This window comes from Loxodonta africana, chromosome 18 (assembly GCF_030014295.1).
Source record: "Loxodonta africana isolate mLoxAfr1 chromosome 18, mLoxAfr1.hap2, whole genome shotgun sequence".
In the NCBI taxonomy this organism is placed as follows: domain Eukaryota; kingdom Metazoa; phylum Chordata; class Mammalia; order Proboscidea; family Elephantidae; genus Loxodonta; species Loxodonta africana.
The window spans coordinates 68,573,925-68,636,167 of record NC_087359.1 but is presented as its reverse complement, the minus strand read 5'-3'; the positions used below and the strand labels follow the sequence as shown (position 1 = coordinate 68,636,167).

The following is a 62,243-nucleotide window of genomic DNA, read 5'->3' as shown; positions in this document are numbered from 1 at the left end:
TTTTGAATTCTCTGCTCTTCTCTATGCTCCTCAACCTTACTGCAGGTTTTCTCACTTTCAAGTTTCCCTCCAGTGTGCAGTCTCTGATGCTTAAGGAAAGCTGTATGCCAAATGAAGGGTTTTCCACATTCCTTACATTCATAGGGTTTCTCACCACTGTGGATTCTCCAGTGTTGATTAAGAAGGGAACGCTGCCTGAAGGCTTTCCCACATTCATTGCACTGATAGGGTTTCTCTCCAGTATGAATTTTCTGATGTGTAACAAGGTGTGACCTCTGGCTGAAGGCTTTCCCACATTCACTACATTCATAGGGTTTCTCTCCAGTATGAGTTATCCAATGTCGAATTAGATCTGAACTTCCCCGGAATGTTTTTCCACACTCGGTGCATTCATAAGGTTTTTCTTCCCTGTGCATTCTCTGCTGTTCAGTAAAGTCCAAGTTGGGAGTGCAGACTTTTTGACATTCAAATCTCCTTCCAGTATGTAGTCTCTGATGTTTCAGAAAAACTGTGCGTCCACTGAAGGACTTCCCGCATTCGCGACATTCATAGGGTTTCTCTCCACTGTGGAGTCTCACGTGTTCGGTAAGGCGGGAACGCTGCCTGAAGGCCTTTTCACATTCGTTACACTTGAAAGGTTTCTCTCCAGTATGAATTCTATGATGTGTGACAAGGTGTGAACTTTGACTAAATGTTTGTCCACATTCATAACACTCATAGGGTTTCTCTCCAGTGTGAATCCTATGATGTATAATAAGATCTGAGCTCTGATTGAAGGCCTTCCCACATTCACTGCATACATATGGCTTCCCCCCACTATGGATTCTCTGGTGCAGGACAAGGTTGGAACTCCCCTTGAAAGCCTTCCCACACTCTTTACATTCATAGGGATTCTCCCCACTATGGATTCTCTTATGTCTGACCAGATTAGAGTTTTGATTGAAGTCTTTCCCACATTCATCACAAATATAAGGTTTTTTTCCTGTATGAATTCTCTGATGTATAATAAGATTTGAACTTTGATTAAAGTCTTTCCCACATTCATTACATACGTATGGTTTCTTTCCTGTATGAATTCTCTGATGTATAATCAGGTTGGAGCTTCGGTTGAAAGTTTTTCTACATTCTTTACATTCATAGGTTTTCTTTATATCATTGGTTTTCTGATGTTGAGTTAATCCTGACTTCTGTCTGAAGCTCTGGCCACAGGCCTCATATCTGTGGGATCTTTCTGCTGCAGAAAGTATTTTTCCCCCCTCATTACATTCCTGGCCTCTCCCTCCTGCAATGGCTTCCTTGAGGATAAGATTCACTTTCCTGAATCCTCTCTCTTGGGAGGGGTAATGTTTTACTGCATCCTCTGAGGAGCTTACCCAATGTCTCACTAACCTGTCCTCAGGGTTACTGGTTTCAACAAGCCCACTTTCCTGGGAGATCTGTCTTTGGAGTCTTTCTGGTACAACTCTCATTGAATCTTTTTCTTTAGAAATTTTATCTTTGACTTCCATATCTTCATCTTATTCTTGGTCTCAGAATCTGAAATGAAAAGTATATCATTCTATAATTCCTGAAGTACAAATATCACCTGTTCCCTATATTGGGAAGACTAAGACAGAATAAACAAGGGAGGAACAAAGAATTTAGAGGAGTACCTTTCCCCCTGAGATTGAGATACAAACCTTGTTAGACAGATTGTGGCTACTACAACATACACCCTGCTAGTAGAGAAGAACCTTGGCAGAGTACAGACTAGAGTTGGTCTGTGGAAGTGGCCTGCAGGGTGATGAAGAAATTCATTGAGGAGGTGGGCAGTCTGGAGCTAGTCTACAGGAAGTGGACCCAGGAGCAGATTATCTAATAAGGTAAGCATGAGCTTACTTGTGCTTACTTACTAATCTGTAGTGAACAACTTCACATGGGTTTCACTATACCATATCAAAGTGAAATTGTTTGCTACAGATCAGTTAAGTAAGCAAAAGTAAGCCCGTGCTTAACTTGCTTACTAAGTCATCTCCCTTGTCAGGGATTCTAAGTTTGAAAAGAGGTTTGATTCTGTAGGAAGGTGCTGAGGGGTTGGGAGAGAGACAGATGCCAGCCATACCTAGAAGCAGAATCTTTGATGTTATGAAAAACTGTGAAATTGTTCACTACAGATTAGTAAGTAAGAACAAGTAAGCCTACACTTATTTTGCTTATTGGATAATCTGCCCCTGAGTGGACTGTTGGATGGGGAAGAACTTGCTGGAGGGCGTGACCAAATCAGAACTGGTTCACAGGAAGGAGCCCACTAGGGTGAGTGCCATCAGGCTTCCCACAACTTAATCTGCTGACAGCCACACCAAACAGTAATAATAATTAAATCAATCAATAAATAAAAACAAATAAAAAACCCTGCACATTGGTACTAGGAAAAGAAGTCCCTACCTCTTTCTCTGGCCATGCATTGTCCCTTCAGCATCCGCTACTGACAAAGTTCAAATCCTGTGCCAGCTGGCAAAGGAGAAATGTTTATAGGGTCCAGCTCAGTAACACATTCAAAGCAAAGAAGGGTACATTTGGAGCTGAGAGGCAATAAATTATTAATTGGCATACTACCTGTCTTAGTTACCTAGTGCTGCTATAACAGAAATGCCACAAGTAGATGGCTTTAACAAAGAGAAATATATTTTCTCACAGTTTAGGAGGCTAGAAGTCCGAATTCAGGGTGTTGGCTCTAGGGGAAGGTTCTTGTTTCTTTTCAGCTTTTATTCTTTGGTGATCGTGGTGACCTTCATGTGGCATGACATCTATCTCCCCCCATCTCTGCTTGTGTCTCTGTCCTATCTTCTCTTTTTATATCTCAAAGGCGATTGAATTGAAATTCACCCTACACTGATACAGCCTCTTAACAAAGAGAACCCATTCCCAAATGGGATTACAACCACAGGTATAGGATTAAAAAAAATTTTTTTTTTAATTGTATTTTTGGTATAAGTTTACACAGCAAATTAGGTTCACGTTTGACAATTTCTACACAAATTGTTCAGTGCCATTAGTTACATTTTTAGGGGTTAGGATTTACAACACATATTTTCGAGGACACAATTCAATCCATAACACTACCCATTCCTCTCAATATACCGTGACAGTTAAATCAGAAACTATGCCTTAGAAGACCAATGTTTGGCTGTCATTTCTATAGGAATCAATTCTCCTTTTCTCAGACCTGTTATTTTCTACTATTCTGGTGGAATTGCCTCCGTACATGTGGCAATTTTATATCCTCCTATAACTGGAAGACAGATGAGCTTTCGGGTGTCTATATCATCAAATCCCTGACCTCGCCAAGTCACGAAGATACACTTCCGAGCTCCTGAGAGAGCCAAATCATCTTGGCTTTGATGATATGAGTTCTCTAGTCATAAACCGTCTTGCAGTGAGTGAAGGGCAACACAGCATAGTGATTAAGAGCATGGACTGTAGAGCAAACTGCCTGGGTTTGAATACTGGCTCCGTCGTTTACTGACATGTGACCTTGGGCAAGTCACTGCAGCACTCTGTGCCTCAGGCTCCTCATATATAAAATGGAGACAATAATAGTACTGATCTCACAGAGTTGTTACGAGAATTAAAAGAGTGAATACATGTTAAATATTTAGAACAATGCCTGGCATATAGAACCCCTGTTGTTGTCAAGTCGATTCGGACTCAGAGTGACCCTACAGGACAAAGTAGAACTGCTCCATAGGGTTTCCAAGGTGCAGCTGGTGGATTCGAACTGCCAACCTTTTGGTTAACAGGTGAATGCTTAACCACTGCACCACCAGGGCTCTGGTATATAGAAAATATTATATACATGTCAGGTAGTAATACTATTACTATTATCATTAATCTTTCCCCTTTCAGCCCAAGAACTGTTATTAGGTAGTGTGTACCTAGCATAAACCTCCATATCCAGGCTGGACTTCATTTAAATAACGCTTAAATAAATTATTGGAAAGAATCGGCTTTGTCATCATTTTCCCCTAAAGTGCTTTCTTTGCTTGATGTATATTGTTCAAAATTCTGAAACAGATTATTATGTAAAAGATGGTAGGGTAAAGGGATTTCTCAAAACTCACTGAAAAGAGAAGAATGACAAATGAGGGAAATTCCATCTTTAATAAAAGAGCCATATATAGATATCCCTCCAAATATCAGATTCCTGAAAGGTATATTGAGTGATCTTGATTAGAGTGAAGCGATCTAGGGCCATGTGGAAGGAAGTCAGACAGGACGTGGGACTGTCCCTGTAGAGATCTACTCTGAAATATCAGAGTCAGGGGAGAGGATGCCAAAAGATAAACCACGCTGGTCTGTTCACCTAACAAACATTTTCTGATCACCTACTATATTCCAGCTATTGTACTAGATATTAGGAATACAGTAATGAATATTAGATATGGTCCCAGCTATCAAGGAACTTACAGTTTAATGGAGGGAAGCTATATGTATAAATGGATAATAACAATATAGTATGACTAGTGCCATAAATGAGGTAAGCACTGTTTATTATGAGAAACACAGAATCAAGAGAATATGGTGTCACAGATTGGATTGTGTCCCCCCAAAATATCTATCAACTTGGCTAGGTCATGATTCCCAGTATTGTATGATTGTCTACCATTCTGTCACCTGATGTGGTTTCCCTATGTGTTGTAAATACTACCAGTAGGATGTTAATGAGACGGATTAGCGGCAGTTATACTGATAAGATCTATAAGATTAGATAGTGTTTTAAGCCAATCTCTTTTGAGATACAAAAGAGTGAAGCAAGCAGAGACATGGGGACCTCATACCACCAAGAAAGCAGTGCCTGGAGCAGATCATGTCCTTTGGACCCAGGGTCCCTGCGTGGAGAAGCTCCTAGTCCAGGAGAAGATTAATGAGAAGGACCTTCCTCCAGAGCCGACAGAGAGAGAAAGCCTTCCCCTGGAGCTGACGCCCTCGCTTTGGACTTCTAGCCTGCTTTACTGTGAGGAAATAAATTTCTCTTTGTTAAAAACACCCACTTGTGGTCTTTGTGCTATAGCAGCACTAGATGACTAAGACACAAGGTAACTGCATATGGGGGAAACAGAAGAGTCAAGAATGAATTTCATTTTCTAGCTTCAGCAATAGATGATATATTGTGCTGTTAATAAAGACAGGGTCAGAGGAGGAGTAGGTTTTGAGATTGGGAAGAGTGGGTTTGAAGGTTTGAAGATGAGCTCAGCTTTTGGTTATCTACTGGTTTCTAACAGGAGTAGAGATTGGAGACAGTGCAAGCTCAGGGAGAGTCAAGGACCTGCCAACTTCAACTCCACAGAACAGGCCCGACATCCTGCAACAAAGGGCAGAAGCATCTTGTCTCCAAGACTTGAAGCTATTGGGAATTATCTTCTAATTCAACAGAGCTCTTTAAAATACTTTTTTTTTTTTAACCAAAACTCAGAGAACTGAGAATATATGAATTCTAAGTTAGAAACAGTGCCCTAACTCAGTGAGACCAGATCTGTATTTACAGCCTCCTTCTCTAGCATCTCTCCCTTGTAGAGATTCCACTGAGTGCAGTCCCACTGCCCAGCTTTCTTATAATGAGTCAGTCAGTTGCATCCTGCAGCATCTTGAATTCCTGAAATAGAAGTTCCTGTTCAGTAGCTACCCAATAGAAATTCAACAGCAGACAGGCCACACCTGTTCTTTTAAATCCCCACTACCTCCCATATTACCTTGTTCTCAGCAGGTAATCTTGGCTCACTTTAAAAGTATATGAACTCATGTGGTGAAAATCACCTCACATTACTATGTCTTTCCAGTGACTCTGCATCTTTACTGTATTTCTCCTTTCCCATTCTCTAGTATTCATCTGCTCTGTAGTTAAGCCTCTACCAAGGGCCAGGAACTATGCTAGGTGGTTAGAATACAATAATGAGGATGACAGAGTCTGTACTTAAGGAGCTTGCGGTGGCTATACGATGTCAATTAAATGAGTTAAACGCTCAATATGGGGGCAGTGGTGGTGCAGTGATAGAATTCTTCCATTCCTGTGAAAGACCCTGGTTTTATTCCCGACCAGTGCACCTCACGTGCAGCCACCACCCATCTGTCAGTAGAGGCTTGCGTGTTGCTATGATGCTGAACAGTGGAGCTTCCAGACTAAGATGGAGTAGAAGAAAGGCCTGGTGATCTCCTTCTGAAAAATCAGCTAATGAAAACCTTATGGATCACAACATTCCAATCTGCAGCCAATTGTGGGAATGGCACAGGACTGGACAGCATTTTGTTCTATTGTGCATTGCGTCATAAGAGTCAGGGGCTGATCTAATGGCAGCTAACAACAAGTGCTCAATTAGGGTAAGTATGGGGTGCTGTGGGACCTCACAGGAAGGGCACAACCTTGAGGGAGTGGGATGAGTGAGGAAACTTCCTGAAGGAGGCAGCTCCTAAGCTGAGGCCTGAAAGACAATTTGAGATAACTAGACTAAAAGAAAAAGGGCTTGTCAGATTGGGGCTATAGTGCATGTACAAAGGCCAGGAAGTGAGAAAACCTATAATGCATTCATGGATGTACCATATGACTGATGCCCAGAGTAAATCAGGTGCTATTCATTCCAACTCATGGTAACCCCATGTGTATCAGAGTAGAACTCTGCTCCATAGGGTTTTCAATGGCTGATTTTTGGAAGTAGATTGCCAAGCCTTTCTTCTCAGGTCCCTTGGGATGGACTTGAACCTCTAACCTTTCAGTTAGCAGCTGGGCGTGTTAACTGTGTGTACCAGCCAGGGACTCCAAAGCCCAGAGTACATGGTAGTAAAAGATGAAGCTGGTGAATTGACAGTTGAGTTATGGAGGGCCTTGTAGACTTAGGCTAGAGTTTGGATCTTCTCCTGGCATCAATGCTGAGGCACTGAAGGGGTAAAGCAGGCGAATGATAAAATCAGATTTCTGTCTTTAAGAGACTGTTCTGACCACTCTCTGGAGAATGGACTGGAGGGTTTAAGGCTACACGCTCAAATATCGGTAAGGAAAACTACAGCAGTAACCTATGTTGGAGACAATGAAGGCCGAAGTGAGTTATTTGCAATGAGGATAGAGAGAAGTGGATTGAGTAAAGAGACATTAAAAAAGTGAAACTAAGCAAAATCAGTGCTACCCTAGATTGGGGGTGGGGCGGTAAGGGGAAAGAGTAGGTGTTGAGGATGACATCCAGGTTCCTAATTTCAGCAACTGTCCCAGTGGGTAATGTGTAGTAAAGAATTCCATCTTGCCCACCTAGAAGCCTGGCCTTTGTCCTCAGATTCCAGGCAGCAATCTCTGAGCCCCTGGAACAGCATGCTTCATGGGAGTGTCTGTTTGCCTGAGGGCCCTGAGTCACTGGATAGTTTATTGAGATGATTTGGGATCAGGGGATAGCCACACTGGACAGTCTGAGGGTAGGAACTGGGCATGCTAGAAAGACCCGAAATGTGATTTAAAGTGGGAGCTTTGGATAACATGGCTACCAGCTGACCTCCAAAGGGGCTGGACATTGACAGCAGTCACGGGCAATCAATTATGCCTACATGATGGGGCCCTAATAAAAAATCCTGAACACCAAGGCTCAGGTGAGCTTCCCTGGTTAGCCATACTCCATGTGTACAGTCACACACTGATGCTGGGATAGTGACAATGCCCTGACTCCACAGAGAGAGGACAACCAGAAGCTCCATGTTTAGTACCCTCCTGGGCTCTGCCCTATGCGCTTCTTCCCTTGGTTGATGTTAACCTGTATTCTTTCCCTGTAATAAACTGTGAATATAACAGCTTTCAGTGAGTTCTGTGAGTCATTCCAGCCAATTATCAAGTCTAAGGGTGGTCTTGGGGACCCTGAACTTATAAGTGGTGTCAGAAGTGAGGGTGGTCTTGTGTAGACTGTGTTCTCTAACTGTACATCTGTCTAACTCTCTTGCAAGTAGTTGGAGCACAAGAGGCCCAGGGTGGAGGTGAGGGAGAGGAGGGAATGAATTCCATTTACACATGTTATGTTTGAAGTACCTGGGAGGCATCCAGGAGGAAATGTCCAGGAAGACAGTGGATGAATGGGTCAGGAGCCCAGAGGAAAAAACATAGGATGGAGACAAAGATTTTGGAATCATCAGCACGGAAATGGTATGTGAAGCAAAAAATGACACTGGTGATGAGAACTGAGAGGCAGCTTGGAGCCAGAAAGAGAACACAGGCTGCAGAAGTAAGCAGAACCAAGTTAGAATCCTGGCTTCTTAATCTGTCAATCATCATTTCCTCAACTATAAAACTGAAATAATACCACTTATTCCTAAGTCTTACTGTACATATTAAATACGGCAATAATCATAAAGCCTCACATCTCTACAGTATAAGCCTCTCGAGAATGTACAGTCCCTGAGAGTGGGGGTCTTTTTTTTTGTTCATTGTTGGAACAGTACCTGTAACACAGATAAAAACTGCATAATTGTTAAATAAATGAATAGTAGGTTGACACTCCTCCCTCTTCCCCTTGACTAAATAATCCCTGTAAGTTTTTTCTCCCTTGGCTTCTACAATGTATGATATTCCAACCGCTGCACTTTTTCTTTACTGTTTTTGCCCTTTCAGCTTTCTCCTATTAAAGGTTGGTATTACCAAGGCTCAGCCCCTGGTCCTCTCTTTTGACATTCATATCTCAATGATGATATCATGGATTGAATTGTGATCCCCCAAAATATCTGTCAACTTGGCTAGGTCATGATTCCCAGTATTGTATGATTGTCTACCATTCTGTCATCTGATGTGATTTCCCTGTGTGTTATAAATCCTATCACTCTGATGTAATGAGATGGACTGGTGGCAGTTATATTGATGAGATCTACAAGATCAGATAGTATCTTAAGCCAGTATCTTTTGAGATACAAAAGAGTGAAGCAAGCAGAGACATGGGATCTCATACCACCAAGAAAGCAGTGCCAGGAGCAGAGCACGTCCTTTGGACCCGGGGCTCCTGTGCAGAGAAGCTCCTAGTCCAGGGGAAGATTGATGAGAAGGACCTTCTTCCAGAGCCAACAGAGAGAGAAAGCCTTCCCCTGGAGCTAATGCCCTGACTTTGGACTTCTAGCCTGCTTTACTGAGAGGAAATAAATTTCTCTTTGTTAAAGCCATCCACTTGTATTTCTGTTATAGCAGCACTAGATGACTAAGACTGACCATATCACCTTTTTGCTTCAGTGGTCACCTTTGTGCAGAATAAATCCCAAATCTAAAATGACTATTCCTAATCATTTTGGAAACCCTGGTGGCATAATGGTTAAGAGCTACAGCTGCTAACCAGTTCGAATCTACCAGGCACTCCTTGGAACTCTTATGAGGCAGTTCTACCCTGTCCTGTAGGATTGCTATGAATCGGAATCGACTAGACGACAATGGGTTGTTGTTTGTTGTTAACCACATTTTAGTTATCTATTCACAGTGCATCTCCAGCCCAATGTCTTACTGATAGTCAATATAAATCAAATGGATAAAAATAAACTCATCAATTTTGCTTCTAAGTTTATTCCCTTTCTGACCATCCATTTCTGCCCAAATGATCAATTTTAATTTAGCAAATATTTATCATGAGCCTACAATATCCATGCACTATTCTATTCTGGGCCTTGGGATACACTGGTGAACAAGTAAAAGTTCCCGACCTCACAGAGCTTGTATTGTAGGGGTTTCTAAGCCTAAAACACAGTAGTTTAGTGCTACCTAAAATCTGATCCACACCCCAGCAATATCAGCATCACCCAGCAGTCTGTTAGAAATGCAAATTCTCAAGTACCACCCCAGATGTAATGAGTCAAGAGTGGGGCCCAGCAATCTGTGTTTAACAAGCTCTCCACGTGATTCTTATGTACAGTAAAATTTGAGGAGCTCTGTTCTAGTCATAGGAGCCCTGGTGGCACAGTGGTTAAGCATTGGGCTGCTAACTGAAAAAGCTGCCCCGAGGGAGAAAGACTTGGCCGTCTGCTTCTGTAAAGATTGGAAACCCTATAGGGCAGTTCTACTCTGGCCTGTAGGGTTGCTATGAGTTGGAATTGACTCAGTGGCAGTGGGTTTTGGTTTGGGATCTAGTCATCTTTGACTCTTCCCTCTCTATTACGTTTATCTGAACCTACTACCTAACTGTGAAAACTGCTCCTTTGGTTCTCTCCAACCCCTTCCTAATCTAGAACCTTCTCACCTCATGCTTGGATTACTGTAAAATCTTTAAACATGTTTTCTGGTTCCACTCATCTGGTGTCACTGCCAGATGAAATAATTTTCTAAAACACTGCTTTCATTCACACCAATGGCCGGAAACCTACAATGAACTTTTTATCACCTACTAAAGGAAATAAAGGGAGCAGCGGTGGTTCAGTGGTAGAACTCTTGCCTTCCATGTGGGAGACCCAGGTTCGGTTCTGGCTAATGCCCCTCGTGCGCAGCCACCACCCATGTGTCAGTGGAGGCTTGCGTGTTGCTATGATGCTGAACAGGTTTCAGAGGAGCTTCCAGACAATGGTGGACCAGAAGAAAGTCCTGGCAACCTACTTGCAAAAATCAGCCAGTGAAAGTCCCATGGATCACAAGGGTCTGATCTGTAACCAGTTATGGGGATGGTCCAGGACTGGGCAGCATTTTCTTCTGTTGTGCATGGGGTTGCCAAGAGTTGGGGCCAACCTGATGGCAGATAATAACAAAAGGAAATAGCTTCTTTTTGACATACATAGCCCTACTCTATGTCACAGTCACCTAACAGCAAACCTGTGCTCCAGTGTCCAGTGTCCTCCCTACCTTCCTATATACTATGCTTCTTCCTATTCTGTCCCTTGGCCCATGACTCTCCTTCGCCTGCATCTGGGATCAAGAACTCAAATGGCTTCAAGGGCCAGGCAGGTAATCAGAATGAGTGCAGTATACTAGATGATAAATGACAACTGGAATTTTGCTTCAGTGACAGGGAGACGATGGAGATTAAAGTAATAACCTGGGGGACTGGGGACCTGGAAAATTTGTGCCAAGTCTAAAGAAGGGAGCTACTGTTCAACTCCTGCTAATTGTTACCGCAAAACACGGATTCAAGCCGCCTGCTGCAGAAGCCAATAGTGAGACGGGGTGAGGTAAGCAGCAAGAGGGCTTTACTGCATACAGGTGTACAAGAAACAGGGGGGAATGGGCTTCTCCAAAATCTGTCTGCCTGCTGGAGGCCAACCGGAGAGTTTTATAGGGTTAGGGTTTGGGTTTGAAGAATCTGAAGCGTCAGTTTCCCTTAGAAGTGGGCACGATGACCACATTCCAGACAGGTTGACCTTCTGCAGGTATTCTTAGCACAAGATGGGCCCTTTGTTCAGTCCTCTTGCTCCCAGGATTGTTCTACCCCCGCCCAAGAGGAACAGAGGTTAATTTTAAACTTCATAGAATCGGGGAAAAGAAGGAAACCATGAAATCGCTGGAGTATGTAAAAGTCAACCCTGCAGGCCATGCAGAAACAAAACCACAATACCCAGGAAGCTAGGCCTATACAATCTCTTTCTTACGCTGCCAAGCATAACTGTGCCATGCAGGTATGTGGGCCCCATTTGATCAGAAATTCTGATTTTTTCAAGAGACGCTGGAAATCTAGACTTTATGTGTAAGCGTGTGGGAAAAATTTTCTGATTTTAAAATGTTGGCTCTTAATTCAAATAAAAACCAACAGCATGAGTCAAGAAAATGGGTCTACAGTCACATCTGGTTATCATTTTTCAACCTCTGACTTGCAGGAATACTTCCCAGTACTTCAGGCCCAGCTCTGTTAATGCCTGTTAACCACCTCAACCCTTTGTAATTCACATTCATATGCATGCATTAGGAGCCCTGGTGGCGCAGTGGTTAAGCGTTCAGCTGCTAACTGAAAGGTCGGTGTTGGAGATAGATGTGGCTGTCTGATTTCGTAAAGATTTACAGCCTTAGAAACCCTGTGGGGCAATTCTGCTCTGTCCTATAGGGTCGCTATGAGTGGGAATAGACTGGACAGCAACGGGTTAATGGGGTGCAGGCATTAGGGATGCCAAACAAGCACAGAATCCCTGCAGGGTGAGGCGGGGAGAGAGGGTCCACACGCAGAAAAGCAATGTAATAAGTGCTTATGAACGCTAACTAAGCACAGAAGAAAAGCTTAGTGTAGGTAGGGAGATGCCTACCCTGGAATGTTTTCCAAAGAAAATGTCTTTTTGAAGCTGCTCCTAAAAGGATATGAGGAATTTTGCAAAAAAGAGATCAGCCTAGCCAGACGCCTCCCGACCCAGATCCTTCTCCCCTGAACCGCAACAGCATGAATACTTTAAGGTCAACTACAAGAACACGTCTGAACCATAACAGTTCATTCCCGCAGCCCAGCCTGGTACTCAAGTTCTATCTACCAACACGCCTGGCAGGCACAGCGTTGAGCGAAGAACAGGGTGAATTTATGCTTGACAGTTGAGTCTAGGCCTGGGGAACCTGCAATTTGCAGTACCCATAGGGGATAACTGGAACCGACAAAAGTAGGGGGACCCCGCAGGGGGGAGGGTCGGTGGGCGGGGCAAGCCTTGACCGAGAAGAGGGTCAAGGGCATAGAACGCACAGTCGCGCACCACATGCCTAGGTCCTCCTGAGGATCCGGTCTTTGCCCACTCTGTGAAAACCAGGGGCCCCGCGCCTCCGAAAATCTGCTCCCGACCCCGCTTCCCGCAGGGACCCAGGTGCCAGGGCCTCCAGCTCTGCGAACGCAGCGAGGTCTCACCTCCAGGCTACCCCCGGCCTCCCGCTCGGTCGGCGCCCCCTTCACAGGTGCCATCGTGCAACCCTTGCTCCTCACACGGGCGCAGCACCATCGCCTCGGACCCCGCACCCGCGGCCCCGCGGCCACTCCAGCGCGCTCCCAGGGGCGCGGTCTCCCGCCCACCTCCCCGCCGGACCCCCGCCGTGTCAGCCTATCCGCGCGCGCGCCCCCAGCCACCGCCTACCGTCTCAGGGGTCTCCACTGCGCAGGCTCGGTCAGGCGCACCTGTCAGCTCCGGACGTGGTCTGCTGAGTTTCCGGGGAGACTGAGTCCTGGAGGGTCCTGCGCCGCGCAGGTTAGGGCACCGGCTGGCGCCAGCGCTACAGGATCGCGGTTACCACCAAGACTCGGTCCTCCGGAGATCCTAGACGCGCCTAGGGCGGGCTCCGGCTCAGTCGGCCTGGTGTTGGAGCGGGGTGGGCAAGCCCATTTCATCAGGCTACGTTTTTGCTCTGCGTTTTCACGTTTTCTTTTTCTACATGCTTTTGTGGTCTCATTCATCGATGCCTTTCATTTGCAATGCCCTGTCAAAAGCTTCACGATAATAAAGATAAACCAGGATAGCGTAATATTTAAAAGTGAGAAAGTGACACACTCAGAAAGTCAAATAGAGTCCCTGCTCCACCACTTATGCTGTGTGACTTTGGACAAGTGATTTCACATCTCTGTTCCTCAGTTGCTTCGTCTGTAAATGAGGTTAATAATAGTACCTTGCCCAGCGACATAATGTGTGTTAAAATCTCTATGTACCTAAGGCTAGATACATGTTAGTTATTATCACTACGGCAATGATGTACTTTGTGAAATCTTTTGTTTTGTTGGAAGATTTACAATTTCACTTCATAATAAATTTTCATTATACAATATTTGAATTATTAATATATGTTGATGTATTATGTTTATTATTATATTATGATGTTTGCATCATCCAAGGGATAAAGATCTTATCTAGACAGGTATGGATAGGCATGAGGGGCGATGTTTAAGGGGGACTAATTTTATAAGTAAGGAGCCCTGGTGACACAGTGGTTAAAATCCTTGGCTGCTGACTGAAAGGCTGGTGGTTCGAATTCACCAGCTGCCTCGCTGGAGAAAGATGTGGCAGTCTGCTTCTGTAAAGATTAGAAACAAACAAACAAACACAAAAAAACCAAACCCATTACCAGGTATGAGAGATCATTCAGCAATTTAAAGCAAATTGTCACCGGCGCTATTTTCTATAGATAGGCCCCTGTTAGTGGGAGTTCTCATTTTTCAAATACTCATTATTTAATATTCATTGTTCACTAACACTCCATGAAGCAAACTCCCCAAAACGTGGAAATATTCGTGTATCAACTTCCACTTATAAAATTACCCATTGCTGTCGATTTCAACTCATAGTGACCCTATTGAACAGTGTTGAACTGTCCTGTAGGGTTTTCAGGGAGCAGCTGGTGGATTCCAACTGGTGACCTTTAGGTTAGCAGCCAAGCTCTTAACCACTGCACCACCAGGGCTCCTCTGTAAAGATTTTAGCCTTGGAAACCCCCTATGGGGCAGTTCTACTCTGTCCAGTAGGGTCACTATGAGCTGAAATGGACAGCGATGGGTAATTTTATAAGTGGAAGCTGATGGGTGAGTACTTCCACGTTTTGGGGAGTTTTGCTTCCCTTCTCAAAGTAATGGAGTCTTAGATAGTGAATAATGAATATTAAATAACGAATATTTGAAAAATGAGAACCCCCAATAACAGGAAAATAGTGCCTGTGACAATTTGTTTTAAATTGCTGAATGATCTCTCATACCTGGTGATGGACACTGCCATGGCCAATAGAGATTTCTCATAAGTACCCCTCCTCGAGCTGAGCCCCGGGCACATCCCCTACCTGCCATACCTTAGTTACACCTTTGCCAGTCATCCTCAGGACAGGGCTGACCTCCAGAGTCACCGTCCCTGGCTCATAGAGCAGTCTCTGTAACAGGGGAATCAGTGTCTCTTCACTACTCTAATAAAGCAGGTTTCTGTGGAGATAAAGGGAGTATCCCTTTGCTAAGGAGACTTCAATCTCTTCATTGTCAGTGCAAAGATTTTAGGCTGTCTTTGCCTGAAGTATTCTTAACTCACCATGGCCTCTTTGTCATAGTTATTAAGGTTCTCGAATCATAGAGATGCAAGGTACCCTGAAGACTATAGCTTTCTACTTCTTTTGTGAGCATAATCAGCTTTCCTATTTCCCTTCCACTTCTCTCTCTCCCTCTCCTCCGTCCTTCCACAATAGTTATTGGGCTCCCATTATGTGCTAGCCATTAAGGACAGGAAAGTTAGCAAAAATAGGTACTAAAATATTTAAAGGCCATGAATGTATTTTTTTCTTGTCATCATCAGCAAACATTTATTGAGCAGTTACTGTGCACCACTGTTTTTTTCTACATGCAGTTTTTTTAAAATCTCACTAGAAAAGAAAAGAGACCATGCAAAATCAAGAAAATATACTTACTCCTCAGTTATTGACTATCTCGTTATCCAATGTTTTGCACTAATGACAATAGTAAAAAATCTACTATCCAACTATTTTGCACATTAGCATCATATGTCTGGCAGTAACGAACGCCAAGGAGTGACAGTAACGCTGGCTGTGTGTGATGGTCAAGGTTACGTGTCAACGTGGCTGGGCTATGATTCTCAGTGGTTTGGCAATTATATAATGTTGTAATATAGGAGTTATGTAAAAATGTAATCTGGCAGTTAAGTAATGATGTATCCATTTTGTGATCTGATGTGGTATCCTCCGTATTCACACAATGTCGATTTTCATGTAACGACCAGGTCTTTGGAACCTAACCATGTCAGTAAGTGAGGAGTGGGTGTATAAAAGAAAGAAAAAATATTTAAATAAATAAAACAATCTATTAACTTGTCTAGCCATTAGTTTTGCTGTTTGGTCTGAAAAATGTTAACAGATTTACCTACATTATTGCGAAAATCCTCCAAGGTAATGCACATTACAGGTGTAACAAAGAGGTCAACATTAGTTATCTCATTTCTAGAAAAGCCCTTAAGTAAATGGCTCATTTTTCTGTCTGAATTACAGCATATCCTCAAACAAAATATGGGCAAAATATTCAGTTATTGTTTGTCTTAACAGCCAAGACAATTTTGTTCATAGTGTGCAGACTTCTTAATACACCACTAGGTGGCAGAACAAAGACCACAGCCTTCAGTATGGATTACACCTCAGCATAAAGAAAACAAAAATCCTCACAACTGGACCAATAAGCGACATCATGATAAACGGGGAAAAGATTGAGGTTGTCAAGGATCTCATTTTACTTGAATCCACAATCGACAGCCATGGAAGCAGCAGTCAAGAAATCAAAAGACGCATCGCATTGGGAAAATCTGCTGCGAAAGACCTCTTTAAAGTGTTGAAAAGCAAGGATGTCACCTTGAGGACTAAGGTGCGCCTGACCCCAGCCATGGTGTTTTTGATCACCTCCTATGCATGAGAAAGCTGGACAATGAATAAGGAAGATTGAAGAAGAGTTGACGCCTTTGAGTTGTGGTGTTGGAGAAGAATATTGAATATACCGTGGACTGCCAAAAGAACGAACAAATCTGTCTTGGAAGAAGTACAACCAGAGTGCTCCTTAGAGGGAAGGATGGCAAGACTTGCTTGGACATGTTATCAGGAGGGATCAGTCCCTGGAGAAGGACATCACGTTTTGTAAAATGGAGGGTGAGCAAAAAAGAGGAAGACCCTCAATGAGATGAATTGACACAGTGGCTGCAATGATGGGCTCAAGCATAGCGACAATTGTGAGGATGGTGCAGGACCGGGCAGTGTTTCGTTCTGTTGTACAGAGGGTCGCTATGAGTCGGAATCGACTCGACGGTACCTAGCAACAACAACAGGTCGCAGTGGTTTGAAGCCCACGTTGTTGTTGTTAGGTGCCGTCGACTTGGTTCTGACTCACAGTGACGCCATGTACAACAGAAGGAAACACTGCCCGGTCCTGCACTACCCCCACAATCGTTGTTATGCTTGAGCCCACTGTGGCAGCCACTGTGTCAATCCATCTTGAGGGTCTTCCTCTTTTTCTCTGACCCTCTGCTTTACAAAGCATGATTGATGTCCTCCAGGGACTGATCTGGTTGTATTAAACAGTTGGTATTGATCAAGATATCTTAAATACACCTTTATTTCAAGACAATAGAAAAATAAGCTTACCAGTTACGCAAGAATCACATCTCCTTTGGCCATTGCTATCCAGTGAACTAAAAAATCTACAGATGTCCACGCAAAGAATTAAATTGAAAAAGCAAATTGCAGAACAGTGAGTATGTCTCCTTGCTTCTTTTCTTCCTTCCTTCCCTCTTCCCACAAATACTTATTTAGCATCTACCTTGTGCCAAAATGCGCTGGGTCACCGGAACTACAATGGCGAGCAAAGCAGCGATAGGGCAGCCCCAGTACAGCAGTCCTGTACTGATGGGCAGATATAGAGGCCAATTTTCCAATATGCAAGGTAAGCATGGGCTTACTTACTAATTTGTAGTGGACAAAATCCGTGTGAAATTGTTCACTACAGATTAAGTAACTAAGCACAAGTAACCCTGTGTTCACCTTGCTCACTGAGTCATCCGCCCCTGTCAGGGATTATAAATTTGACAAGAGGCTTTGATTGTGTAGGAAGGTGCTGCGGGGCTGGGAGAAAGACAGATGCCAGCCATACCCAGAAGCAGAATCTTTGATGTGGTGAAAAAATGTGAAATTGTTCACTACATATGAGTAAGCAAGCACAAGTAAGCCCATGCTTACCTTGCTTGTTAGATAATCTCCCCCTGGAGAGAGAACATTGGTTCCTCTTTCTCCTTATAATAAATAATATTGCAGAGAACATCTTTGTGCATGTGCTGGAGTGTCTAAAGCTGTAGTTCTCAAAGTGTGGCCTGGCTACGAAATCAAACCATTTTTATAATAATACTAAGATGTTATTTGTCCTTTTTCATATTCTCTCAGGAATATAAAATGGAGTTTTCTAGAGGCTGTATGACATGTGATATTGCAACAGATTGGTTACAGAAGCAAGTATGAGAACCTGGATGTTTTCAATTTAATCTAGACACTAAAGGGATTTATAAAAATATAATATGATGCCGCTCTTCTCATTAATTTTCTTTTGTTTGGGAAATATATTTTTAAATGTTATTTTTATAACATGTAATGGATTTATTATAATTTTAAATAAATTAATAAATATTTTAAAAACTTTCTCAGCTTTAATTTATAATAGGATAAATATCAACAGATATCTTTGGCATAAACAAAACCCCTTTGGTGTCCTTAATAATTTTGAAGAGTGTAATGGAGACCTGGTGCCAAAAAATTTGAGAACCACTACTCTAGGGTATGGGAACCCTGGTGGCATAGTGGTTAAGAGCTATGGCTGCTAATCAAAAGGTCAGCAGTTTGAATCCACCAGGCGCTCCTTGGAAACCCTATGGGGGCAGTGCTACTCTGTCCTTTAGAGTCGCTATCAGCCAGAATCGACTTGACGGCAATGGGTTTTTACTCTGGGCATACATCCAGAAGTGGAGTTGCTGGGCCATAGGGTGTCCACATTTTAAATTTTACTAGATGTTCCAAATTGTTCTCTGAAGAGGCTGAAGCTAACCTTTTCAAAAAAAAAAAAAAAAATCTATAAATAGTTGTGTTTTTTTTTCAAATCTCAAATTGTAAATAATCGTGCAATTATTACTATACTAGGCCAGTAATACAACAGTGATCTTCTCTATGAACTATTGATTGAATTTATTTTCTAAATAATAGTAAGAAATGCAGGGTTATATTCATTTTTAACGTACCCAGGGCAGTTTTTCTTGGTCACTGAAAATAACTTTGTAGAGCCACATACGGGGAAATTTATTTTTGTTTGGTAGGTCATGGGAGGTAGAAGTACGCAAGTTATGCAAATCAACTTTTTTTCTTTAACATCAGGGGAATTTCATCGTTCTTAAATGTTACCTCCTGCAAATTTTTTAAAAACCGAAGTCATGCTTCATTAACACCCAGTTTGTAGAAAATGCTGAGTCATCTAGTGTTCAGGGGGAAAACAAAAAAAATCAAAGTCTGTTAGTGTATAGCTCACTTTATAAGCAACACTTGAAGCAATTTAGGGTTGTTTTTGACTTGTCACTTTCTATGGTTGGTAGAATATTTAAATTGTTCAAGTGTATCTGATCTAAAACTTTAACTCCATTAAGTTTTGGCAATGAGATATGTGGATAAATGTGAAAGATTGAGTTTTACAATTAAAAAGCCAAGATGCAGCAGTATTAATGGGCTATTTCTTACAATCATTTTTTTCACACTGTGATTTGGCTTTTGTCAAAAGCCAAAGTGAGATTTTTTTCTGCTCCTGGCCAGGGTAGTGCACACCGGGCACTATCTCCTCAGTAAAGTCTGTACTTCATTGGTATTAGTAGCTAGACTCACAGTGTGGTAAAGCCATGGATTCAGGTGTAAATATGTTTCCATGTGGAATTCTATATGGAGGGTCTTTTCAAGAGAAAAGTAAACCAAAACTGCTGGTTTTAGCTACTGATTTAATTATTAGAACCAAAAAATTAATTTTTTACTTAAATTTTGAGAACCATATAAATTAAGTACAGCAACCATTACTACGTATGCACGGAGAGGTAATCCCAGCAATTATCTTACTTGAATCGTAGAATGTTTAACCAAGCACTGGAAATCATTTCATTGGACGATTGAAGATGGAAGAAAATCAGTCCTAGGGAGGATCACTCATTCGTACATTCATTTAACAAATTTTTTTTTTTAACACTCACTCTGGACAGACTGCTATAATCATGAATAAACAGGTTGAGCATACGGTTTGTCATCCAAAACGAGACACTTTTGAGAGTAGAAAGGAGTGCTGTTAATAATTGTACCATGACAACAAGTAAAAGCCAGACTGTCGTGAGCAAATCTGAATGTACTTTTGCTGAAAGTTATCCTGTGGGGTAACCCTAGGAGTAAGACATAATCCTAACCCTCAAGGGTCCCAATATCTAGTGGGGAAGAGAGGTGTGTAACTACAAAATGATGCTAATTGTGATAAGTGCAACAGAAATTCTGAGGAAGGGTGTACCTAATCCAGTCAGGAAAGACCTCATAGGGAAAGTAATGCTCTGGCTAGGTGTTAAGGGGTGAGTAGCACGGCACTGGGTTGGGTTTTTAGCAGCTTATCAATACGCAAACCACCACAGTGCTACAAACTGACAGATGGGTGGTGTGGAAAACGTGTTGCTATGATGTTGGAAGCTATGACACCAGTATTTCAAATTCAGCAGGGTCACTTGTGGTGGACGGTTTCCGTGGAGCTTCCAGACTAAGACAGACTAGGAAGAAAAGCCTGCTTCTGAAAATTAGCCAGTGAAAACTCTGTGGATCACAGGATATTGTCCGAGATTTCAATTCACTTACTTTGGACACCTAATCAGGAGGGACCAGTAGCTGGAGAAGGGTATCATGTTTGGTAAAGTGTAGGGTAAGAAAGGTGAGGAAAACCCTCAGTGAGATGGACTGACACAATGGTCACAACCATGGACTCAAACATACCAATGATCATGAAAGTGGTACAGGACCGGGCAACGTTTCATTCTGTTATACATGAGGTTGCCATGAGTCAGAGCTGACTTGATGGCAACTAACAACAAGAAGGAGAAGGAAGGAAAAAAAGGAGAAGGAGGGAAAGGGTTTTTCCTGCAGAAGAGAGGATATACAAAGCATCAGCAACGTGAACAATTTGATGCTCTGGGGGAGCTGCTGATGGTTTTCCATGGGCAGAGTGCATGGTCGGAGAAGACCCATTGCCTACAAGTCTGTTCTGACTCATAGTGGCCCTATAAGATGAAATAGAACTTCCCCATAGGGTTGCCAAGGCTGTAATTAAAAAAAAAGGGTTTTTTTTTTTTTGTGCTTTAGGTGAAAGTTTACAGTCCAATTTAGTTTGTCACTCAAAAAATTATACACACATTGTTTTGTGACATTGGTTACAATCCCCACATTGTGTCAGCACTCTCCCCCTTTCCTTTCTCACCCTGGGAGCCCCATGTCCATTCCTCCAGTTTTCCTGTCCCTTCCTGCCTTTTGGTCTTTGCTTTTGGGCAAGTGTTGCCCATTTGGTCTTTTATACTTGATTGAACCAAGAAGCATGTTCCTTATGTGTGTTATTTTTTGTTTTATAGGCCTGTCTAATCTTTGGCTAAAAGGTGGACTTTGAGCTTACGAGCAACCATCTAAGATGCATCAATTGTCCCAAACCACCTGGAGCAAGGAGAATGAAGAACACCAAAGACACAAGGAAAATATTAGCCCAAAGAACAAAAGGGCTGCATAAACCAGAGACTCCATCAGCCTGAGACCAGAAGAACTAGATGGTACGTGGCTGCCACCAATGACCGCCCTGACAGGGAATACAGCAGAGAGTCTCTGATGGAGCAGGATAAAAAGTATGAAGCAGAACTCAAATTCATCTAAAAAGACCAGACTTAATTGTCTGACTAAGACTGAAGGAACCCCCCATGCCATAGCTCCCGGATGCTCTGTTACCCCCAAGCTAAAACTATTCCCGAAGCCCACTTTTCAGACAAAGATTGGACTGGGCTATAAAACATAAAATAATACTTGTGAAGAGTGTGTTTCTTAGTTCAAGCAGATACACGAGACCAAATGGGCGGCTCCTATCTGGAGGCAGGATGAGAAGACAGGAAGGGACAGGAACTGGTTGAATGGACACGGGAAATCTGGGGTAGAAGGGATGAGTGTGCTCTCACATTATAGGGATTGCAACTAATGTCATATAACAATGTGTGTATAAATTTTTGTATGAGAATTTAACTTGAGCTGTAAACTTTCACCTAAAGCACAATTGAAAAAAAAAATGTGGACTTTGGGAGTGGCTCAGTTCTGAGTTAGCAAGGTGTCTGGGGGTCATAGTCTTACGGGTTCCCCCAGCCTCTGTCAGACCAGTAAGTCTAGTCTTTTTTTTGTGTGTGTGTGAATTTGAATTTTGTTCTACATTTTTCTCCCTCTAGTGTGATCCTTTTTCATGAGTTTTTATAGTAGTGGTCTCAAACAATATTTGTCCTTTTGTGATTGACTTATTTCACTCAGTATAAGATTCACCCATTTTGTGAGATGTTTCCCGGATTCATCATTGTTCTTTATTGTTGCGTAGTATTCCATTGTATGTATGTATCATAATTTGTTTACCCATTCATCTGTTGATGGGCACATAGGTTGTTTCATCTTTTTGCTATTGTGAATAATGTTGCAGTGAACATGGGTGTGCATATGTCTATTCATGTGACAGCTCTAATTTCTTTAAGATATATTCCTAGTAGTGGGATTGCTGGATCGTATGGTATTTCTATTTCTAACTTTTTAAGGAGGCGCCATACTGTTTTCCATAGTGGTTGTAGCATTTTACACTTCTGCCAGCAGTGCATAAGGGTTCCAATCTCCTTGCAACCTCTCCAACATTTGTTACTTTCTGTTTTTTTTTTTTTTTTTTTTAGTGCCAGTAATGTCAGGGTGTGATGGTATCTCACTGTAGTTTTGATTTGCATTTTTCTAATGGCTAACGATCACGAGGCTTTCCTCATGTGTCTGTTAGCTGCCTGAATGTCTTCTTTGGTGAAGTATCTGTTCATATCCTTTGCCCATTTTTTAATTGGATTATTTGTCTTTTTGTTGTTGAGGTGTTGAAGTATTTTACAGATTTTAGAGATTAGACCCTTGTCAGATATGTCATAGCCAAAATATTTTTCCCAGTCTGTAGGTTCTCTGTTTTACTCTTTTGGTGAAGTCTTTTGATGAGCATAAGTGTTAAATTTTTAGAAGCTCCCAGTTATCTTCTGGCATTTGTGAATTGTTAGTTATGGTTTGTATTCTATTTAGGCCATGTATTAGGGCCCGTAGCTTTGTTCGTATTTTTTCTTCCGTGATCTTTATAGCTCTAGGTTTTATATTTAGGCCTTTGACCAATTTTGGGTTAGTTTTTGTGTATGGTGTGAGGTATGGGTCCTGTTTCATTTTTTAACAGATATACATCCAGTTTTGCCAGCACCATTTTCTAAAAAGACTATCTTTTTCTCCATTTAATGGACTTTGGTCCTTTGTCAAAGATCAGCTGACCACAGGTGGGGGATTATATTTGGGTTCTCAATTCTGTTCCATTGGTTTTTGTGTCTGTCGTTGTACCAGTACCAGGCTCTTTTGACTACCTTGACTGTATAGTAGCTTCTGAGATCAGGTAGTGTGAGGCTACCTACTTTGTTCTTTTTTTTCAATAATGCTTTGCTTATCTGGGGCCTCATTCCTTTCTGTATAAAGTTGGTGATTAGTTTTGCCATCTTGTTAAAGAATGCTGCTGGTATTTGGATTGGGATTGCATTATATCTGTAGATCACTTTGGGTAGAATTGACATTTTCACAATATTGAGTCTTGCAATCCATGAGCATGGTGGGATTTCCATTTATGTACGTCTCTTCTTGTTTCTTGCAGTACCGTTTTGTAGTTTTCTTTTTATAGGTCTTTTACATCCCTGGTTAGATTGATTCCTATGTATTTTATCTTTTTAGGGGCCATTATAAATGGCATTTTTTTCCTGATTTATTTTTCAAAGCTCTCTTTGTTGGTGTATAGGAATCCAACTGATTTTTGTGTGCTGATCTTGTATCCTGATACTCTCCTGAATCTTTCTATTAGTTCCAGTAGTTTTCTTGTGGAATCTTTGGGGTTCTGTACATATAGTTTCTTAGTTATTTAGTGCTGCTATAACAGAAATATCACAAGTGGGTGGCTTTAACAAAGAGAAATTTATTTCCTCACAGTAAACTACGCTAAAAGTCCAAATTCAGGGCATCGGCCCCAAGGGAAGTCTTTCTCTGTCAGCTCTGGAGGAAGGTCCTTGTCCTCAATCTTCCCGTGGTCAAGGAGCTTCTCAGGCACAGGGACCCTGGGTCCAAAGGACGCACTCTGCCCCCGGTGCTGCTTTCTTGGTGGTATGAGGTCCCCGACTCTGCTTGCTTCCCTTTCTTTTTATCTCTTGATGCAGGCCACACCCCAGGGAAACTCCCTCCACATTGGATCAGGGAGGTGACCTGAGTAAGAGTGGTGTTATAATCCCACCCTAATCCTCTTAACATAAAACTACAATCACAAAATGGAGGACAACCACACAGTACTCAGAGTCATGGCCTAACCAAGTTGATATACACATTTTGTGGCAGATATAATTCAGTCCATGACATATAGTATCATATCATCTGCAAATAGGGGTAGTTTTACTTCTTCCTTTCCAGTTTGGATGCCCTTTATTTCTTTTTCTTTCCATATTGGTCTAACCAGGACTTCCAGCACGATGTTAAATGGGAGTGGTGAGAAAGTGCATGCTTGTCTTGTTCCCGTTCTCAGGGGGAACGCTTTTAGCCTCTATCCATTGAGAATGATGTTGGCTGTTGGTTTTGTATAGATGCCCTTTATTATGTTGAGAATTTCCCTTCTATACCTATTTTATTCTGAGTTTTTGTCAGGAATGGGGATTGGACTTTATCAAATGCCTTTTCTGTGTCAGTTGAGATGATCATGTGATTTTTTTTTCTTTTGCTCTATTTATGTGGTAGATTACCAAGGCTGTGATCTTTACAGAAGCAGACTACCACATCTTTCTCCCACAGAGTGGCTGGTGAGTTTATACCACCACACTCTTGGTTAGCAGCCAAGCGCTTAACCAGTGCACCACCAGTGGGGTTCTAAAACAAGGCCAGGCCTTATACGGTCTGATTCGGAGTTTGGATTTCATCCTGTAGGCACAGGGGAGCCATGAAAGGATTTTAGTTAAGCAGGGCCATGGCCTTATCAGATTTGTGTTTTGTAAAGTTCATCCTGGCAGCATGCGGATGATAGATTGGAGGGTGTCATGGACTGAATTGTGTCCCCTAAAAATGTATGTATTACTTTGGCTAAGCCATGATTCCCAGTATTGTGTGATTGTCAGCTGCCTCATGTCTCAAAGGGTATGGCCATGACCTCTGGGGTTTCTAAGGTGGGGCCACCACTCAGATGGACTAGGAGAACATTGTGCCTAAAGCCGAGGGAGAAGAGTTGCCATTTCAGTGGGCCTGGAAGGCAGGGCTGAAGCCCAGAGCTGAGGGAACGCCACCCAGAATCTGGAGAGTGTGGCCAATACCTAGAGTCTGGATGGCAGGGCCATTGCGTAAACGGTCTCAGAAAACAGGATTATTTTCAGAGCCTTGAGGGCTAATGGAATGTGTTCTGCTGATTGCTTATTGCCTGTTACCCCTTCTTTACCTCCAATTTCTTCCATTTGTAGTAGAAATGTCTAGCTTGTGCCTGTTCCATCATTGTACTTTGGAAGCAGATACCTTGTATTGTAGATTTCACACATGAAGAAGAATTTTTGGATTTTAGACTTGGAGCTGATTTAAGACTTTTGCTATGATATGATAGGATGAACGTGTTTTATATGTAGCAAGAACATGAATTTGAAGGGTTCAAATGGTAGGATGACATGGATTGAATTGTGTTTCCCAAAAATATGTGTATCAATTTGGCTAGGCCATGATTCCCATTCCCAGTATTGTGTGATTGTCCACCACTTTGTCATCTAATGTGATTTTCCTACCTTTTGTAAATTCTATATCTGTGATGTTGATGAGATGGGATTAGTGGCAGTTATGTTAATAAGGCAAGACTCAATCTACAAAATTAGATTGTGTCTTAAGCCAATCTCTTTTGATATATAAAAGAGAAAAGCTAGCAGAGAGACAGGGGGACGTCATAGCACCAAGAAAGTAGTGCCAGGAGCAGAGTGTGTCCTTTGGACCCAGGATTCCTGTGCAGAGATTCTCCTAGACCACAGGAAGATTAATGACGAGCACTTTCCCCCAGAGTCAACAGAGAAAGAAAACCTTCCCTTGGAGCTGATGCCCTGAATTTGGACTTCTAGCCTAGTAAAATGTGAGGGAATAAATTTCTCTTTGTTAAAGCCATCCACTTGTGGTATTTCTGTTATAGTAGCACTAGGTAACTAAGACAGAGGGGAAGAGACCAGTAAAGAATCTTTTACGTTAATCCAAATGAGAGATGACAAGACCAGGATTAGGTGGTGGTTGTGGGAATGGGACTTAGGGGGTAGAGTTGAAGCCATTTTAGGTGGGAGAAACAACCAGAGGTGGTGACCAATGGGGGATAACTTAGGTGGTGCTGTCACTGAGGCTAGGGTTGTAGACTTGGGGGAGATGACAAATGATTTGCCCAGGTTTTAATAGCAAGTTAGGTGCTGTATTGATTTAAAAAACAAAACAAACTAGCAAACAAAAAATTCAGAAAATCTTACTTGTACTGGCTTAAATTAAAGAGAATATTGGGTCATGTAACTAAAAAGTCCAGAGGTTATGTCTGTATCAGGCATGGCTGGATACAGCTCAAACAATGCCATTAGAGTCTGGATTCTCTCCTCATCTCAGCTCAGTGTCCTCTGTGACAGGCTCCAGCTTGAGAATTTATGCCTAGTGGGATATGTCCGCTTCACATCCGGTGGGAAGGAACATCTACCCTTGTATCCAAATCATCAACCAACCAATCGCTGTGGCCAAGGGGATAGAAAGCTCTGATTGGGCAGTCTGGATCACATGCTCAATGACCAAGTTGAGGGTGAGGCTCCACCCAAATTGCATGGACTGAGAGTAGAAAAAAGAAGTGGATCGAAAAGGAAAATCTGGGACTCTTGCTGGAAGAAGCTAAATATATCCTGGGGAAGGTGAAAAACACCATCCACCATGGATGTGGAGCTGGGCCCAACCCCAGGACCCCGCTCTTACCACTGCCCCTTGGCAGCTCTGGAGAGAAGTTCCCAAGAGCAAGGTCAGGAAAAGGTCACCCCTTCATCAGCAGAGAGAATTTTTCTCTTTCTCTCAATTGAGAGAAATCGCTCTTCCCCTCACGGAGTAGGACACCTCTCCCTTTCTCTCCAGGGAACTTGACTGAGTTGAGTTCTAAGACATTCACTATGAATATGGATGGAGTTATTTCTCATCTGTCAGTGGAGGCTTCCATGTTTCTATGATGCTGAATAGGCTTCAGCAGTGCTTCCAGATTAAGATGGACTAGGGGGAAAGGCCTGGCAATCTACTTCCAAAAATCAGCCAATGAAAACCATACGGATCACAATGGAACACTGATCTACAACCTATCGTAGGGATGGTGCAGGCGTGGGCAGTGTTTGATCTGTTGTGCATGGGGTCACCATTAGACAGGCAGTTAACAAAACCAATTCGTCTCAAAACGGAGAATAGGCTCCACCCCCCTCTGTTTTTTTTTTTTAATTGTACTTTAGATGACGGAAACCCTGGTGACGTAGTGGTTAAGTGCTACGGCTGCGAACCAAAGGGTCAGCACTTCGAATCCGCCAGGTGCTCCTTGGAAACTCTATGGGGCAGTTCTACTCTGTCCTATGTAAACCTTTAGATGAAGGTTTACAGAACAAACTAGTTTTTCATCAAACAGTACACACATTATTCTATGACATTCGTTAACAGCACCACAACATGTCAACACTCTCCCTTCCCATCCCTGGGTTCCCTATTACCAGCTTTCCTGTTCCCTCCTGCCTTCTGGTCCCTGCCCCAGGGCAGGTGTGCCCATTTAGTCTTGTTTTTTGTTCCATGTCCACCCCCTCTCTTTGACCCTTTTGCAGATACTCTTCCACTTTTTCTTCCCAGGAAGTGGGTAAGCAGATGGGTGGTGAGCCTTTATGGTTGAGTGGGTCCTGCAGACCCAGATTTGCCTGTGCTTAGGCGTGATAACAGAGAGGTTCCATTTTTATCTCAGGCCTCAAAGAGTAGGTTCTGGAGCCAGACTACCTGAACCTGAATCCTGGCTCTTCCATTCATTAACTGTGTGACCTTACTGCCCAAACACCCAAAGCCATTGCTGTTGAGTTGATTCCAACTCATAGTGGCAGAGTAGAACTGCCCCATAGGGTTTCCAAGGAGAGGCTGGAGGATTTAAACTGCCAACCTTTTGGTTAGCAGCCGAATGCTTAACCACTGCACCACCAGGGCTCCATGTGACCTTAAGAAGGTTCCTTAAATTCTCTGTGACTCAGCTTCATCATCTGTAAAATGGGAATAGTAGTGGCACCCGTCTCATAGCATTGTTATGAGGATTAAATGAGAAAATACATGTACAGCAAGATGTTAAAAAAGGACTCCTTCTATCTCAGGTTTGGCTGACACCCCAAAACAGTAATAGCCAACTACTTCCACATTCCAAAGTAAGTTGTGAGACCACTAGCTCCTCCACCTACTGACGGGCCAGTTGAGCTTGCTCGAACCGAGGTGGGCAGTCACTCGCAGTCATGGTGGTTTTTGTGGTTATTACAGCTATAGTCTGGTAGCTGGCAGTAAAGTGACTTAAGGAGGGGGCGCCTTTTTCTAATTTACATTAAGCTTCCTGATGAGCTCACAGTGGGGTGGGGGCCACCAAAGCAGGATTGCAGAGGAGGTGGTCAAGAACCAGTTTGGAACCCTTTGCTGACCACCTACAAAAGAGGTTGGAGAGGATGAGAAGGAGTTAGCAAATTGGAAAGGATTTCTCTGGAGAGAACGGCACCCTGAGGTATTCCTTCATCTCAAGGCTAGTCAAAGGCCTTCAAGGAGGCCACTCAGATGGCTTGGTGTGTCTGACTTGAAGCTGAGAAATCTCAAGGGCAAGAGACTCTGGGGGCCAGCTGCTCAGAAGGTGGAGCAATGTGAAGTGGCTTCTTAGGGGTGGCCTGCATGCCTAAAGGGGGCTGGGGCAAATTATGCCTGAGTGTTTCCACGGACAGATACGGCCCATGAGAGAGACAGGTTCCAGGTGGCTTTAGATCCTGCCAAAGAGGATGGAGAGGTGAAGTGACCCCTACAGTACAGGGGGGACTGCCAGACGCCCAGGGGCTAAGGAAGGTGACATAGATGTGCGTTTCCCTCGTGGCAAGAGAACTAAAGATGAGAATTCCCCAGACATGGGGGATTCCCAACAGCCCACAAAGGCATCCACAAGGAGAGTCAGCATTAGACACCTGTCAAGCCCAGGAAGGGCTGATGCCAACTCAAGGTAGTATTAGTGACGTTAGCATTGTTCTGCCCCTTCCGCCGCCTCTCCTTCCTCTAGGGAGTGGGGGAGGAGGGACGGAAGGTCTAGGTGAGAACTGAAGAAGAGGCCAAACGCTCCTCCAATTTCTCTTCAAGTTGCCCTGAGCTAGGGGGAGGGGACGAGCCGCTTTAATTTGAAGTTTTCGACTGGTTGTCTCAGTGATTAACACGGGACTCCTGCCAGTGGTGACTAGGGTAGGATGAGGGGAGAGTCTAGAAGTGATCAGAACACTTTTTACCCCCACATTTTATTACGAACATTTTCACTCATACACAAAAGTTGAAAGAATTTTACAGAGAACACATGTATACCCACCATCTAGAGTCTATCATTAACCTTTTTTTAATTGTGGTAAATACATATGTAACAGAAAAATTGCCCTTTCAACAATCTTCACGGGTACAATTCAGTGACACTAATTATGCTTATCATGGTGTCCACCATTAACATTTCACTTTGCTTGCTTGACCACCTATCTGTTCCTGCATCCATTTCTCCATCCATCAGTCCATTTTGTTTTTGGATGCACTCCAAGGAAAGTTGCAGACATCAGTAACCCTCCCCCCTGAATACTTCAGGGTGAATATCATTAACTAGAGTTCAGCATTTGTTTACAACTGTTTTTTTTCCTTTTGAGATAAAATTTACATAGGCTGACACACATAACTCTTAAGTGTCTATTCATTGAGTTTGGACAAACACATACATCTGTGTAACCCACACCCGAAGTGGTTATTTTATTACCTGATAAAACCAGAAAAGCCAGTGGTACCCTTGGGAAGGAACTCAGTCCAAAGATCGCTCGCAGGCCTTTTTATGGTTTATTATACTCTCCCTGCAAGCCTGTTGGTGAGCTGAATTTCCCAGGGATTGCTTAGAAATCAGCATCTCATGAGTCTGGTTAGAATGATTTAAATACTAAGGCTCTAGCAGACGAACTCCAAGGAACTGATGAGGTCCAGGATCCTGCAGGAGTCCCTGCGTGGTGCAAACTGCACGTTTGACTGTTAACCAAGAAGTTGGGGATTCAAGTCCACCGAGAGGCACCTTGGAAGAAAGGCCTGGCGATTTACTTGCAAAAAAATCAGCCATTGAAAACTCTAGGGAGCACAGTTTCTACTATGAGGCACATGGGTTCACCATGCATTGGAGTCGACTTAACAGCAATGGTATTCGTGCTGGTAGAATTCTGCAAAGCTGACTGGGGCCTTGGTGACCCATAGGGCACTTACTTATGGGGGCATCAGCCCACTTTTCCAGCATCTCATTAGCTTCAGCATATTACACCGGAGTTCTGCCTCCCAGGTGCTCAGGGACAGTGATCTGGGAGGAAGGGGCTTGAAGCTGTTTGCATAGAACTCTATATAAGGGAGAGAAACCCAGTAAAAAACCCAGCGCCGTCGAGTCAGAATGTAATGAAATACGGAGGGGAACTGTGAAGCCCCCTGAGCTCCGATCTTGACCATGCCTTTGTTAAATAGCTCCTTTCTTTCCTGTTGCTCATGATTTTTCCTGGGGAAACCTTCTTTTCCTGTAGCACCTGACTTACACATATTGCAAAATGACCCCTCTGTATGTAAGGCAGAATGTAACTTCTGTCCTTTGTTGATTGTTAGAGTGTAACTTGCACTACGAGCACAGAAAAAAGGCCAAGATGAGAAAAAAAAACCTTCAACCTCTGTGGACAGTTTGGCCCTCGTCATATAAAGGCTCTGGGGCTTGGGGTGTGTGTTGGTGGGGAGAGTTCAAAGCACAAAAGGCACTTCCCTCTCCTTGAAGAACTCACAAGGTTTATGAGGTGGAAACTGGACACAAGAGCCCTCAGCTCTAATTATCACGTATGGCCCCTGGATGCATGGGTTGGAGAGGATAGGAGAAGGGAAGATTGGTGAGCTCAGTGAGGGCTTTTTAAGATCATTTAGAACCCTACAAGGGGGCAGTGGTAGTTGAGCATCAGAATTCTTGCTTTCTGTGCAGGAGATTCAGGTTCGACTCCAGTCGATGCATCTCGTGTGTGGCTACCACCCATCTGTCAGTGGAGGCTTTCCCGTTGCTGTGATGCTAAGCAGGTTTCAGCAGGGCTTCCAGACTAAGAAGACTAGGAAGAAAGGCCTGGTGACCGACTTCCAAAAAATCAGCCTATGAAGACACTATAGATCACAACGGTCTTATCCTGTGGTGCACGGGGTTGCCATGAGTCAAGGGCTGACTGGACAGCAGCTAACAACAACAACAGAGCCGTATAAACTGAGGAAATAAGAGTGGAAAGGATGCTAAGAAACGAGTGTTTCCTGATGGGTGGGGATGCTCTGGGGCCAAGGAACCCAGCGGTCCTCCCCCATGGAAACATCCTCAAGGGACGCACCAGGACTGACTCCTTTCCGTCCTCAGGGCTTAACATCAGTGTCTTTCCTCTGACTTCCGTCGTCTGATTGTAAAGGCCTCTTCGTCTAAGTTCAGGAAGTGCTTATCTTTCAGAGCTTCATAAAGTTAGGGCTGGCTTTCAGGACCTGGGTACCTATTTGAAGTTCCATCATATTTGATTGTTTTAAAATCAACTGTATGTACTTTCCACAGCTTGTCAGAAAGAAGAAATCCTGGTTTTAAGATCATGCTTTCCAAGAGTTGCAGGTATTTCAATATCGTCATAGTCGTCTTCAGGCTGAACATAGTTTGGGACGGAGACTTTCTTGGCATATCTGCCTTTTTGTGGCAACGAGTATATGTTTGGCAGCTGACTTGGGGTCACCTGTGGAGCTAGAAAACACAAAAAGTTCCTGAGATGCAAAGCCATTGTGTGTTGGCATATTTTTGACCAAGTAGCACAGCATGATTTTCTGGGTTTCGGTGATCTTCCCATTTTTTTGTGGACTAGAGCCACATTTTACAGAGTTCAGTTAGACACAGACAGGACACGGTCTCAGATCACCCAAGTCAGCAAATGGCAAAGAGAGTCAGACATCCAATACCTGACCCCCGTGTCTCTCTGCCTAAGACTGCACTGCAGGGGGACCATGAAACCAGAGCCTGCCCTTGAGCCCTTAGAAAAGAAACTGACCAAAGCTGGTAGCCAAATGAGTACGGTTGTGACTACAGATCTTAATTCTCATAAGGAAGTGATACAAACCATATTTCCTTTCTGGCAGATTCCCTGCAATGGCCTATAGTGCCTTCCAGAGCTGTCCGTAATTGCTCAAGTACAGATCTCTCTGCTAAGAGAGGAAGGAAACAGTGGTGTCTGCAAAAGGTAGAATTAGTAGGGAATGGGTTAGGGTTTGGAAACCCTGGTGACATAGTGGTTAGGTGCTACAGCTACTAACCTAAAGGTCGGCAGTTCAAATCTGCCAGGCACTCCTTGGAAACTCTATGGGGCAGTTCTACCCTGTCCTATAGGGTGGCTATGAGTTGGAATCGACTCAATGGCAACGGATTTTGGGTTTGGGTCAGAGCAAAAGGACTAAAGTGGCTAGAAGGGTGATGAAACAGCCCAGCTCGACCAGCGATGGGGATTGGAGCTGCCTCTACTGCAGTCCCGTCTCTTCCACACCAGCTACTGTTGAGTTGGTGCAGACTCATGGCCATCCCGTGCGTGTGAGAGTAACACTTTGCTCCACAGTGTTTTCAATGGTAGGTTTTTGGCAAGTAGATTGCCAGGACTTTCTTCAGAGGTCGCTCTAGGTAGGCTCAAACCGCCAACCTTTCAGTTAGTGCTGAGTGCATGGACCGTTCGCACTACCCAGGGACTCCATCTTCTCCCAAGAGAGCCTGAAAAGCTACTGCCATTTCACGTCCTTCAGAGCCCTGCAGTTAGATCTAAGTTCGTGTTCAGGCTCCAGCCCTCCTTAGCTGTGTGACCTTGGGCAAGTCATTTAACGTCTTTGTGCTCAGTCTCCTCACCTGTCAAAAGGGAATAATAACGCACCCGATTCATAGATTGTTGTGAAGATTAAATGAGATAATACCTACAAAGTGCATAGCATGGAGCCTGGCACACAGTGTGTGTTGAATAAATGTTAGCTAATATTACTACTTATTCATTCAATCACAACGTTTTTATTAAGTATCTATTAAACCCTAGTGGTGTAGTGGTTAAGAGCTATGGCTGCTAACCAAAAGGTCGGCAGTTCGAATCCAGTAGGTGCTCCTTGGAAACCCTACGGGGCAGTTCTACTCTGTCCTATAGGGTCGCTATGAGTTGGAATCGACTTCAGGGCAATGGGTTTTTTTTTTTTTTTTTTTGGTTTAAGCTGCAGGCACTGTTCTTGGTGGTAGATAAACAGTGGTGAACAAGAAAAGAAAGGTCCCTGTCTTCCTGGGGTTTATTTTTTAGAGGAGGAGCTAGATAATAAACAAATGAACAGTAACTAAATAAGATAGTTTCAGATCATTGGCCTAAGTTTCATAAAGGGACTTAGCAGAACCACTTTAGGTAGGGTGGTCAGGGATGGCCTCTTTGAAGTGGTGACATCTGAGCTGACACCTGAAGGATAAGGCAAAACCAGCTATGTGAAGAGTTTCAGGAAGAACATTCCAGAAACATGAAACCAGGCAGAATTTTTTCTGATGGGAAATGTGGGCGGCCTGGTGTGGTATCACCGGACCTTTCACAATTCCAAGCTGGGATTCGAACATGAATTGACACATGAAATATCAGGAGCTTTGTTACTTATCCCTCCTCTTTTTAACTTATTCTTCCCTTTTAAACAGAATGCTGCCCCCTGCAAATCCTAGATACATTTGTTATGCTACCCTGAGGGAAACTGTTATCAGCAAAATACACTTACAGGCACCTTCTAGAGAAGGGAAGTCCCTGGGTGGCAGAGGAGGTGACTGATTAAAAACATTCCTAGAGAGAGAGAGAGAGAGAGTCAATGTTTGGTTTTGGCCATGCCTACTGTCAGCGGACATAAAGGAAAACATCAAGGCAAGTGAACAGAGCTGAACATTCAAATCTTGGTCACCACAAATTGGAAGTGTTTCCTTCCCTTTTTATGTCCTGTATCCCATTTGTAACTGGCACACCAAAGAAGCCACTTCCTCTAGCCCGGGGAAGGCTTGAAGTGAGGGAAGGGAGGGAAAGCACTATTACTTAGAGTGTGGAGCATGTGCTCCTGGTCCATCTGAGCTGGTTTAGGAGTGGGAGGCAGGCATCAGGGGTTTTTTGAGTTGCAAAACAGAAGGCCTTCTAAAGCTAAACACACACATCCTATGACAGCAATCCCACTAACTAGTTGGTGTCGAGTTGACTCTGACTTATGGCAACCCCACGTGTGTCAGAGTAGAACTGTGCTCCATAGGGTTTTCAATGGCTGATTTTTCAGAAGTAGATTGCTAGGCCTTTCTTCCGAGGTGTCTCTGGGTGGACTCAAACCTCCAACCTTTCAGTTAGCGGCCGAGTGCATTAACCGTTTACGCCCCCCGGGGACTGCAGCAATCCCACTACTGGGTATGTATCCTACTGAGATGCATGTGAGTATTCACCAAAGGACATGTACTGGAATGTTCACTGCTGCACTATTCATATCAGTCCCATATTGGACACTGCCCAAACGGTCATCAAGAGTAGAATGGATAAATTAGCCATGGTGTGCTCCCAACAGTAAAATACTCTATAGCAGTGAGGATGAACAGTTTACAACTACACACCACGATCCTCACAAAAGCCGTGTGGGACAAAAGAAGTCAAACACCAAATGACACATCCCATACAATTCCATTTATAGACAGCATTAAAATGAGAGGAAATGAGTCTATACTATTAGAAGTCATATAGTGGTTTCCCTTGGGGGGTAATGGCTAAAAGGGAATATACAGTGCACAATTTGAGGTGCTGGTAATATTCTGTTTTATGATCTGGGTGCTGGCTATCTGGGCCTGCTGTTTGTGACAATTCATTGAGCTGTATGTACATTTACTGGGAGTCCCTAGGTGGTGCAAATAGTTAATGCGCTTGGGTACTAACTGAAAGGTTGGAGGATCCAGTTTACCCAGAGGTGCCTTGGAAGAAAGGCCTGGAAATCTACTTCTGCAAAATCAACCACTGAAAACCCTATGGAGCACAGTTTTACTCTGACACACATGGGGTCACCATGAGTCAGGGCTGACTCTATGGCAATTTGTTCTGGGTTTTTTTTTTTTGATACATTTACTAATGTGCCCTTTTCTGTCTGCATATTATACTTCAGTAAGAAATTAAACAAAACCTATAGACCTTTTTTATAGACCCTAAGAAAGCCTCTTTACCTGGATCCCCATTGCCATTTATGTGCACTGATTTCCAAACTGGTTCTGTATTCTTCCGAGCTAAGTTTTGGGCTCTTATGTGGGGTTACATCCCTCCGGTAATGCATATGCATTTTTAGGCTGTTGGGGTGTGTGGGGAAGGGGACGCATGGCAAGGGCGCCAGTGGTGGCTTCTCTTCATCTCTCCCTGGCTCTTCCCGGAAAAGGAGAATGGTTTATCCCACTGGTCAATTTCAGAAAAAGTCCGGCTCCTCCAGAGCTGGCCTGACTGCAGAAAGCATACGTTCTGCCCAGGTCTTTGCCATTCAAAGACGGGGGCCTGCTCTGCAGGAGGAAATCTAAGGTTTTCTAGGGCTGCCTGTGAACTGGGCAGGAAAGTTGGCCCGATTCAGAATTAGGAAGCTTGGTTTTCCCTGGAGAAAAGCCACATTCTGCAACGACAGCCTTACTCTTTTGTTGTTGTTGAGAATATACGCAACAGAACATACACCAATTCGACAATTTCTACATGTACGATTTAATGACATTGATTACATTTTTCCTGCTGTGAAACCATTTTCAACCTCCGTTTCTGAATTATTCCTCCCCATTAGCACAAACTCGCTGCCCCCTATGGTTCCTATCTAATCGTTCAAGCTGCTGTTGTCCGTATGATCCCATATATACGTTCTGAAAAGAATTAGCTAGTGAAAACCCACATACATAGCTCTTAAAAGAGCACAATGCTCAAGGCAGACATTCTTTACTAATTAAGCTAAATTGCTGCTCAATTTAAAGAAAACTTCAGGGGATATTTTTGGTTTAATGTTTAAAGATTATCTCAGGACAATAGTTTTCAGGGTTCATCCAGACTCGGTGGCTCCAGAGAGTTTGAATTCCATGAGAATTTGAAATTGTGTTCTGTATTTTCCCCCTTTTGATCAGGATTTTTCTACAGACTCTGATCAAAATGTTCAGTAACAGTAGATGAGCAACACCCATTTCTTCTGGCCTCATGGCAAAGGAGGCCACTGTTCATGGAGGCAATTAGCCACACATTCTCTTTCCTCCTCCTGTCTGCTTTACTCTTACCACCTTTATTAAGGTGATATTTAGGTCCTCTAACTGCCTCACACATTTGTTTTACTCCTTGAGGGGATCAGAATTGGTAGGGGAGGGGCCTATTATTTGCTGGGTGCCTTAAGACTTCTTAGTATATGGGCTGCTGAAGCAAGCACACCACAAGTCATTTTAGTCAAGCATGTATTTTGTTTTACATAGTGTACACATTCCAAGAAAGGATTGGCTCCTAACTGGCTCCTGGGAGATAACCTCAAAGCTCTTAGAATATCCTGCCTGATAAGCATGTATTTGGATACCTGGGGCCTTGGGCCAGGCCAGATACTTTATGCTAACAATGTAATTTATGGTGCATGCCTGTTTTTGTATGCCCGGTGGCTTTGGGCCATGCTATATCAGTTTGACCTCTGCTGGGGCTGGAGATTGAGTTGTCATGACTACTCACACGACTGAGCCATGATAAAAACCCTGGATGCCAAGGCTCAGGGGAGCGTCCCTGGTTGGCACATTTATACATGTTGTCATACATTGTTGCTGGGAGAATTAAGTGCTGTCATTGTGACTCTACTGGGGGGGGTGGGGCACAACTGGAAGCTTGCGCCTGGTTTTTCCTGGACCCTGCCCTATAGGCCTTTTTCCTTTGCTCTTCTCAGTGTGTATCTCTTCACTGTAATAAACTATGAGTATAACATCTTTTCTCGGTCCTTTGAGTCCTTCTAGTGAATCATTGAACCTGAGGGTGATGTTGGGGGCTCCCAACATAGATAGCTATCATAAAGCCCCAAATATATCATAAAATACAAAAGTGAAGTGAAAGGTATATTTTTGTTCAGCACAACAGCTTTAAGAGGATTATACCTGTAATCTGTCTAATGAAGAGTAGACCTAACCTTGAATGGTAGGCCCCAAACAGAGCCAGACCCATGACCTCTATCAAAACAGATTGGATGAGGGAGGACTTGGAGAGTAGAGAGAGCCAAACAGTGCCCTGCACCCTAAACCCCCGAGACATTTTCCCTTAAAGGGTGAGAGTTGGAAGACATGACATTTCCTTGGCTCCACAGGAAAGGTGGGCATTCCAGGCACACTAGTAAAGTAGTGTAGGGGTAATAGTGAAAGTAAACAAGCAGTTCTCGAAATTAAAAAGCAGAAGGATTTGATCCCACTTACTCATATGTCTTGTCCTCATCTTCGTTTTGATTCAAGGAATTGGAAATTTCACATTTCTTGCCTAAGAGAGAAAAAGCATCTTCATTTAGGAAGGTTTAATGATGGTTATGATCTTAGAGTTTAGAAGTCCTCAAAGGCCAGCAGGTCTAAGACATTTGGAAAGAACCACCAAGAGGAGACAGACTGAAAGATACAGAGCTAGTGGCAGAGCTGGAATTTGAACTCAGGCCATCTGACAGCAGAGCCTGTGTGCTAACCCAGTGACGACTGTGACCATGTGGGCTATGCTTATTTCCTAGTACTATCCCTGACCCTCAGGTGGCACTCAGAAACATAGGTGCAGTTGGGAAGAAATAACATAAAGAATGGGAAAAGCAGTTTGTAAACTGTGAGGTACTGGCCATAGAAGTTATTATTAATGACAACCTGTTTGCTAACAGGAGTAGTTCAAGACAAGCAGTAAAGTTTTTGTTTAGAGTTATACATTTGTCCATATTTAAGAATGAAAAGTTTTAAGAAGAAAAACGGATAGAGGACTATAGATGACCAGGATACACTTTTTGTTTTAAAGACAAAAATTAGTTATCATCAAGGAGTACAGAGAAAGAGCATTGAACTGTGAGCACAGAAGACCTGAGTTCTGGTCCCAATCCTGCCACCAACCCCTATGGACCTCAGCCAAGTCTCTATCTCTCTTCAATCCTTAATTTTCTTATCTCAAAAAAGAGATTGAGAAGAATGGTTATAGGAGAATTAACTTCCTTTCACCTCTCGTGCAGCCCTGTCCTTTCAGCACCATGTTGAGTAGGGTTTTGAGGCTGTGCCTGGGTGCAATGGGAGGACAGAGCCTTGGTCACTGAGGGATGCCTGTCCAGGGAACCCCCGGGGGAAGGTGGTTGTACACCTCAGTGTATTTACCATCCCCAAGTGTACTCCTGGCTTCGGTCATTATTTAAAGGGATAGGATCTAAAGCAAAAACATCACTGAATCAAGGGTTTCATGTTTCTGGAGAGGAGCAGCAAAGTGGAAAATTCAACTGAAGACAATCCAAAATTAATGTTAATCCCCAAGTACCTAGCTATTTATCTCAAGGGTGGAAAAATTTTAGGTCCAGATGTGGATAATACCAGAAAATCCAGAGTATGACCTTACAGGAGGCAATCATGGTGGCCAAACAACATGTTGATCATGGATTGAGTCCATGTTTTACTCCTCAAGACAATTTTTTGACATTCTACAGACTTGTGCTCTCTCAAGTCCCTGAGAGAAGATGCTGTGATTAGCAGCCACATGGGAAAGAGAAAACATCTAAGCACATCGTGCCTTGAAATAGATTCTGCTTTCACCCAGCCCCTTAGGGCTGGAAGAGTTGTTGGAGATTCATAAACCCCTCTCCCTTCCCTCTACAGATGGGGAAATTGAGGCTCAAGGAGTTGAGTTAGTGGCAGAGGTAGGACTCAAACACAGAAAACCAAAACCAAACCCATTGCCATCGAGTCGATTCCAACTCATACTGACCCTATAGGACAGAGTAGAACTGCCCCACAGAGTTTCCAAGGAGCGGCTGAAGAATTTGAACTGACAACCTGTTGGTTAACAGCCATAGTTCTTAACCACTAATCCAAGGTTCAGCCCATACAGGGTCAGGATGAATCTTCTTGCCCTAAAAGAGTCCTAACGCACTGATGACCATCTCTTGCTTCCCTCCACCCACACAGGTGAGATGCCCGTTACCTTTTCTAAACTGCCACCTACAGACACAGTACATGATGAGGGCCAGGCTCACAGAGATAACGATGATGGCCACAGCTAAGGCGATCCAGAAGTTCTCACTCAACCACTTCATTCCAGCTGAATCCTGAGGTAGAAGAGGAATGGAGATAAAAGAATGAGGCATGAAGAACATCCTGGAGTGGTGGTGGCGAGGTTATCTACCACATTGGGTAGTGATACAGGCATCTGCTTAGGAATCAAACAGGTGCTAGTTTACAGTTACACCCTACCAATTAGTAGACAGGACATCTCAGGCAAGTCACTTAACCTTCTCTGAGCCTCACTTTCCTTATCTGTAATACAGGAGTGACATAGAGTCCCTGAGTGGTGGAAACTTAATGTGTTCGGCTGCTAACCAAAAGGTTGGACTTGAAAGAAAGGCCTTATGATTTACTTTTGAAAAGGCAGCCATTGAAAACCCTATGGAGCCCAGTTCTACTGTGATACACTTGGGGTTGCCATGAGTCGGGATCAGATTGATGGCAACTGGGGGTGGTGGTGGTAGGAACTTTAGAAATGGCAGCATAATCACTGTTCTCTCTTATGTTGCCAAACATGCAGCAGGAGGGGGAACGTGCAATTTAAAACAAATAATTGGCTGCAGTTGTTTTTATATAACAAGGGCAATATAGACTTAATTCATAGCAGGAGGGAGAGAATTTTGAGGGCTTTTGTTTGGGAGGGGGGTTAGCAAAATACTTTCCTAGATCCCTTTGAGTGAGGCATGATCAGAACGTGGAAGGTGAAGACACAGAGCAAGCTGCGTTGGTTTGCATGAGAAAAGTAACAAGAATTTGGGGGTTGAAGGCTGGTAGGCTACAGGAGGAGAGTCTTGGAAGAGGGTGGCAGCAGAGGGAGAGCTCAAGAAGATAGCAGCAAGTCTGAGCATCCTTAGAAATTCCCCAGAGTGGAAAGTGTCCAATGGATTTGTTTAATATTCAATTTTAAGTTGTATTGGTATCTTCCTCTGTTACCATCCACCTTCAATAACAGACAGGCTTGTATGAGCAGAGCCTGGGGGTGGAAATGACATGTGTACGGTGCTTTTCCATGCCAGTGGTAACATATGGTTAGTAGAAAGAAGAGCAGCTGCCAATCTCCAAGTGACAGTGGGGAGAAGGCTATACGAAGGACTAATAGGAACAGCCTCAAGAATTCCAGGAGATCTTGGGGAGGGGCTGAACTCCCACTGTCTATGGAATGGGCACCTTTTCTAGTTTATTTGGAAATTAAAGTAAAAGTAATCCTGAGGCTTGGGACACATCCCGGCATTCTGGTTACATAAGAATCAACCTCCACCCATGCACGTCGATATACTGCCATTTCAGATTCATGCTTTTGAGTAGTATTCATGAGGTAAATAGGGGCCTAGGAAGGCAGCAGAGGAACAGGGGCAGAATTAGGCTGATGCTAAAGCCATTATTACTACAAAGACCTTTTGACATATAAAATGTCAGTTACCTGGGATAACTCACTCCCAAGGCATGCAGATGGAAGTTTTGTTGCAGATTATCTTTTCAGGGTGCACAAAAGAGAGCAAAGGAGGAAGAAGAACATAGGGAAAAGAAAAAAATGGAGAGTGAAAACTTGGCTTTCAACAGGGGCCCATGAATTTTGGTTTTGCAGGGCCCAGTGAAGTTGAAAGAGTACTGATCTTAAAAGGAGTCCACAGATCAGAAGGGAACTCTTCATTCAATAAACGTAAGTTGGAATCTCACATCTTACCTTCTTTAGTGTCTGGAGACCAGGCGGGTGGGTGGGTGGATGGATGGATGGATGGATGGACGGATGGATGGATGGATGGGTGGGTGGAGCAATGTGGGGGTGGAGGAGTGGAAGGAGAAGTACAAGGGGGAAGGGGGAGGAAGATAAGGAGGGAAGGATAGATAGATGATAGATGTCAGATAGGTAGATAATAGGTGATAGAGAGAGAGAGGGAGAGAGAGAGAGAGAGAGAGATAATGTTCTTCTGTCCATTTTCCTAATTCTCTTTGCTCTTATTCAAATGTTTGACTCTTGGTTCTGTGTCTATCTTTCCTCTCATATTTTCTGTCTCTTTGTCTTAAAGCAACATAAATTTACTCTTTAGAGCTATAGAAGTTGTTATGGTTTGAATTGTGTCCCATTATTGTGTGAATTGTCCACCATTTTGTCATCTGACGTGATTTTACTACGTGTTGTAAATTGTATTGCCATGATGTTGATGAGTTGGGATTAGAGGCAGTTATGTTAAGGCAGGACTCAATCTACAAGACCGGATTGTATCCTAAGTCAATCTCTTTTGAGATATAAAACAGAGAAGTGATCAAAGAGACATGGAGACTTTATACCACCAAGAAAGTAGTGCCAGGAGCAGAGCGTGGCCCCAAGGTTCCTGTACAGAGAAGATCCTAGAGCAAGGGAAGATTGATGACAAAGACCTTCCTCCAGAACTGACAGAGAAAGAAAGCCTTTCCCTGGAGCTGGTGCCCTGAATTTGGACTTTTAGCCTACTAGACTGTGAGAGAATAAACATCTGTTTGTTAAAGCCATCCACTTATGGTATTTCTGTTATAGCTGCACTAGATGACTAAGACAAAAGTAAATACAGGATACAAGAGTTAAAAGCTTTTGCATCTGAGGAACATGACTAGGTGGAAGGCAGGGAGTGGGAAGACAGGAGACTGCAGTGTTTCATTATAAATCTTCTGAATTAGTTGATTTTTGAACTATTTACTTTGAAAAAATTTAAAAAAGAGTCAATCAAATATATAGTTTCCACGAAAAGCCATTGCTCATTTTCAAATGTCATTCTCCTCAGGTTTGTGAGAAAGAAAAAGGAAGTGTAATGACGTCAGAAAGTGAAACTGGGGGTCACTTTTCAGAACCACTCAGCATGATAAGTTTTTTGCAGTTTTGTTCTGTAAAAACAACATACGGGCAGTGTTTGACCTCCTTCAGCCCCACAAGATCAGTAGTGCAAGGTTGGCTCCCATGAGGGGGAGGCCGAACAAGCCTCCTCTCCCTGCCATCTTTACTAATTCTCACACCAACCGGCCCTTGCACAGCACTCTCTACTTCTCTGCTGGGTTCGATAATTCATTGCAATGGCCACACAGAACTCACAGACCATACTCACGATTATGGGGTTTATTAGGGAAGTAACAGGTTACAATTCAGGCTCAGGAACACTCAGGGTATAGTTCTTATTTCAGGACAGGCTCTTCCCAGCCTTCCTTACAGGAACACCTCTCCCTGGCCCTAGGCTTCTCCCCAAAGGCACTGAGCTTTCTCTCTCGTCTCCTGCTGCTGGGTCTCTGCTGCTTGGTCCCTCCTGCCACCACTTCTCACTGTCTTCAGGGTTACAGCTTACTCTCACTCTCTCTCTCCTCTGTCTTTCTCTGTCTCTGTCTCTCTTTCTCAGTCTCCTGCTTCCAGCAGCTTCTCAATGCAGGGATTCTAGATCCAAAGAACGCAGTCTCTGCCCCTGGCTGTTCTTCCCTGGGTGGTGGTTGGATCCTCCACTCTGCTCTGGAATTGGCTCTCTTTTAAGGCAAAACTGACCAATCCCTTTGGAAGTCCACAACCACTCTATCACACAGTCCTGCCCACTCACCTGGGTTAGAGTTACAAGACCATGGCCAGAAAGGCCACATACAAAAGTAATTAATTGAAGCGCATGTTCTCATATATCAAACAGATTTGATTTACCATCTAATATTTTGAGTATTTTGGTGTACCAATCACTCTACCAAATGTTTTTCCACCTCTTACCTCATTTCATTCTCCCCAACCACCCTGTTTCACAAGATGGGGAACCAAGACTGAGGTGAAATGACCTGCCTACGGCCACCCAGGTAGGGAAGAAAGCCAAAATGCTTTCTCTCTTTGTCACAGGTCCTTCTTCTGTTGATGTTAGTAATGATGCATCCAGGTCATCAAGGAAAGGCCAGCGAAGTCCAGGATATCTTGTTTTAGTAGCAGCATTGGTGTGGTACTGACATAGTGGTATGAAGGGCCAAGGGGAATTCTCCCAGAATGAATGACCAAGGCCCAGACTTGAGAATAAAAGTCCCCACATTCTAAGACCAGAGAAACACTACTGTGGGTCACCTCCTTCCCTGTGAACTGCTGTGAGATGCCTTTTCAAAACAACCAAGAAGAACTTGTCTTTTGGGGAGAGTGCAGCTGAGGGAGGGGGACCCAAGAATCATGTCTCATTCCCAGATGGATGTCCACTGGGCCACCAGACTAGTTTAATGGCCAAGGTGCTACCAGAGAAGGGAGAGAGGCTCTGGGGAGCATGGCCAATGGAGAGCATGCAATGGCTGCCTGCTGAAGCTTAGGTCCAGGAAAGGTATGGAAGCCTGGAGTTGGGGCCACAGAGGGTAGCTACATTGGATGGCACAGGCCTGTTGAGGCCTACTGCAACATGTGGCAAAGAAGTGTTTGCACAAGAGAGTTCTGGAAGTCAGTTCAAAGGTACAGTTGAGTCTGCCAAGAGACCACCAGTGCTCAGGGGCTTAGTCCCTCATCTGTGGGCCAGTTGGAGCCCCCACTCCATCCCCTAAAACTCGATCAACAGTAACAACTCGTGAATGGGAGACTGCCCATGCAAATTGTTTGTCCCTCTCTTTCCTCTTCATCCCAACACTGGAAAAGTAAGCGCAGGGAAGGGGTTGTTGAGAGAGCTGAGCAGCCTCTACCCGTCTCTTTAGTCCTCTTGCTGGGGCGAAGAAGAGAGGTTTGAGTCATATATTAGATTGAAGTTTTAAAATGAATATGACTAAGTTTTAAAAACTGAAATGAATCTGCTTAATAATCAAAGGTAACTTGAAAGTTTTGAAATTGGACTGAAGTGTCCATTCCCCAGTGGGACAGAGGGGAGCCCAGGCAGCAAAATTATAGGAAACAAACTGTATTAGTTTCCTGTAGCTGCTGTAACAAATTACCACAAACTTAGTGGCTTAAAACAACACAAATTCTGGAGGTCAGAAGTCTGTCATGAGTCTCACTGTGCTAAAACCAAGATGTCAGCAGGGCTGCGTTCCTTTCTGGAGGCTCTAGGGGAGAATCCACTTCCTTGCCTTTTCTAGCTTTTAGAGGCCACCTGCCTTCTTTGGCTTGTGGACCCTTCCTCCATCTTCAAAGCCAGCAAGATTGCATCTCTCTAATCATTCCTCTGTAGTCACAGCCCACATTTAGGGACCCTTGTGATTACATTGGACCCACCCAGATAATCCAGGATAATCTCCCTATTTTAAATTCAGGTGATTAAAAACTTTAACTCCACCTATAAAAATATATATATATATAACCTTAATCCTCCTTTGCCATGTAATCTAACACGTTCATAAAAACCAAAAAACCAAACCCATTGCCGTCGAGTTGATTTCGACTCATAGGGACCCTATAGGACAGAGTAGAACTGCCCCCATAGAGTTTCCAAAGAGTGCCTGGCTGATTCGAACTGCCAACCCTTTGGTTAGCAGCCATAGCACTTAACCGCTACGCCACCAGTGTTCATATGTTCATAGATTCCAGGAATTAAGGCGTGGTCATCTTTGGGGGAGCCACCACACAAACCATTTCATGTTCATACCTCAACAAAATAAAGCTCTTTGGTTAAATTCGTTTCATGGGTTTATAAACCGTCCCCTGAAAAACACAAATTCGTTGCCATCGAGTTGATTCCGACTCAAAGTGACCCTATAGGTCAGAGTAAAACTGCCCTGTAGGATTTCCAAGAAGCAGCTGGTGGATTAGAACTGCTGACCTTTTGGCTAGCAGGGAAGCTTTTAACCACTGCACCACCAGGGCTCCCCATTGGTTTATCGATCTTTTAAATTTTATTTTTGCCATTTTAGTGATGTCTCAGGAGGAAAAGGGAAAAAAGTGAGTGATCATTCTGCCATCTTTGACCGGAAGTCCACAACATAGTCCACATAGACAGTGCTGACCCAGTCAGGAAGCAGGGAGGACATGTTGGAAGGCTAGGGGCAGACTCAGGTCCCCTGGCACAGGTAGGGGAGGTGACTGTCACTTGGAAAGAAAAATCAGTGTCCCCAAGAGGCTGAGGAGATGGGAGGGTTGGGACATTAACCAGGGATAAAGCAGGGCCCCAGAAACTCAAGTGGTGCCCAAAGTCCAGGTCTAGACCAGAAGAGAAAAGGACTCGATGGGGACCACAGCTGGCCTAATCCCCAATTCAGCACTGGTCCCAAGACGTGAGGCATAAAAGAACATGATCCAACTATGTACTGCCTACAAGACACATCCTAGGGCCAAAGACACAAATAGTTTGGAAGTGAAAGGATAGAAAAAAATTCCACACAAATAGTAACTCAAAGAGAGCTGGGATGGCACTGTGTGTGCTGGTGTAGGTCCAGGGGCCCCAGCTGCCGGGAGATCAGGGACCTGGCAGAGCCTGGCCTCAGTTCTGGCCAACTTAAAGAGCATTTGGCAAATACCATGAATGGAAGAAGGAAGAGCACGAAGAGCTACAGGAACGCCCTTTGCTTGTAATTACTGAGTACCTTGGCTGTGTCAGGGCCTGGGCCAAGAACTTGACCCTGGCTATGCACTGGAATCACTGCAGAGCTTTAAAAACTCCCGATGCCTGCTCCACATCTCTAGAGGCTCTAATGTAATTGACCTGGGGTGTGGCCTGGCCACTGGGGTTTTATTTGTTTGTTTTTATAAAGTTCTACAGGTGATTCTAGCTTGCGGCCAAGGTTGAGATCTTCTAACACACATGTTATGACTTAATCCTCATTATAACCTTCCATGCAAGGTGCTATTATTACCCCCATTTCACAGATGAGGAAACAGAAATTCAGAGCGGTTAAGAGATCTGCCAAAGGCTACACAGTTAGTGATTGACTGACCTGAGATTACAGCTCAGTCTATTCTGTTACCGAAGTTCATGCACTTTTTACTTCTGCCAGGCTGACACCAAGTTGATAAATGCTTTCTTTTCACAGCAGAAGTGAAAGCAGAACTCTGGTATAAGAACTTCCAATATTGGCAAAACCTCAGTCTTTAGCTGTGACACGTCCCACATTACGAGAGCCTCAGTGTGAAAATTCACTTTAGAAAACTAACAAGCACCGCACGCTAGCTCATCACGAATCCCAATCACTCTGCCTGCCCCCTCTCATTTCAGCTTCATAACAGCTTTGTAAGGGTAGGGCATTATTATTATCACATTTTACAGATGAGAAAACCGAGGCCTAAGGGAACTCAGTAACTTGCCCAAGATCACAGAGTTAGTAAGTGGAAAAATCAGAATCCAAACCCAAGTCTCTGACCACCAAGCCAGGGCTTTGGAAATACTACATTTGAATCAATTAAAATGCATCTACCTGGGTCCTCCTTCCCCATTCCATTCTCAATTCTGACTTGTGGGTCTGGGGTAGGACTTGGGAATCAGGATTTTTAACAAACACTCCAGGTGATTCCCAGGTCTCCCTGTGAGGAACACTTCACCGAGCCAGTCTGTCACCGAGCCAGTCTGTCACCGAGCCAGTCTGCTAGAGCCCCCACTGGGGGCAGGTGAGGGACCTGGTGGCTTGTTCCTAGGACTGTCATGTGCAGCAGCAGCAGCAGCAGCAGCAACTAGGCAGCAAGAAGGCCGTGAAACAGACTCCCTGAACCCAAATACGTTTCCTGTCTGCTTGTCGTAGTGCCTGGAATCCCACCACCATCACGGCTTCTCTCTAAAGTAAGGCTCCGTGCCCTTCCTCTCCCAACCTCTCCTTCATTTAAACTCATTTCCTTGGGTGTCCTAGATGTGGAGGAAGAGAACCTGAATCCTATTAGGGCGTGAGTGGCTTCCGTGGTGTCTCAGGAGTCTTTCTCTAGGGCATGGTGAAGAGCAGGGACATCTTGGAATCTTTGTCCAAGTTACATGGATGTAGGAGTGAAGTTCGTACATGAATAAGAAGACTCAGGAAGACCCTGTTGTCTAGGCTTCTGTCCTGCCTGCTTGGTCTTCCCTCCCTTCCTCCCTCACAGCGCTCTCTGCTCAAGAGCTCAGTGCTCCTCTAGTCTCTCTCCCCTTTTCTTCTCAATTCCTCCTGCTCTCAGGAAAGACTCTGACTTTCATTCACTCTGTGACTTCAGTGACTGAGAACAGCTTAGAGGGAGTTCCATTTTTGGTGTGCTTAAAGCCTTAAGAGGAAGGCTCTCATGGAGCTATTTTAGGCACCAGGCCCTTCTCCAGACTTCTGAAATCACCTCGTATTCAATAAGCCCAGCCCCAGACCTCAGAAAGGCCTGAACAGAGCTGCGCAGTGGGACAGGGTAAAGCGGGAAGAGAGGAAAACAGAAGGACTCCAAAACCATCTGTTGGAACACTGGCCTTGCCAAGTAAACAGACTCTGTGTCCCTAAAGGGAATAAAAATATCACGGGGCAGTGAGGGCAGAATAAGGAGAGGGGGATTCTCTCTCTGCCTAGGACTGAGGTTCCAAGGAGCGAAGGGACTGGAGTGGAAGGTGTGCTCTGGAGTTCACCCAGTCCATGATGGGAATCCAGAAAATGTGTGGTCTTAGGAAAGTAACTTAACTTCTCTGTGGCCTTAGTTTCTTTGCCTGTAATATGCAGGTATGGTTTTTAGATTAAATGAGAACATACATGTGAAGCAGTTGGGGACATCAGAAAAACCCAAACCAAACCCGTTGCCGTCGAGTCGATTCTGATTCATAGCAACCCTACAGGACACAGTAGAACTGCCTCATAGGGTTTCCAAGGAGTAGCAGGTGGATTTGAACTGCCAACTTTTTGGTTAGCAGTCCAGCTCTTAACCACTGTGCCGCCAGAGCTCCGTTGGAGACACAGTAAGTGCTTAATATATGTCAGCTATTTCTGTTATCATTATTGGCTACTGACAAGATGGCCTCTAGAACCAAAACCAGGCCCGTGAGAACTCAGCTAAGTAGTAAGAACTGACAGATCTGGACATGGTTCTGAGTGCTTTGCATGCATTAATATATTTCTTCTTAACAATTAACCCAGGAGGCAAGAACCATTATTGTGCCCATTTTACAGATGAAGAAACGGAAGCAAAGAGTGCTTAAATACATGTTGAACAATCTAATGAGTAAAGAAGATTGGATAGGTACCTGGGCACTCAACAGGTTGAGTGGAGACCTAAATTTCACCAAAGGAGACCTGAGGCTCCCTCTTCTTCGCTGTTCCCATGATCAATTGATAATAACATCTTGTCAATTCTACCACTTACATTTCTCTTCTGAGGTATCCCTCCTTCCGTCTCCCTGCTGTCAGGCTTTGGCTCAGGTTTCCGCGCCTCTCGCATAAGTTACTGCAGCAGTCTCCCAGCCTTCCCATTCATCCTATTGAACTCCGCACTGCAGCCAGTGGGCTCTTTTTAAACCCAAGGCTGCCCATGCCATGCTCCTGCTTTGAGTTCTGAAATAGCTCTTCATTGCTTCTCCAACAAGCCCACTCTAGCCTGGCCTCCAAGGCCCCTTAGCCTCTGGCCCTCTCACACTCCCTCATGGCCCCTTGGCACAGAATCCTAGGACACGGCAGGTCCTTTCTCATCTTTGGGCCTGGATACAAACTTCTCCCTGACTGGGGCTCCCAGATCCTCTCCTTGCTGGCCTTCCCTCCTTGTTCTGGCATAGCCAAGTGAGTCACCTGCAGCAAAGATGATAATAATTGCCAACATGTGTTGTGTTTAATGTGCGCGAAGCACTTCATGAGTGTTTAATCCTCACAAGAACCCAAAGAGGTAAGTGCATTATACCTCCATTTTAGAGCCGAGGACATGGATGGTTAGAGAAGCAAGGTCACTGGTCTTATAGCGGTGAAGGCAAATGAGCTGGATGGCTTTTATTTAGCTTCTCTCTCCACCCTGCTCTGTGTCCCAGCAGACTCAAGGGACTTCCTTCCCATCTGGTTTGCTGCTGAACTCGACTAGTTGAAGGGACCAACAGGAGATCAGGAGGCAGAAGGAGAATGAAGTCGGGAGTTTATTCCCAGATTCCCCCCCTGCCAGGTGGCTGTGGGTTGGTGGCATCCCCACACCAAATGCCATGGCTCCTGTCAGGCAGCCCTCTGCATAGAGCTCTCTCTCTGGCTCTGGTGACTGGCTGAGAGGTCCCCTGTATTCTGTACTAGTTTGCTGCTTTCCTTAGGCCCAGCTTCACCCTCTAACTCCCCAGTTAGGGTGTGTCATCAGTGTTCTGCCTGGACCCCTAACCACCCTGGTGTACTGCCTTCCTGCAGCTGGAGGGAGGGGTGCGGGGACCACAGAGAATAGTCCTCATTGTCCCTCCTGTGGAGCAGAGCCCAAGCCCCTGGGAAGGGCAGAGTTGGGGTATGCGTGCACAGTCACAGATTAAATAACGTGGTACTGGTGCTCTGCAGGGGTCCGTGCAGGACTCAGAAGGGGCCCAAAGGAGAGAGGATTCTGCCTGGAGGAGGGAAGGTCACAGAAAGCTCCTCGGAGGAAGGAGATCAAAGCTTCACACACCTCAGAGGGTCAAGAGGGTGTCCGCCAGCACAGAGGGAAAGGGGATGTGGCCATTCCAGAGAAGGTCTGAAGGAGAGAGTGAGGAGAATGTTAAGGGACCCACAAACACTAGAGCATAATGGCTGGTATTTAGGGATTGTGTGAGTGTAAGTGCGTGTGCACTCCAGTGAGCAGTGGGCAAGGGAGGAGGGCCTCGCGTGGGGAAATCACTTTACCCACACTGCAGTTAAAGAAGTTTAGGCTGGAAAGTGACTTGATTAGATTTGTCTTTTATAGAAAGGCTATTTCAGCAGCTGATGGGGAGGATACCCTGGAAAAGGGGAAACTAGAGCCTGTGAAACTAGTTGGCAAAGTGCTGCAAACCATCCCAGGGAGAGATGATGAAGCACAAACCAAGGTGGTGGTGTCAGAATGGCAAGGACGGGACAGTCACAGGAGATACAACCAAGGGGAGCTGGGGATGAATCGGCAGGGAGTGAGGTAAGAGAGAAGCCTGGAATGACGCAGTGTCTGGATTGGGTGACTGGCTGGATGGTGGTGGTCTTGGATGAGACAGAGATGGAAGGCACACTGGAGGAGAAGAGGATGAGTTAGGTCTGGGATGAGTTAGGTTTGGGGTATGTTGGGCTTGAGGTCCCTCTTGGACAGCCTGGTGGGCAGTTGGACACCAGGGCCAGGAGTCAGGACAGAGGTATGGGTGTGACACAGTGGGGAGGCATCTCCATCTGTGAGATGGCTCAGGGCGTGTGTGAGGAGGGAGAAGACTAGAGGAGAGATAGGTCCTGGGGAATCTGCACAACGAAGTGGGGGGGAAGAGATAGAACTCACAAGGGAGGCTGAAAAGGAGCCTCCAGGAAAGCAGAACAAGAGCAGAAGAGAGAAATGTCCCAGAAGGCAAGAGAAGCCTGCATTTCAAGAAAACGGGAGGGAACAGAGGTTGAGCAAGGATTGTTTGTTTAAAATACGAGTGACTTAAGTGAGTTTATAAACTGTAAGGGGCCAGGAGAGAGGACAAGAATGAGATACAGGAGCAGAAGACAGCAGGAGCAAGATCTGAAGGAAAGCAGAGGGGGTGCCATCACGGCCCCAGTGGAAGAGTGAGCTTTGAAAAGGAAACAAGGAGGGGTGAGGATGGAGAGAGGGAAGTGAGGCTCAGTGAAGCCAGAGAGAAGGCTGGGGTGTGGGGACAGGAAGTTGAAAGTGTGCCTAAATATGTTGCTGTCAAGTCTATTCCGGCTCACAGCAACCCTCGAGGACAGAGTAGACCTGCCCCACAGGGCTTCTCTTCCAAGACTGTAAATCTTGACAGAAGCGGGCTGCCACACGTTTTCCCACCAAGGCTGGTGGGTTCGAACCGCCAGCCTTCTGGTTAGCAGCTGAAAGCTTACCAGCTGCATCACCAGGGCTCCTTCATACCTAAAAGCCTCCATTTTGTCTGAAGTAGAAGGAAGAGTCAGTGGCCTGGGGGATAGGGTGGGGTGGGGTAGAAAAGCAGCAGGCTTGAGGAGGGTGGTCCACACTGCTGCCTCCTTCCTTCTCTGTGGCGCCATCCATCTGTAGAAATGTTAATCTTTGCTTGTCCCCCCAGGAGGAATGCTCCTCAGAAACATGAAGGGACACTGCCAATCCCATAGTATGTTATGATCGACACATGAAATGCAATTTTTTCTACAATCGAGCCTGTAGTCCTGCTACAGCGAGGACTTTCTTGTATTTGCTCAAATGCCTTTTGGAGAAGTGAGAGTGCCTCTCTCTTCACCACTGCGTTTTTCTAGTGCCTAGAACTTCACCTCAGGCAGTGGTGGTTCAGTGCTAGAGTTCACGCCCCCACGTGGGAGACCCCGGTTTGATTCCCAGCCAATGTACCTCAAACACAGCCATCACCTGTCCGTTAGTGGAGGCTTCTGTGTTGCTATGATGCTGAACAGGTTTCAGTGGAGGGTCCAGACTAAAACAGACTAGGAGGAAAGACCTGGCAATCTACTGAAAATCAGCCAGTGAAAACCCCATGGATCACAAGGGTCTAATCCACAACGGATGGTGGGGATGGCACAGGACCAGGTAGCATTTTGTGCCCTTGTGCATGAGGGTGCCCAGTCAGGGCCAACTCAACGGCAGCTAACAACAACAGAAAGTCACCTGGAACACAGTAAGGCACTCTACGTGTACCTGGATAATGACTGAATGATTGATGTCCCAGCTTCGTTTCCCTGCTACAGGCAGACTTTCCCACGAATATCACAGGACGGTAGGCAGTTCAGACTCAAATGAAATTCAGGCTCTATGCATTCCAGTTTCAAACTCGGCCTCACCTGGACGTGCAGCCGTGCGGTAAGTGACTGGCTGGGAAGCAGAAGCCATACAAGTGTTGGGGGGACTTTCCAGCTTCTCCCTCATTTCTCTCCATTCCTCCTGCAGCCTAAGACATTGCTAAGTGCACGTCAGTGGCTCTGTTGCAATTCTGAGTGGTGTCAGGGAGATGGATTGAGCAAGATCTTCCACAGGGAAGCCGGGTGTGTGCGAGAGCAGCTAAAAGCTGTCACATCCTAGCTCACTCTCACTTCTCCAAAACGCATTTCTGGAAGATCAGTGACAGGAATCACACTGTCCATTCCTGGGAATTCCTGCGGCTCTGTTACCTTTTCTTTTTTTTCCTTTGTCCAAGATCCTCAGTAAGAAATCATTTACAAGGTGACAGGTACATACAGGTTCATATACATGAGCCACGTTTCACAAAATGGCTTCACTACACACGAAGTACTTCAATATTTTCTAGCCCAATCTAGTCCCAGAACTGAAAAAAAAAAAAAAAAAAAATGCAGCTGTGAGCCCCTACATTTATTTCACAGCCCATTAACAGTCATGTCCTGTATTTTGAAAAACATCAGTTTTTCTTATGAAGAGTGAATAGCCATATGTCCCAAAAGGTGTGGGTGGGGCGAAAGGGGGAAAACAGAGTTTCAGAAGATTGGAGTTGAAAGAGGGCTCAAAAAAGTCTTTCTGGGAGAAGGCAGACTCTTAATAGCTCAGCAGGAAGATGGGAAGACCTGCATTCAAATCTAGCTCTTTGCCATTAAAGGGCTGTATGACCTTAGCACAAATCCCCTTGCCTGAGACCTGCACTGTCCAGCACAGCAGCCACTTGCCACAGGTGTCTCCTGACCGCTGGCTACGTGACTAGTTGGAACAGAGATGTGGTGTAGGTGCGAACTACACACTGGATTTCAAAGGCTTAGTACAGAAAGAAGAATGTAAGAGATCTCACGAATAATTTTTATATTGATGAGATGTTGAAATGATACTATTTTGGAAATATTGGGTTTAATAAAATGTATTATTAAAATTAATTCTTTGTTTTCATACTTTTTTCCTACTCTCACCCCCCCCACCCCCAGCCCCAAACTGGTAAAGCCCTGCCTAGCTCACACTCAGATTCTTAGGGTCAATTGTCTAAGCATGTTGTGCTTACAAAGAGACTGATATCAGCTCAAAATACGTAAAGCTGTAAAAATAGAATGGTGAATAAATAGATATGAACTACAGACAGAAAAAAAAATGAATTTGATACACAAACAGTATAGATGAACCCTAAAAACACTGTTAAGTGAAAGAAACCCGATATCAAAGAGTACAACCTGTACGAGTCTGTTTATATGAAGTTCAAGAGTAGGTTAAACTCATGTATAGTGATAGAAGCCAGAGCAGAGCCTGCCCTCAGGGGAGGAAAGGGTATGGTTGGAAAGGGGCACGGGGACGCTTTGTGGGATGATAGAAATATTCTACATCTCGTTTTGGGCAGTGGCTACAGAGTACATACACTTGTCAAATGTATTGAATTGTGCATTTAAGATCTATGCATTTTACTGGTGTTACTTGCACCTCATTGAAAAAATAAAAGTTAAAAAAAGTAGAATGAGCTGCCTTTTAAAGTACATAGACCTCCAACATTGAAGACATGTAAAAGGTACCTGAATGAACATTTGTTGTAGATGAAAGTCATACACTGGGCAGAAAACTGACTAGGTGACCTTTTGAATCCTTTTACCTTTAGAATATTCTAGAAGTATTGACTGTCTTCAGCCGAAGAACACTTGCTGTTGGAGGAGAGCATGGCAACCCAGTATAGAAGGTCCTGGACTGGGCATCAAGGGAACATGCTTCCCCACTTGGCTGGGCCCTAGCTTTCACATCCTGAATGCTGTTCCTTCTCACTTGCCTCCTTACAGGCCTTTGCAAAGCGTCCAAGAGATGATGTGTGCCGCAGAACTCTGAGGATCTCCATGCCTGGGGCATTGTTAAGAGTAAAACAAAAAAAGCTCTATTTACAGCTGCTGTCTAGAGGAATGCCCCATTATTCTGAAGAGCACCTGTGGGGCTACCAAGCTGGCTGGGAATGAAGTTTGATGGTAGGAACCGGGAAGAGTTAAATCCCTCTGGGTAATAGACGGAGGGATAAAAAATGGAGTTCTGCTGGAGAAGAGGATCAGAAGAAGGGAAGAGAGGACAGCAGGGGTGCCAGCAGGGTGGTATGGAGGTGGGAGATGTAACTGGTGGGAGGCACTCAGGGATAGGGTGGCCAAAGGCATTTTAAAAACGGGACTGTATTGTGTTCAACTTGAAACTTTTGCATTGCCACGTGATAAACCTCTCCACGGCTCCTGCCCAGTTTTTAGTAAAGTCTACTGTGTTTGCCAACGCTCCTGTGAGCAGATTTGTTTTGGTGGTGTGGGGAACCAGAAAGGGGTTGCATTTTACCCCTGGGTCAGGGCAGTATAGGACCAATGCTCACATACACAGGCTCAGAACCAGTACTAAGCATGGGAAAAGAAGTCGCCTCATTGGGAATCCACAGAAGTCTTGGAGAGAGCTCTGGACTTGAGCAGGGGGTGAGGGTTTTGAGCTGATCTCAAGCTAGATCTCAAAGGCCCGGGAGACAGTAGATAGTATCTGGGCTATACTTAAAAGTCAGCATGAGCACTTCCTGCCCATATTTACCTCTAGTTGCCAAACTGCCACTGCTCATGCCCACTGAGGTGACTGAGAGGCCACACTCCCACCGGCTTCCTTGATGTCAATACCAGAAACACCCATGTAGATAGTTGATGGCAACTTAAAATCCAAGCTTGCATAAAGAAGAGCAGGGCAGAGAAATTAAAAGGTGTCTAGCCTGGTGGCACAGTGGTTAAGAGCTATGGCTCCTAATCAAAAGGTCAGCAGTTCGATTCCACCAACCACTCCTTGGGAAACCCTATGGGGCAGTTCTACTCTGTCCTATAGGGTCACTATGAGTCCAAATTGACTTGATGGCAACAGGTTTGGTGTTGGGGTTTTTTTTAGCCTCTCTCTTTTTTTTTTTTCTTCCAAGGAGCCCTGGTGGAACAGTGGTTAAGTGCTCAGCTGCTAACTGAAAGGTCAATGGTTTGAACCCATCATCCACTCCACGGGAGAAAGATGTGGCAGTCTGCTTCTGTAAAGATTATAGCCTTAGAAACCCTATGAGACAGTCCTATTCTGTCCTATAGGGTTGCTATGAGTTGGAATTGACTCAATGGCAGTGGGTTTGGGTTTTTTTGGTTAGCCTGTCTTCTCTCCCTCTATCCTCCTCCCTTCTTCCCCATTTCCATGAAAACCTGAAAACCTTGGCCTCATTCCTCTTCCTTCCATCTCCACTCCGTCCCCAGCCAGTCAGTCTCTAAATTTTACCTCCACATTGGGTTTAAATCAGTTCCTCTCCTCTCTGTCTCCCCTGTTTTTGTCCGAGTCCTCCTCATCTCTCACCTGGACCACTGCATTTTCACTGGCCCCTGGTGCCTATCTGACCCCTCAGTCCATCCTCCACCACTGGCTGCTGAATACGAGAGATTCTGTTCCTCTCTTGCTTGAAGCTCTTCAATAGCCCCTCAGGGTTGAACCTGGTGAAATCTAAGGTCCTTCATGTTTAGCACGGTCTTCAACGCTGTTTGTGACCCTTCCCCTGCCCACCTCACCAGCCTTGGCTCTCGGCACCACACTGCCTCCCTTGTGCTCTGCTTAACCTCTGCACAGCCTTCCATGAACTCCTCATGTCTTCTTTAGTCTCCTGGCCCGGACTTACTCCCTTCAACTTAAAACAGAAACTCTCAGGGCAGTGGGGCTTCACAGTTTGTATACAAGTGGGGGAGCAGCTGGGGGGCGGCAATCTGGTTGTCTTGCCGAGCAGGCATTTTGCTTTTACTGAGATGTTATTGGTTGGAGATGTTACGTACAAATTGAAGTCAGTGGGTGGTACAAACGGTTAAGGTACTCGGCTGCTAATTGAAAGGTTGAAGGTTCAAATCCACCCAGAGGTACCTCGGAAGAAAGGTCTGGAGATTTACTTCTGAAAAGTCAGCCATTGAAAACCCTATGGAGCACAGTTCTCCTCTGACACACATGGGGTCATCATGAGTAGGAATCAGCCCAATAGCAACTGTTTTTTTTTTTTAATGTATAAATCAACAAAAATGCCAAAACGTTCCATAGATAATTCACAATTTCACACTTTCAGTAAGATTGAGAAAATGTCAACTCTTCACATAAAAAACTCTTAAGTTCTTTTATTCTGGATGACTTAGAGGAGAACTGAAAAAAGGACTGACTTTTTGGGATGAAGTTAGGGCCCTCCAGGATAACCCTTCTGGCAATGGCAGCACCAAGGAGTGGCCTGCTGGGGAGAGGGGAAAAGGTGGGCTTCAACACCCCCTCCATCCTTTCCATGTCCCTCCTTCAAGCCAGAAAGCCTGGCCACCACGTGGCTCCTAGCAACATCACTGGCAGCAAACTCCTTACAAGAGCAGAATTCCCACAATTTGGAGAAAGACTACTGGTCTTTATGAATGCGGCCTTGAGTAAGTCATGGTTTTCAGATGCCATGAGTCTTGATTTTTAATTACAAATTCCTGTTAATTTTGTTTCTTTATCAATTAAATTTGTTATGAAGGTAAAGACAGTATACAGAGGTACCCATTAACAAAAACAGTACTTGGGACATACAATCTTTTATAAATTGACATGTATATGCTGTTGTTTAAATATAAATTACATGCATTACAGCTGTTGCTAAAGATGGTCTATCTATATGTTTATGTATTTCTTCTCATTTTGTGGACGATGCTTTGGGAATTTGTTTTTTAAATCACTTGCAACATAGTATTAAATTAAAACCCAGTGCCAAAATAACTGGGACATTTGTGAATTAATTCACAAGCATTGTTTTACAACATAAAATTATAAAATTGTTTTGAAATGTAAAATCATGTGAACATAAGCTATTTTTCTATTCTGAAGTAAGGAATTGAATATAATAATAGATCATTCATATGTGATGACAGCAATGAGTTTATAATAACTCGTTTGATAATATCCTTATTCTGCATTTTTGTTCTTATTTCTATATTTCATACTGCACTGTAATTCTGACATCATGCTTATTGTTCCATAAAGAAGATACTGAGTCTAAGTATAAATCCTAGAGAACTTGGAAGGAGAGGATGCACTAAGCATGTCTTTTCTGGCCACGCAGATCCATGCTGGTCGCTTGTGCTTCCTTTCAGTGTGTTAATTTATCACACCATTACAGATGTCAGATTAATCTTGTCTCTGCTTTATTTCCTTACAGCCTAAACTCTGTCCGTACCTGCTTACTCGTCATACTTTACTGCTCCTCTGGCATATTTGTCTGCTCACAGTTAGGAACCACATCTTTTTGCTAGCAAAAATGAAAAAATAATGTTAAAACCCTGTTCTGGCGAAGTTGTGGTGAAATGGATGCTTCCACATGGCATTGATGGAAAAAAAAATTTATACATTAAAAAAAAAAGTCATATCCTTTGATCCAATAATATCATTTCTCTATGTCTAAGCTAAAGAAGTAATCATACAAAAAAATAAATAAAACCAAATGCATAAACATGTTCACCTCGATCTAGATAAACAGGAAGCTAAGCAGAAGTCAAACAATGGGTGGTTGGTGAAGTAAACTACAGAACAGCAAAACAAAACAAAAACTTTCAGAACAGCCACTTAATGGCATATGATGTAACAACTGAAGTGATAATTAGGAGGAAAACATCGTGAGAAAATTATTAGGGAACCATATGAAATGAAAAAAGCAGAATACCAACTCGTGTCTAATTTGTAGCCACGTCTACATATAACATTACCTGGGTATGTAGGTGAAGACAATTGCAAGAAAACATGGCAAAATTAGATTTTTTTAGTTTATGGGACCAGGTCCATCTTTTCTTTCTCTATCACCCAACCTTGCTATTAAGTGTAAAATAAACATGCTTTAAAAATTTTAGGTATGATATCTGAAAAAAGCTTCTTCTTGTCCCTGTTTTCTAATGTACCTGAGATGTTCTGTGGGACATGTTCTCCCTTAGCAGAGCCTTCCGGAGGTGAAGATAATTCAAGTTTCCTAGGAACTTTATCCAGAATTTCTGCAACCCATAAATTCTTCCTTGGGTCCAACTAAATTCCCCAAAAAGCTGTTGCTTGCTTTTTCTTGTTCGTTTGGTTCTAAAAACGTGGAGGAGAACACAAACACTGTCATTAAACTACTCTGGCAATAAAGCTGGCATCGTGTTGAGTGGGGGGAAAGTACAGGGTACACGAACATCTGTGCCATGATTACAGCAGTACTGTTTGTATTTCTATTGGCTGAATGTATTAACAACAAAACAGACATAAATAATTTTTAAAACATATCTGTATCTTTAAAGAAAAAAGACTAGAAGGAAATACACGAACATTTTTACAGTGGTTGTTATGATAGGGTGGAATTTGGGATATTTTTTTTTTCTCTATTTTGCTGCAATTTTCAGGTTTTCAGAGGAAAAAGAACTTAAAAAAAAAAACATAAAACAAAACTCCCAAGCCTTGTCTTCTTCAGGCTCTGTGATCTCCACCTTTGATCCTCCTTCAGAGATACATACATGCAAAGGGGCAGGAAAGGGAGTGGTTTTAGGGACAAGTGAAGGCATAAGGGGGTGGAAATGGAAACAGCAAAGCCGAACCCAGGTCTATAATAACTTTCCAGAGGGCAAAAGTAGATGGCTCAGCCCAACACACCTCACACCTGAGGCCACCAGAAAGATGCCTTAAAAATCTCTGAACTCCAGAGAAACAGTGACAGAGACACCGAGGCTGGTGGTGTGCCAGGCCTTTCTTTCAAGAGCTCCAAGATGTAGCCCAAAGTTCACATAATCAAGGCCTTGATTATCTCCAGCACAGTACCGTTAGGGTCTTCTCAATATCAGTTACAGAAACTCACCATCAGTACCCATAATGATAATAACCCTTTTACACTTCACATATACCACTCCAAGTCATTATCTCATTTCAATTTGAGAAGGAGGTTTCCTTATCAACCTCAACTGTCACAGGAGGAAAAGGAGTCTCAGAGAAATGAAATGACTTGTCTGAAGTCACCCAGCCAGTGAATTCTTCAGAGCCAGTGTTTCCGCAACCCCACCCAGCAGTCTTACCAGGCCTGCCCAACACCCGTGTGATCCCTCACAGGGGCATATGCCCTGATGCCAAGACTTGCAGATGCCTGTTGTGCTGAAAGCAGGACATTATTCTGGGAAAGATGAGGTGCTTACCTGACTAGAAGTAGGTGTCTGAGTGTTGTTACTCATGGCTCAGGCACAGCTGCTGAGAGGCTTTCCTCGCTGTCAGTCCTTCTACGGCCCTCAGAGACAGTGAACAAACACTGAGCACCAGCCTGACCGCACTTCCCCTTTCTGGTCAGTCATCGGTGGAGACACCCAGGCATTGTCACCGGGCAACCATCCCCGTTTCCAGGGAAGCTGACCTCCTGAGGCTTCCAGAGGCCAGAATCCTCTCACTGTTCCTTGTTGCTCCCACAAAGCCCCTTTTCACAACGTGAAAGGGGCTCAGGAAGGGGCCAGGCTTCGAGGTGGAGACCTGGCAGTGTAGTTGGTGAGGTGTCTACACAGATCAGTCTGCCCTGAGCATTCCTGGATGAGGCAATCTGGAGTTCCAGAAGAGTGAGAGGACCCCGACTCCCTCCTGGGGACAGACAGGATAAGAAATCAGCTTATGTCTGACAAACACACCATCCCACAGTGAGAGCAGTTCTTGTAAACCCCTTGGAGCCCTGGAACTGCTGACCTAGCTTCTGCACGAAAGAGGCACGAAAGGCTTCCTGTTTCTAAGTGTGTGTGATAGGCTGCATCAAAAAATGTGTCCATTCCCCTTGAAAACAGGAAGAGACCAGGTTGCCCTTTATCACCACTCCTGTTCAACATTGTATGGAAAGTCCTAGCTAGAGCAATGAGGCAAGAAAAGGAAATAAAGGGCATTCAAATTAGTAAGGAAGAAATAAAACTATCCCTGTTTGCAGATAATATGATCCTATACATAGAACATCCCAAAGAATCCACAAGAAAGCTACTGGAACTAATAGAAGGATTCAGCAAAATGACAGGATACAAGATCAACATACAAAATCAGTTGAATTTTGTCTTAGTTACCTAGTGCGGCTATAACAGAAATACCACAAGTGGATGGCTTTAACAAACAGAAAGTTATTCTTTCACGGCTTAGGAGGCTGTACGTCCAAATTCAGGGCACTAGCTCTAGGGGAATTCTTTCTCTCTCTGTCGGTTCTGGGAGGAGGTCCTTGTCATCAATCTTCCCCTGGTCTAGGAGCTTATCAGCACAGGGACCCTGGGTCCAAAGGACACGTGCACTCCTGGCTCTTTTTGCTTGGTGGTATGAGGTCCCCCTGTCTCTCTGCTCACTTCTCTGTTTTATATCTCAAAAGAGATTGATTCAAGATAAACTTAATCTTGTAGATTGAGTCCTGCCTCATTAACATTACTGCCTCTAATCCTACCTCACTGACATCATAAAGGTAGGAATCACAATGCAAAGGAAAATCACATAAGATGACAAAATGGTGGACAATCACACAATACTGGGAATCATGGCCTAACCAAGTTAGCTCACATTTTGGGGGGATACAATTCAGCCCATGACAGGTTCCTCTAGGTCAACAAAAAGAACTTTGAGAAGGAAATCAGGAAAACGATACCGCTTACAATAGCTCCCCAAAAGATAAAATACTCAAGAATAAATCTAACCAGGGATGTAAAAGGCTTACACAAAGAAAGCCACAAAACAACACTGCAAGAAACCAAAAGAAACCTACATAAATGGAAAAACATACCATGTTCTTGTACAGGAAGACTTAACATTATGAAAATGTCAATACTACCCAAAGTGATATATGGATATAATGCAATCCCGATCCAAATCCCAACAGCATTCTCCAACAAGGTGGCAAAACTAATCACTAACTTTATATGGAAGGGAAAGCGGCCCTGAATAAGTAGAACATTTTAAAGAAGAACAACAAAGAAGGAGGCCTCACACTCCCTGATCTCAGAACCTACTATACAGCCACAGTAGTCAAAACAGCCTGGTACTGGTACAATGACAGACACATGGACCAATGCAACAGAATTGAGAATCCAGAAGTGATCCATCCACTTCTAGACAGCTGATCTTTGATAAAGGACCAAAGTCCACTAAAGGGAAGAAGAGACAGCCTCTTCAAAAAATGCTGCTGGCAAAACTGGATATCGATCTGCAGAAGAATGAAACAAGACCTATACCCATACACAAAAACCAACTCAAAATGGATCAAAGATCTAAACATAAAAACCTAAAACTATAAAGATCATGGAAGAAAAAATAGGGACAATGCTAGGAGACCTAATACATGGCATAAATAGCATACTAAACATAATTAAAAATGCACAAACAGCAGAAGATAAACTAGATAAATGGGACTTCCTAAAAATTAAACAGCTGTGCTTAACAAGACTTTTCCAAAAGAGTAAAGAGAATTTACAGACTGGGAAACAAATTTTAGCTACGACATATTGGACAAGCAGCTAATTTCTAAAATTTATAAAAAACTTCAACATCTCAACAACAAAAAGACAATCCAATTAAAAAATGGGCAAAAGATATGAATAGGCAGTTCACCAAAGAAGACATTCAGGTGGCAAACAAACACATGAAAAAATGCTCCTGATAATTACCCATCAGAGAGATGCAAATCAAAACTACGATGAGATACCATCTCACCCGACAATAATGGCACTAATCAAAAAAGCAGAAAACAACAAATGCTGGCTAGGCTGTGGGGAGAGTGGAATGCTTATACACTGCTGGTGGAAAAGTAAAACAGTACAACCACTATGGAAAATGGTGTAGCATTTCCTTAAAAAGCTAGAAATAGATATCATATGATCCGAACAATCCCACTCCTAGGTATGTACAGTAGCAAAAAGATGGAAACAACCTAAGTGACCATCAACAGATGAATGGATAAAGAAACTGTTGTACATACACATGATGGAATACTCTACAAAGATGAATCTGTGAAACATCTCACAACACGGATGAACTTGGAGGACATTATGCTAAGT

At 44.0% G+C, this 62,243-nt stretch overlaps 1 protein-coding gene across 6 annotated transcripts; it reads right to left on the bottom strand.

The window, feature by feature from the left end:
* Positions 1-26,351: 26,351 nt before the first annotated feature.
* On the bottom strand, positions 26,352-59,919 carry SCIMP (SLP adaptor and CSK interacting membrane protein). Of its 6 annotated transcripts, XM_064271634.1 has the most exons (7): positions 59,382-59,496; positions 58,128-58,296; positions 52,071-52,552; positions 39,241-39,364; positions 37,506-37,566; positions 33,818-33,879; positions 26,352-31,790 (listed from the first exon to the last, which is right to left on the bottom strand). In XM_064271634.1, the coding sequence occupies exons 4-7, from the start codon at positions 39,350-39,352 to the stop codon at positions 31,615-31,617; spliced, it is 411 nt and encodes a 136-aa protein (XP_064127704.1). In that variant the 5' UTR covers positions 39,353-39,364; positions 52,071-52,552; positions 58,128-58,296; positions 59,382-59,496; the 3' UTR covers positions 26,352-31,614. The 6 variants fall into 6 exon arrangements, with proteins under 6 accessions (XP_064127704.1, XP_064127703.1, XP_064127705.1 ...); XM_064271633.1 differs by lacking the exon at positions 52,071-52,552 and having other exon boundaries at positions 39,241-39,369; positions 58,133-58,296; positions 59,382-59,916; XM_064271635.1 differs by lacking the exon at positions 58,128-58,296 and having other exon boundaries at positions 59,382-59,490.
* Between the last annotated feature and the right edge of the window lie 2,324 nt (positions 59,920-62,243).

Coding starts and splice junctions, on each gene's coding strand:
- SCIMP (XM_023556335.2), bottom strand. CDS start 59,417: ATGAGTAACAACACTCAGACACCTACTTCTAGTCAG. Junction 39,365..59,381: donor AGACACCTACTTCTAGTCAG/GTAAGCACCTCA, acceptor CTTCTACCTCAG/GATTCAGCTGGAATGAAGTG. Junction 33,880..37,505: donor GATGAGGACAAGACATATGA/GTAAGTGGGATC, acceptor CTCTCTCTCTAG/GAATGTTTTTAATCAGTCAC.